The following is a 72,089-nucleotide window of genomic DNA, read 5'->3' as shown; positions in this document are numbered from 1 at the left end:
CCACCTTGTACTAAAGGTAAATGATCTCGTTACATACTTTCCCAATACGAAATTGTATTAAATTAAAAATATATATTTTGCACCCTCCGAACTGAACATTACTTTTCATAATTATTAGGCCTAATTTCGTACTTGGAGCACCCAATTTACAGGCTATAGTGGACTCATCAGAAATAATTTGGGTCACGTTATTTTTTTTTACTCGGATCCTTGTGGTATCACAACAGCAAATGAGACAGAAGCACGAGGTTTATTAAAATGTTTGAAATAGCTGTGCACTTTGGAAGGGGACAAGATTATCGAAGGAGATTCGGCAAATATCATTGCCTGGAGTAAGAGAAAGCCCAAAATCCCTCGGAGATTAAAGACTATTTTTCATCAAATTTGGAACATTTTGTCAACCTCTATGACAACGGTCCAACATTGTTATAGAGAGGCGAATGAAGATGCCGATGTTCATGCTAAAGGAAGAGTCCATATTCCCTCCATGTTAGTTACTTCTTTTCTGTAATATTGTGTTATTGCTTGAACATCTTGTATTTTACATATAAATTAATAATAAGTCATATGTTGCTGTTCAAAAAAAACTTACAGGCATTCTGGGAATAAAAGTAAGCTCGAAATCTTTTGATATCTATTAATCTCAAGGCCGCTTATAGAAGTGAGTCAGCAAACGGTCATTTGATTGAATTTGGGATTTAGTCCCCTCCTTGCAATCCATGGCCGGCAAATAATGTGAACAATCATGTAGACAACCATAGAAGAAAATTGCTACATAAGTTCTACGTTAAGAAACTCTTCTTAATTTCACATTTGTGATCACATGGTACCAAAGGTAAATGGTCTCATTCTATACTTTCTTATATATATATATAGAAAAAAATCTTGTGAACCCATGGGTTTATAGAATTAAGGTACATATCAAAAATCTATCATAAAAGGTTGTTTTGATGTTGGAAAATCCTCTAATGGATCACCTCAATATCGCGATATATGAATATGAAATGGAAAAAAGATTTTGAGTCCTAAAAATAGTTTATCTCACAACACATAATTTGGACCGTCCATTTTTCAATATTTTCAAGTATTAAAATCTATTTGATTTGAACCTTTTTTGGAGTTTGAAATTCTACAATTACATGTCAAGCCATCCCAAAACTTTTTGACACCAAAATTATATTTATGAAAAAATTTGGAGGCGCAACTTGATTTGACTGTTTGAAGTTGCAATATATATATATATATATATATATATATATATATATATATATATATATATATATATATATGGAAAAAGATATAGTCAGCAGCCTCATGTAGATAAGCTAAATGCGCCAACGGCTGACGATCACGGATGTCCGGTAATGTTTGAATTTTAATTTTTTTCTACAAATCCAAATCACTTGAAACTTTAGCTGTGTTTTTTAAAAAAATCGGTGAATCTAAGGAAAAATATTAAAAAAAAATATTTTACATCAAAACAATTGACCAAAATACCCATGAAACTTTGCGAGGGTATTTTGGTCCATTGTTTTTCATGTAAAATATTTTTCGTAGATTCACCTATTTTTGAAGAACATACGCCTAAAATTTCCAGTGATTTGGATAAGTATAAAAAAAATTAAAATTCAAACATTGCTAGACACTATCGGACATCCGTGATTGTCAAATCAGCCCATATTCACGTTAGCGCATTTAGCTTATCTACATGAGGATGCTTACCATATATTTTTCAACACATACACACACACACACACACACACACACACACACACACACACACACACACACACACACACACACACACACACATATATATATATATATATATATATATATAGGGAAAAGATCTTGTCAGCCCAAGGGCGTACTACTACAGTAAAACGCCAACAACTCAAATTGATATGTGCCGATTTGACGATCCCGAATATTCGGTGGTGTTTGAATTTTAATTTTTTTTCACAAATTGTATTGATCTGAAATTTAAAGTGTGTGTACATAAAAAATAGGTGAATCTTTGAAAAATATAAAAAAACATATTTTACATGAAAAACATTAACCAAAATACCACCCCTATAAAGCTTTGGGGCTATTTTTGTCTTTTTATGGTGGATTATTTTTTTTATATTTCTATTAGGTGTGCCTTGATAAGAAGAATATACACCTTTCAAGTGATTTGAATTCATAGAAAAATTTAAAATACCCTCATAGGTGTGGGAGGGTCTCATAGGATCATTTTATATATATATATATATATATATATATATATATATATATATATATATATATATATATATATATATATATATATATATATATATATATATATATATATATATATGAAAAAATATCTTGTATGCCAATGTATTGCTACAGTAAACGGCACTAGCTCATATGAACATATGAGCCCAACGGCTTAGATTGAATTTGGGCCGATCTGACGATCACGGATGTCAGGTAGTGTTTGAATTTTTTTTTTTTCAAATCCAAATCACTTGAAATTTTAGGAGTGTGTTCATAAAAAATAGTTGAATCTTCAAAAAATATAAAAAATATTTTACATGAAATAAATAAACCAAAATACCCCCAAAAAGTTTTGAGGGTATTTTTTTTTTTATTAGGTGCGCTTTGATAAGAAGAACGCACGGCTAAAATTTCAAGTGATCTGGATTTGTAGAAAACAATTAAAATTCAAACACAAAATAAGACCGTGATCGTCAGATCGACCCAGAATCAATCTAGGACGTTAAACTCATATGTTCATATGAGCTAGTGGGCTAATCTCATCTTTTCCCATATATATACATGTGGAAAATGCTATGATTAGCCCACTAGCTCATATGAACATATACGTTCATATGAGGCCAATGGCCCAAATTGAATCTGGGCCAATCTGACGGTCACGACCTCATTTCGCATTTGAAATTTTAATTTTAATTTTAATTTTTTTTACAAATCCAAATAATTTTAAATTTTAGGCGTGTATTCTTAAAAAATAGGAGAATCTAATAAAATTATTAAAAAAATCATTTGTAAAGAATAAATTATTCAAACTACCCAGTAAAAGTTTCGAGGGTATTTTGATCAATTTAGTTTTGCAAATTATTTTTAAAATATTTTTATTAGGTACGCCTTGATGATAAGAATATATGCATAAAATTTCATGTTATTTGGATTTATAGAAAACAAATTAAAATTCAAACATGAAATGAGGTCGTGACCTTCAGATCGGCCCAGATTCAATCTGAACTGTTGAGTTCATAAGTTCATATGAGCTAGTGGGCAAATCTCAACATTTTCCTATCTATATATAAAACAAATTAAAATTTAAATACAAAATGAAATCATGACCGTCAGATTGGCCCAGATTCAATCTGGGCCATTGGGCTCATAAGTTCATATGAGCTAGTGAGCTAATCGCAGCATCTTCATATATGGGAGAAGATGGGTTTAGCCCATTAGCTCATATGCATATATGAACGCAACGTCCCAGATTGAATCAGGGTCGATCTCACGATTTACGGATGTTTGGTAGTATTTGAATTTTAATTTTAATTTTTTTACAAATCTAAATCGCTTGAAATTTTAAGCGTGTGCTCATCAAAAATAAATGAATCTTTAAAAAATATCAAAAAAAGATTTTACATTAAATAAATTGACCAAAATACCCCTAAAATGTTTTGAGGGTATTTTGATCATTTTGTTTTTCGCGAATACTTTGTTTTATATTTTTATTAGGTGCGCATTGATGAGAAGAATACATACCTAAAATTCAAGTGATTTGGATTTGTCGAAAAAAAAAAAAAAAATTCAAACACTACCGAACATCTGTGATAGTCAAATCGGTTCAAATTCAATCTGGGACGTTGGGCTCATATGTTCATATATGAACATATGAATTCAACGGCCCAGATTGAAAAAATGGGATCAGCCTATTAGCTCATATGAACATATGAGCCCAACGGCCAAGATTGAATCTAGGCTGATCAGATCTGACGAACACGGATGTCTGGTAGTGCTTGAATTTTATTTATTTTTCTACAAATCTAAATCACTTGAAATTTTATGCGTGTGTTTTTCTCATCAAGGCACACCTAATAAAAATATAAAAAAAAATATTCATATATAAAATAACCAAAATACTCCTAAAAATGTTTTAGGGGTATTTTGACCAATTTATTTCATGTAAAATATTTTTTTGATATTTTTCGAAGATTCACTTATTTTTTATAAACACACGTCTAAAATTTCAAATGATTTGAATTCATAGAAAATATATTAAAATTCGAACACGACTGGACATCCGTGATCTTCAGATCGATCCAGATTCAATCTAATATATATTCATATGAACTAGTTGGCTAATCCCATCTTTGCCCATATATATATATATATATATATATATATGGATATGGAGAGAGAGAGAGAGGGGGAAGGTGTACATAAGTTAATCGGCTAATATGATCTACAACAAACTAACTTTTACACAATTCCAAGTTGAATCCTTACTAATACAACAGCATATGTGAAAAGTATCATATGTTATAGCGAAAAAAAGAAAAGGTTCCATTTCGTATTTGACTTCATTTTTAAACTTGCGTTAGGGTAAAATACGGAAAACCGAGTAGCGAACGGCCATCGTTTTATTAAAATATCCAACAATTCTATGCCATAAATAACCATTCCACATTACCTCCAAAACCTCCACTTCCCATAACCATCCATCCATAACCTAAGACTAACCACCATTCAAAAACTAGCCACCATTAAACTTTCAATTTTATTCAAAAACCACTCCATAAATACCCCCTTCCATCACCAAAAACCACAGAAATCAAATAAACTAACAAAATAAAACGTGAAGAAAAGGGAAAAAAGAGAGACAACACTATGGCATGCTACCAGCTCCCTGCAATTTTATTGATCTTGGCAGTCCTTACGGCAGCCTCCGTGGCACCAGTAGCGCAAGCGCAATCTGCGAATGCGCATCCGGCAGGATTCTCTGAGTGCTTCTCGGGTCTGTGGGACAAGACGGGATGCTGGCAGGAGGTCTACAACTTCTACACCACTGGCAAGAACTTACCTGGTTTGAATTGTTGCAAGGCATCTCTGGAAGTGGGAGCACAATGCTGGCTCACATTTTGGGTACCTGGTGGCCTCAGTCCAGCTCTCATCTCCCAGCTCAAATCTTACTGCACTGCATTTGTTGCGCGCTCAGGCTCGGGGTCTGCGCCTGCACCCGGAATGTCTGTCTAGGCAGAAACCCTTGTCGAAGCCCACCTAAATGCTCCCAAAATGGCGCATGTCAAATAAAGAGTGGAGCTTCATTATCTTTACTAGTATGAGGGAATATTTCCTTCTTATTTTGGGATTTAAGTGTAATTTTTGTGGTATGGAACTTGTCAGCTATTGTTCCCAGTGCTTTTTGAATGTAAGCCATGAAAAAGTTATTTTTTGCCTATATTTTTAAGTATTGTGGAGATCTCTCATCAAAGTTTCAGAATTTTTTTTGGTTTTTATGGGTTTAACATTCTGACTATGCCCAAAATTAAATAAAAACACAAGACAGCTTATTTGTGATGGTTTGAATATTCTCAGAAGCAGAATACTTGGCCTGAATAACATTAAAAAAAAAAAAACAATACTTGGGATAAAACTTTCAACCCAAGTATATTTTAAATGTTAAGACCGATGCAGTTTACAAATCTAACAACGAAAAAGGAGAAACGCTTCCTCTTATTGATGAACTTTTTTTTGAAACGTTACTAAATTCTTTTTTTTTTTTTTAAGTCTAAAGGGATGACTACATTTTTCCCATTTTGATATTGCTGCACATATAATACAAGTAAAGCATTGTCATTGAAAATAATAAATATTACTTCGAGATCGCTAACTTTTCTTGCCAAGATAACAAGAGCGTAGTTAACAGTATTATGTTAAAATACAACGTTTTTCCTTTTGCTAAGTAAAACACGACCTTTTTCATAAGGACATTTTTAAATATATGTTTTATAAGGGAGTGGTTTGTGTAGAGCCTAGGCTCTAAACAATCAAATTAGAGCCTACCTTCAAATAGTATCGAGAAATGTGGTTTCAATACTGAATATCTTTGTGATAGCTTTAAAATATATTTTATCTTTATTTATAAATTTTAAAGCTTAAAACATAGTGTAGATAGACAAATCTCTAAAACTTGAAAATTGAAGGTCCAAAAATGCGTTGCAAAATCCATTTTTTTCTCTTGTCCATACATCTTGATGATCAATTTGAGAATATTTGGGTATCAAAAATTTTTGAGGTAAGCTCTAACTTGATTGTTGAGAGCTTCGGCTCTATATAAACTTTTCCCTTTTCGTAAAGCTGGATTTTCGAAAAAAGTTGTATAAAATGAGACAATTTACCTATTGTACAAGGAGGTCAGGATTGTTTATAACTATCTGATGTGAAATTTGATAGGTTGAGTGTGTCATAAAGTTCAAGAGTTTTTTTTAAAAAAAATTGTACTTGATCAATGGAATAAATGCAACCACTTAATTTTACATCCAGAAGATAAGGTGAATTATGACCAACTTATACAAAAGATAAAAAGTGCGGTTTGCATAGAGCCGAAGTTCTAAATAATCAAAACTATTGCAAGAAATAACTTAAGAGTAATGATCCTATGAAACCCTCTCACACCCATGTATGTAGGACCCCAAAAGATCACCATTAAATTTGGTATAGATCTCTAAAAAAATCAAGTCCCACACTCATGTGATAACTTTTCTAGAGATCTGTGTCAAATTTAATGGTGATCTTTTGAGATCTTACACACATGGGTATGGTAGGATCTCATAAGATCATTATTTATAACTTAAACATGTCAATTTTCGTATGAGATTGCCTACAAAGAGACCATTTATCTTTTCTACATGGAAGTCACATTCATTTCCACTCATTAGATATCAAATTGGATGGCTTGAGGTAAACCATGAAGTCCGAGAATTTATTATTTTTTTGGAACTTTGTATCTATTCAATGACACTTTTATAACCACCTATTTTGAAATTTAAAGGATAAAAATGATTGTAACCTCCACGTACAAAAAATAAATGATCTCTTTGTAAACAACACCTTTAAAGACAGTCCCTTTTCATACACACTCTATCTTCACAAACGAAAAAGAAACCTAAACACTAGAAAAGGTGACCCCCAAAAAACTACTCATGACACCCATCTTCATTGTACTAGAATAAAAAAAAAATACAGCAAAAAACTGAAGTACTGAGTAAAAAGAAAAGGAAAAACGTAGACTTAGGGCATCAGAATGTACCCTTTTGTGCATAAGTTGAAACGAACTGAAGTTGAACCATTTCCTACCTGATTTTTGCAGGTAAAGCATGAAAAGGCTCCTCTTTCAAATCTACAATCTCCTCATTGATTTCCACTGTTGTTTTTTCTGTGATCACTTTCATCTCTTCCTCTCTCTAAGCCATCATCTTCAAATTTGTTAATCTCTCTAGGCCATCATCTTCACATTTGTTAATCGTTTGGAGACAAAACCCACTTAATGGGGCAAATGGGTTGAACCCTCACACCTTGATAAGAGGTGTTGCCAACTGAAATCTTTCAGAGCAGTTTAGAGAGAGAATGTACCAAGGTTAGAGAGCACAGATCTAACTTACTCCAACCCATCTCTCTCTCTCTCTCTCTCAAAGAGAAAATCTGCAAATAGTTCAAGTGAAAGTATTGGCCAAGTTAACCGGTTTTAGGCCAATTCCAATCTCAAGGTGGTTTTAAAATCAAACAGCTGTATATTCTTACAAACCAAACTTGTACTCAAAATTTCTCTAAGATGAGTTACATATGCGATAATCCCAGGAATACGAGAGTTTGAAATTCATTGTGGTTAACTTTCTAAACTCATCTATGCCATTATAATCAACAACAACTCTCTCTTGTGAATTGCAACATTCTTTTTTTTTTCTGATCAATGTGAATTGCAATAGTCATCATGCATTTCCATTGGTGGATATTTGTGAAATGTGGCTCTAAGATTTTGAAGCTTTGGATGAACTTCTCCATTCGGGCTCCAAGCTCCAAGTCTTAGTGGCCAAAGTACAAATGAGTAGGTACAGAAGAAATAATGCAATCATGTGGTATGGTTTGGTGATCGAACGGAAAGGCTAGCAGACAATACAAATGAGCAGCACAGAAATAGCTCAAGGTTTTGGAGAGCAACCTATGATGCAATACATTTAATTAATATAGACATATACTTTCAAAAATAAGCTATACTCTCCTTGTATATAACATACATAAGACATAACGAATAGAATAGAGATTTCAATCACTAACAGATACATTCAAGCTGACGAGCAACTAGAGCAAAGACGATAGCAATGGACGATCTCATGGACGGAATTGGTGAAGACATCAACACATGATGAAACAGAAGTTGCATGGTACGGCATGATATCCATTTGCTAATACATTTTCCTCTTTGATACATAGCCTTCATTGAAAACCAGAAAGAAGGCACACATCAAATTGCATCCAAGATAAACAAACAAGGTTCGAAACAAATAACAGATACAGAACATAGTCAAGACTATTCACTAGAACAAAAAGACTCTCAGTAATCCATTTATGGCTGGCAAGTCATTGCATCATGCCAACAGATGCCTGAATGAGATTCCAAACAAGCAACTGAGATCAATAATGAATCTTGTACAACCAGTTTCCAATCATCTGGGAGTATAGCATCTACCTTCATGCGTATCTAAGCTAGCATTTATTGAATGAAATGACAGCTTCAATGAGATTGCTATGAGCACTGAACACTAGATTAGACACCATAGGCCCTGTGCTTTTGTTGTTCACATATGACATTAATAGTGTCAAGACACAGAACTGACGGATCTATAAGAAAAAATGTCTCAACGAGTTGATCATGCCTAACAGATTTAGGAGTTTTACTAGTGAGACTGCTGTGGACATGTTCATTAGCAAATCTTTCTGGTTGGCAAATTTCAGTGCATGCTATTGTGTCTCCTTACCACAAGAATCACCTTTAGGAACCACAACCCATAGTCCCCAAACCAGGCATTAAGATGACCCAAAATTTACAATCCCGAGTCAGCTAAGAAATGTTTTATTAGTTTTCTGTAATCTTAAGTGGGACAAAAAGATTAAGCATATGTGACCAAACCAAGTCATTTTGAATGTTAACTTATATAGCCATGCTAATATGAGAAATATGGTAGCCGGGAGTATATTCTCCTGATCTCCTTTAAGGATATTAGAGGAACTATGAAATAGAGTAAGCTCACTCTTCGCACAAGATGGTAACATAAGAGAGCCATGTGGAAAGGTTGGAGACAAACTTCGCACAAGACAAAGGCGGCAATGAATATCAAAGAATAGCATCAATAAGACTATGCCAAGAGTATGCCACATGAGACACTAGTTATGGCCGTGTCCATGGCTACGAACTTATCCTTGGTAACTTCTACAATTAATAGGAGTGAAGCCCAATGACAAAAGAACCTCTAACATATAGTACATCAAGCAAAGAACCACATGTGTTCTTTGTCATATAAATTGAAAGATAACCTAGACTTGCTTCGCATACTCATAGAAAGCAATGTTAGAGCAAACATTATGGCACATGGCTTGTCAAGTGCATGCCTACATATTCACGGATCCACAAGTTTCATAATAATCAACCCCATTAAAATCAGAGGAGGACGCAAGTTGAAGTGATGTTGGGAATGAAAAAACCCAATTTTGAATGAGGGCATAAATCTTCAAATAAAAAAATTAAAGAGAGAGGCCCAAGATCATGACTCACGCACATCACAAGGAGTTACAATTTCATCAGTACTTGTATAACTTACGAATATCCTCCAAATAATCAGCCCATTACATCTCACATTGTGCATAAAGTACACAACATACTCAAAATTCTTCACATATGAATCAAATTGAAGCCCACATATGAATCAAATTCAAGCCCATCAGTAGACTTTTCCATTGAAATATCAAGGATAGTGGGACCTTCATCAGCAACCTTTTCCATTGAGATGATAATGGGACAGCTAATGAATAAAAAAAAATGCCATTGAAAAAGAAATAGCCCTAAAAAATGCCACAAGTTCTTACCTCTCTGGAAAAACTCAAACAAACCCAAGTCTCATTTCAGTGGGATTGTACAGGAACTTCTCCAATTGTAGAAACTCGCTCTTCCTCTGGTATAATGCTCCAATTTGGTGATTGCACAGCTCTCAACCACTTGAAATCGTCAACATTTGCCCAGTTACCAGTCTCTTCACCAAGCCCACATTCATGTAGCTCCTCATCAAGGCCTTCATAGGATTTACAATAAGGGGCAAACCTCACACCACTGCTATCTTCGATAATAGGCCTGCTCTTAACCCTAAGATAAAAGTCTGTAACTTTTGCGTTGTGAATTCTTATCTGATGCGAAGGTAGCATGAAAATGCAGTTTTCCACCTCTTCTATGAGAACTGAACCAGTAATAGGGCCGGAGGAGACATGGCAACCACTCAATCGATGAACAAACAGAGCCCTCAATCTCCCTTTCAAGAAAATTTTACAGTTTGTGAGATCTGAAAGTGTAAAATCTCCATTAATGGAATCATTCAGATCCTTTACCAGAAGACCACCTTCATGGTTGCGAAAACCAGGGGAATCAAACACATTAGAGCTTGAAGAGGTCTCTAAGGGAGTCTCTGGAAAAGATTCAAAGCCTTCCACTTTAGATTCCTCTAGTACACTGGTCTGGTTCTTCTTTGTGGGCTTATTCTTGAAAGAAAACTTCTTTTTGGGAACAATCTCAGAGTTAATGGAATTAAGTTGTTGCTTCAATTCTGATATGGTTTTCTGAGCAGAACGAACCTCATAAGCAGGTAAAAAGTACGAGCTCTCGGCTAAAAGTTTCTCAAGCCCTTCAATGGCATTGGATATGGAGTTAAGCTTTGATTTGACTAGCATTTGGTCTGATGAATAAGGGTTTCTAGGACATTCTTGGAACTGGTTTTCTATGGCTTGTTTAGTGGAGGAGAAGTGAGAAACAAAAGAGGAGACGGATTCGAAAGAAGGATCACTATTAGGGTTTGCAGAGGAGGAGGATTCAATGCGCTGGTTGTGGAGATTGGAGAGGCGCTCGAGCATGGCAGCATGCTTTCGATTGATGGTAGGGTCAGAGTTTGATGAAGGATTGAGGATCTTGTTTTCTTCCATATCTGATGCATGAAAGAGAAAGATCAGTCCTTGAAGGATTTCAGAGAAAGAAGTAGCAACATAAATGAACAACCCATAGCCTATAGGAGAGAGAGAGATTACCCTTTAGGTATGGCAAGCTGGAAATGCAGTTTTTATTGAAGCTGGGACACCTGGAAATTGGCTGAAAAGGAAAACTGATGCCTGGAAGCTATGAACCTTTGTTCAGTAACCTGTCCTGGAGAATTGGTGCTGGCAATTTGCCCTCTTTGGAACCTGAAAAGCTAGAAACATTGTTTTCAATTGTTCCTGTTCATTATTTAACACATTAATTATATGTTGCAAATTATCCTCTGAATGAGTTTCTTCTATTTTAAAGCATCCATATCATTGCTTAGAAAAAACATCATAAATTATTGCCACATAAATCTCTCTCCATTCCTCTCTCGAATAGCGTCTTTGGTGGCCATAGATGAGTCTACTATTTGTTTAAATCAACTTGTATAAACAATCAGAATAAATGTGTGAATAGCTAATAACTCTACCAAACCAACAGATAACTCTATCAAACTAGGCTAATAAAAGTGTTTCCCTATTCATATAATTTTTTAACATGCACTCAAAATCAGTAGACACTAATATATCAGTAAATTAATAGCAATAAGTATTTTGAGACTCGGCCGGGTACACTCAGACTTGACCAAGTAACTCAGCCTTGCTCTATGGGAGAGGCGAGTTTTCCCTGAATACATTGTACACACATTCTTAATGTTTATATATAACAATGTCCAAACCTTAACAAGCAACACTCAAGTAGCGCACTGGGTAGTGTGCATGCTTGTTGTCCATGAGGTTTCAAATCCCTCCATAATCATTGCCTTTTTATTTTTATTTTAAGAGAAAACTGGTGAAAAAAAGAGGGTTTGAAAAGAGGATTTGTACCCAAGACCTCTTACAAAGAGTACTTCAACAGCCACGCTCAACCCAACACCACCAAATATCTTATCAATCAAAGTGGAATTGAAGGCTAATTATATATCTATTGTTATACCACATTTTTTTTTAAAAAAAAAAAGGAAACAATGAGATGAAAACGAGGATTCAAACCCAAGAAGTATCACATATATACCCCTAAAAGCGGCGAGCCTGACCAGCATGTCATTCAACGCATAGTATTATAAATGTGAATCATATATTATATATACATTAATTTATGTGTTGATTTTTTATTTTTTTAAACTCGAACTCTACTCAGGCGAGTTACTCGGACTTGTCCGAGTAATTCGGCTCGGCCAAGGGCTGAGTACCTTGGCTGAGTTGATTTTCTAAACACTGATACAAATAGATCATTATCTATCTTAACTTCAGAAAATACAGATAAATTTATAACAATAATACATTAAACGTTTTTGTTGATTTTTCAGTATTGCATAAAAATCAACATTACTAAGAAACCAGAAAACAAAAATATATTACCAAAAAATCAAATAACAACAATACAAGTAATCATTATTAATTTTAAATTCATAAACTAGACCCAAATGCAGAAAATCAGTATAGTAAATTACTGAAAATCAATAAACCGCTAGCAAAATGTATTGAATAATCGTAAACAATTTACTATTGAATTAGTAAATTTACTTATTAGTCAGTAAACAGACCATTAAATCAGTAAATTTTCTGATTAATCAAACATTTTTTTAGCTTTTAAACTTAATCGAAAATCAGTAAAGTTTCTGATTGATCAAAAAAATTACCATTAAATCGGTAAATTTTCTGATTAATCAAACAATTTACTATTAGTCAGCAAATCAACAGAAAATAAATAATTATTATGATTAAGCAAAGAATTTACCATTAAATCCCAGTAGATTTACCATTAAAACAGTAAATTCACTAATAAATCGCTAGTATTGATTATTCAGCATTACACAAAAATAAGAAAAAAAAAAACTCAAAGACAGCAATGTGATAACTTGTTTTAGATCGGTGAGAACCTTTCCATTTTGCAAGAAGAAAGACAGAGATCAGGGAAATAATGGTACAAATAATAATAATAATAATAATAATAACATACCTGGAAATTGGAGAAGCTTGATGCCCTCGTGCAGAGAGGCTGACGCCTAACAAAGAGAGAGAAAGGGACCAGAGCAATAGGGCTAAAGTGAGATCGACGCCTCACAGAGGATTTGGAGGAGAGAGAGCAGGGGAGTAGTTTAGAGAGAGAAAGAGGGCTTTACGCGCGTCCTAGAGAGAGAGAGAGACAGAGAGAGAGAGAGGAGCGGCTTTGGCGAGATGGCTTGGACACTGGCGCTCGGGGAAGAGAGCGACAGAGTGGGGTTGGAAGAATGTATCAAAATATCGACTGTAGCATTATAGCGTGCTCCTGCGTAGGATCATACTGTACAACTACGTGGTAAAAGAGTAATTTGGAAGAATTTTATTGATCTGAATTTTTGGGATCCATCTAGGCATCATCATATGATATTTGAGCAGGAATCCTGTGCGTCCCTCACCCACAAGGTCCTTTATAGAACCCCAATCTATGATCATGGAATCCCCATTTGCATCTTGAAAATGGATTGGCCTACGTTACCTGCGCTAGGTTTTAGAGGATTATATACTACAAGATCATTTATTTTAGGGTGAGGTTTGTATAAGGTGTCAACTTTATACTATTAAAGTAAGGTACACTTTAAAATTATGACGAAAAAGCAACTTCAGCATCGTAATGACTTTGCAAAGATATGCAAATTTATTGCTACCCTGAATTATGAAATTGAAAGTTCTAGAAATGGTGATGATCAAGCAGAACTATGAACACTTAAAAATCTTGAAATAGACAGTCCAGATAATGTGCTACAAATGAACTATTTTTAGAACTAAAAATTATCTTTTTTTTATATATATCTACAAATCTCGATGTTGAGATGATCAATTTGAAGGTTTTACAGCATAAGAAAAGCCTTCTCAATAGATTTTTTGGTGCACCTTACTTGTAAGGTATAAGGTTCACACCTTTTATAAACTTTTTCTTTACTTTTGTTACAAGGAGGTTACAATTACTCCTTGCCATTAAATGTCAAAGAGAAAGAATCTAAACCGAGAGAAACAAAGCCCTGAGATCAACTTTGTTGGAGATAACTTAATAGGTTCAATTATTTTAGGTTTGGTGATAGTCAAAATCACAATACTTATATTTTCTTCAAACGATTGAGGGTATTATGGCAAAAAGAAATGGCTTTCTTGAGGAATAATAGAGAGGCTTAGTGATCTTTATAAAAAGAGGTAAAAAAGAGAAATACTCATCATTTAAGGGTCACCCTGTTGGATTTATGCAAAGGGATCTTTGAGAAGGAGATACTCTCCAAGAGATATGGCCTAATAAAGAGACGCAGTTTCTTCATGGGGTTTTGGGTTGGTAAGGTTTCCATTTCTAAATAGAAAGTCTCGGTTGCTTTTGAGATTCTATTTCTGATAATAGTGTGGTGGTAGGAAAGATGAGATTCTATTTCCAATAATAGTGCAGTGGCCTTTTGAGATTCTATTTCTGATAATAGTGTGGTGGTAGGAAAGATGAGATTCTATTTCCAATAATAGTGCAGTGGCCGGAAAGATGAGATTCTATTTCCAATAATAGTGCAGTGGTGGGAAAGATGAAGTTTATTGATCATATTGCTTAGTCAGGAGAGCGAGTTTAAAAAAGAAGATTGGTGAGGGTTTTTTTTACAGATGTTTGGATACATGTACATCTCATGTAACCCAAAATTGTCATCGATAGTGAATTTTCACTTGCCTAAGAAGTGGATGTAGCCTTATGGGGAGAACCACATAAATCGAGTGCCATTCTCGTGTGATTTTCATTTTTGCTTTGTTTATTGCACTTGATTTATAGTTGTATTTATCGATTTCGCATTTAGCTAATTGTGTAGATAATATTGGTTGGGGATCCCACTACTTGAGATTTCCAGTTTCATAAACGAGAGGTTCCAAGAACCTTACAAATCAGAATGAAGGCAAGAAAAGAGCTATTAAGGCAATAAAATGTCGAAAACCTTGGTATCAAATAGAGCACTAAAGATCCACCAAATATGTGGCATGTGGGCTTGAATGACCCCTCAAATTCTTGCACCAATTTATGATCTTCGTATATTTTGCTTTGAGGAGATTAAATGCAATAAAATAATCATGTAATACTGTCAATTCTAAAACATATTTGCTCTCATCTCTACTGCCCTATGAAGCTTTTGATTATGGGTTTCATAATCATGCTCCTTGAGTGGCGATGCCTCAAGGTTTAATGGCTCAAAGTAAGGTACTTTCCAAGAGAGAGTGAGAGAATGGGAGGGCATTGGTGGATAGAGACGAGAGTAGTCTAGAGGGAGACATAGGAAGGCATGGTTGGGGGGAGGAGAGAAGTTTAGGGTGGTGTTAGACAACTTTCAAAGCAGACTCTCTCTACTGACTTTCATTGATTATGGGATGCAGTGACAGGGTGAAAGCTGAAAACCTGTTTGATAAACTGTGGTACTGATAATTTTATCTATTTGGTAATAGAAAAGCTGGAAACTGTCAATAATATTGTTATTGTTAAATACGTATTTCATCGATATGATGTGAGAAATGCAGCTTTTTAAAAACATTTTGAAATTAAATGAGGTTACTTTCCTTCATCCAATATAATACCAAATATGTAAATAGATTCAAGGAATGCTTTTGTTATTGGAGATTTCATAAAAGTGAGTACTCTTATGCTACTAATATTTACATAAATAAGAAACAAAATCGATTTTCTTAATATCAAAATTTCACTCAATACACAGGCAGCCTTCAAGAGCAAACAAATGCCAGTAATTACCTATCAAAAGATATAAGTACATCTACTTGACAAAATGCTTTCTTCAACACAAATTTATAGGATATTAAAAGAGGATACTATCAAAAGATATAAGCACATCTACTTGTGAAGATGCACTTCTTCAATACAAATTTATAGGATATTTAAAAGAGGAGATGAGATTACGAAATAAAAATAAAAATGATATGAATATAGCATTTGGAGCCCACACCAGTTTCATTCCTAAATACTATGCCGGCTCCCTTACTCATGAACAAAGAAAAAATACTAACAAACTCATTCTTTATAAACAACTGAAGCATGTCAACCCATAAAATTGTTATAACATACCACTGATTTATAACATGGCCAAAAGACAATTCAAATAAGTCTAGATATACTATCAGATACACTTGAGGCTTCTAAGCACTTAGGATCAAATGAACATAAGTCAAGCACTTATGATCATATGTTGGTTGAATTCCAAGAAAACAATGGGCTTTCAAGTTGATTTAAAGCAAGCTATCTAGCAATTTCAGCCATTCAAACCCAAATTAAAACAAGATAATGATTCAGATATCATAAAAGATATCAAAGGATAATATGGATACATCCTAGTGCTTGCATGGAACAGAACCAAGGTTTCAAAAAATGCTAGGCAGTCGGCCTGGCGCTCAGCTTATATATATATATATATATATATATATATATATATATATATATATATATATATATATATATATATATATATATATATATATATATATATATATATATATATATATATATATAGTCAATTTATTGCATTTGAAAATATTATGACATATTTTTTTATATACAAACATATGACACGCATGTTGAGAATAAACTTGTTCAAAATTTCAAAACCATACAAAACATTTAAAATTTGGGAAACTTTTTCAATCCACAAAAAAATACTTTTCGATTCTCAGAAAATATTTTTGATTCTCAATCTCAAAAAAAGGTATAGTAAAGAAATTGAGGGTGTTTTTTTTTTACTTTGGAGGTTAAAATACTTTGCCCTTTTGGGCAACTAAAAAATACGGAAAAGAGCCCACGTTTATGGAAACAATTTTAAACAGCAACTTTTGAAAAGGTTGGCAAAAAATCGGGTAGTTTTAATAAAAAACATTTAAACACGTTTTTCTCATATTACGATTTAAATCAGGCCCAAAAATGGTATCTTTTTTGCTTATAATTTTTTTTGAAAGATAAATTTGTTTTCCTTGTTTTGTGTATTGCAGCCATTGTTACATTCATGCTTTTGAAAAAAAAAATTATTTGACAAGAACCTAAACTCTTCAAAGCCACAGTTGTAGATTGAAGGTATGATTTTTTTTTTCCTTTTTGTTAAAAAAACTTAAACAAATTGATGCATATTTCAAATGTTGTTATAGAAATTATTGTGTAAATGAAATACTGGTTATAGCAAATCATTTAGTAAAAAAAATCATTGGGTAAAGAAAATCATACATATGCAGATTTCTGTGATTATTTTTTATAAATGTTTTTATTTAAATATTGTTTATGGCACAAATTAGAGCTCAAATCATAGTCTTTTAATGATGAATGAAAAGCAGAGAGAGTGACTACAGGACCAAGTAATTAATATTTTGTTTTTTATTATCCTTCAGCTCTGCTTGTGTTTTCCCCAAGAAAATGAAAAACCCTATTCCTTTTATCTCTAAAAAAATCAATTAAGGCCTCATCACAAATCAGTAGTTAGGGTTTTCTCTCAAACAACGTCCCAAATCAAAGAGAAAAACCCTCTTCAAACCATCCCAAATCAGCATCTCATCTTCCTTTTCTCTCTCTAAAAATCAATTAGTGCCTCTTTCGAGGGTTTGTGAAGCCGATAATCTCCTCCTCTCTCTAAACCCCAATGGCTATGAGCCCAACCCTATTTTCTTTCTCTTCTTTCTTCCTTCTCTCTTTAAAATGTGAACACTTTTCAATTAAAAAAAGAGTAATGATCCTATAGGACCCTCCTCCACCTATGTGTGTAGGATCTCAATGGATCACAATTAAAGTTGGCACGGATCTCTAAAAAAATTATGACATAAGTGTAGAACTTAACTTTTCTATAGATCCGTACCAAATTTAATAATGATCCTTTGGGGTCCTGCACACATGAGTGGGTGAAAGTCCCATAGGATAATTTCTCTTAAAGAAATTTATAAAACTTTAACCATAATTATGGTGTGACCATAGTCACCATACCATAGTTAAATCACGGTAATGAAAAAACAAAAATCATTTATTTTTTTCTTTTTTTTGGAAAAAGCTGAGATTAGCCTACTAGCTCATATGAACGCCCAACAATTGATATTGAATCTGGGCCAATCTAACGATCACGAAAGTCTGGTGGTGTTTAAATTTTATTTACTTTTTTACAAATCCAAATTACTTGAAATTTTAAAAGTGTGTTTATCAAAAATAGGTGAATCTTGAAAAATATCAAAAAAATATTTTACATGAAATAAATTGATCAAAATACCCCCAAAAAGTTTCGAGGGTATTTTGATTATTTTATTTTCATGAAAAAAAAATTTTATATTTTTGTTAGGTAAGCCTTGATGAGAAAAACACGTACCTAAAATTTAAAATGATTTGAATTTGTAGAAAAATAAATAAAATTAATCCCAATTATTTTTCTTTATCAAAAGTTCCCTTTTCTCTCCATAATAGCTCTGCATTCATACCTTACCCTTGCTTAACCTTTTCTCTCTTTAGCTCTCACTGCAAATGAAGAAAAAATTTGAGAGAGAACGGGGGATGGGATAGATATAGAGGTTGGACCAGGTGAGGGTATAGACATAAGAGAGGATGGAAGGAAACGGAGCGAGGAGAAAGAAAGGGAAAGAAAATTTTCATCTATACCATTTTGAAAAAAAATTTCATTCAAAGTAATAAATCAGATTATACAGAAACTTTCAAATAAACAGAAAAAATCCAACCCACACTAAGAAAAGAAAAACTTTATGGAGAGACAATAGCAAGAGATGAAAGTTCCATACCGTAAATTGCAATTCCGTGGCTCCCATTTCAAGCCACAAAAGCCACAAAAAAAAAACTTTAGAATCAGTAAACTAGAATCACCAATATATAAATATATGAATCAAGGTTGCAAATTTTTTACATGCACTAAAGTCAATAATGCGAAACCAGTTTCCTTAAAATAAACTGGACCATTCATTTCAATGAGTGGTCCGTCAGAGCTGGAGTTATTTTTTCTTTTTCTGAAATCCAAATCAAATCAAATTTCAAAACTTGGAACGGTCTTGGGTTCCTAAGGATGTCATTCTACTCATTAAAACTGTAATATGATCATTCCACTCGTTGAAAACTACGAGCTGTACTTTTACTCATCAAATGAAAAATATAAATTTTCTCAATAATTTGAAATTCAAAAAAGGAAAAGAAATATATGCATGAGCTATGCTGTTACCCAATAAATGAAAACTATAAAACTTTTCTCAATTTAAAACTCAAACAAGGAAAATAAATTTAGTTAAACAAGGAAAATAAATTTAGTTAAACAAGGAAAATAAATATAGTTAAATCACAACCACTCTTGAGACTCATCAAATCTCAAATCGACCTTTTAAAGAAAATATCCTCCCAAAAAGGTCGTAAATGCAAAATTCATAGAAAACACGTGTTTTTGAGGATAGAAAACACGTGTTTTTGAGGATCGAAGAAATGTAGCCAGTAAAAACATGGCCGAGACAAGATGAAGAAACTGTGACAGAATATTAAGAAAATCAAAACAAATGAAAAGCAAAGAGCATAGCAAAATCTAATATACTAAAAAAAAAAAAGGAGCAGACTTTCTGCTCATTTAAGGCAAACACATATCCCAGATACAGTTAAGTAAAAAGGTAAAAACATAACAGGATCTTAAAACAACATAAAAATCATATCCTATAATACAAAAAGAGTAACTCCAAAACTGGCTGAGGCAAGATAAGAGAGAACTTGTATCCACTAAAAACAGTTTTGCACATGCGTGCACACACACACGCTCGTGCGCACGCACACAGAAAGGAAAGAAAAAAAAGGATCAGAGTTTGGATGAGGCAATAGGCAAGATGACGGATAAACATCATATTCATATGCAGTAAAAAACATGATAATAATTTCACTCACTGGTGCTTAGGCAATTGTCATAGGAAAACTACAGAAACTTTTTGTTTTGGGTTCAATAAATTGGGTTTAAGAAATGAAGGGAAAGTAATGAATAAAATAAAAAGAAATAAAAACTATGTTTTGAGCTACTTTCAGTTTGAGAAAGATTGTTAAACAATCTTAGCGAATTGTGAGGTATTAAACAATCCTACCATCATATTCCAAAAAAGAAAAGTAGCGAAAACTTACAGGGGAGGGGATTTTCAGAGAAATCAAAGATGTTTCCAAAAAGACAAGCAACCCAAGTATCCCATTCATTATATAGCAATACCCTCATCCTAAGCAACAACTCGCCAAAAATGCAACATCTTCATCACTTCTTCAACCCAAGGAACAAACACTCTCAGAAGATTGCCAAAAACTGCTTAGCCAAAAATAAACCAGGCCATAAAATCTAACTCCCATCAATGCTCAAGGTGGAAAACATATTCTGTCAAGTTCTGCAATTTGCTAGGATCAAGTTTCTGTTGGACAACTTTCGGCATCTTTCTAACCGTGAGCATCTTCGATTCTGGATCAATGGTCCAACCATGCTGCAGTGCATCTGTGTATGACAAGAGAAGGAAACCCTTTCAACCAACTAGTTCAAAAAGTTAACAAGAACTAATCAGGGTAACAATTCCAAGAGACAAAAGAGAATTGAAACTCACAGTTTGTGACACCTTCCTCACTGAGTCCAAGAAATTTAGTAACATCAGCCACAGTTATTGTAGAATATGCAGATGAGAGTAAATCGAACATTCTCTTAGTATAACTCTCTGCACAATCGAAAATTTGAGGAATCAAGAACCCAGAACCCAAATAAATCACAAATTCAGAACAATTATATATGAAATAGATGAGGGTCAGATGATCTATGAAGTGGAACTCAACATTCTCAACTATTGATTCTTCTCAATAGTACTAAGCAAAAATGGAATCTTAGTAATGTTTTAACATAAGCCACAAACCCAAGAGGGGAGATTAACCATATATAATAAGCTAGAATGAACACTGAATCAACAGTGCGAATGGCCAGGTGGCTAGGTTTGAAATTCCTCATAGGGATGAACTTCTAGTGTTCAAGGAGTTAATGACAAATTGTACTAATATTTTCTCATATCTCATTTACAGGTCAGAACAATTACTTATTGAATACCACATTTGCGCTGAGGGAAATAAGAAGCTTAAAGGCCAAAAGGCGCAGCAGTGGCCAAGACCCCAAGGTTCAGAATATTGCACAAATTCTTATTTTTGATGTCTTTGTTTGTACATACAGTTAAACTCGACCTGGGAATTGGGACCCAATCACTGGTGAAACCAAGTAGTTTCTTCTTTCTTTTTCCTTTTCTAGAAATTCTAAAAAGAAAAATACAATCATAAGCGGACAGACATGATAGAATCATTTATTAATTCTTACCACCAGCAATCAAGCACCAAAACACACAAAAATCTTTAGAAGGACCCCAGTGAATTTCTGAAGGTCATCATCCTTCAATGTATCAGTGAGTAAGTATGTCAGTTGATAAAATGGTATGAAATTCTTAAAAGCATGTGGAGCCTTGACAAGTCCTTGAAATCAAAACTAAATCATTGATCCAAGCATACTAAATGTTAATCTGAAAATTAAAACTAAAAAAAATTAGATCCTCATCCACAGCGATGTTGGGCGGATATAACTAGCTCAAAAACATGAGTATGAGGCTTTATTACCTTAATTGACAAAGAGATGGGTAAAATCAATACTGTATATGTTATATGAGCTTACCTCATATTATATGTGCATATCACATGGTCTACAGCCAAAATACCACTATAAAGGCTGGCTTATTCACTTAATTCTAAGATTGATTGATCAGAACATTTCAAGTTCATTTTAGCATTTAATTTCTGAGACATTATGAATTGACTATCCAATTGTCAACAACTAAAGCTCCCTAATAAATCCTGATATGGAAATTCCTTCTCAAGATAACTGAATGAGACTGCCTACGCATTCACTATCCTAAAATCACTCTTAAAATTTAACCACACAGGGATTCAATATTTACACAGTTAACAATGCATATAACAATGGGGCAAAATTCAGCTAACATCAGTCCAAGGATCTCTAATGAATATATGCAAATGGAACCTATTGAAATTTTGTTGCCATTATTTATACATGGGAACCTGAACTTGAACGATCGAAGTATTACTGTTTCCTAGGAGCACAACAATTTTGTCAATGGTAACAAGAATATACAAGCATGAAAGAGGAGCAAAAGCTACAAAATGACAAGACATCGTCAAAAAGAGACACTACAAAACGAAACTGTAGTTGAGAGTGCCCCATTTGTCACACCCCTCTTTCCTATCCCCTGCATGACATCATTCCCCTTGGGAAAGGTGTGCGTAAAAGACAAACCCTCCTCCACACAACTCCCAAATGTCTTCTCTAAATGTATCCTACCCATGAGGGATTGGAGTGTCCTTCCTCAACCATCTAATCAGATTGATGGTGAGGCTATCACCCTCAACTTCCAAAAGAAAACAAGAGCTTACAGAAACAATCCAGATTCCTGTCAGTTAAGATCTTGCCTCAGCTTAATCATGAAAGACACACACATGGACACAAGCACCACATGAGCACGCACACACAGATATAAGATTGCAACACTTTCACCTACGGGTGCCTTTGAACATATTCTCCCATCAAACTTGAGCTAGAAACACCCAAAATGGGTCTCTACCTCAATGTTCTCGGCATAGACAATATTGCATAAGCTACTAAACTCGGGTAAAGTTAATACCTGGGATCTGACTATCCTTCAAGCACTCTCCCCAAACACCTCACGAAAATGTTCCCCCCTAGAAGCACCCTATTGTTTCTCTCTTTCTGAATGCCCCGACAGATGCCCAGAGAGGATAGCTTCCACCACAATCGGCCCTCATCAAGGAAAAACCTACCTCCATTATGCCATCAATCTAGCAATCAACTATGGAGCCAATCATGTGAATTTGAAGAGCCTAAACTTGAAATATGATGTAATTGGGGTTTGATATTATAATTATTATTTTTTAAGTGGTTAGAGTTTATTTCTTAAGAAACAATACAGCTGGTACGGTATTAAGTTTCATAGCGATTTTAAGGGTATTTAGGTTATTTAGTATTGAACATATTTCGAGGACAATTGTGCCTTTTTATTGTAGATATTTTTAGGGTTTTCATTTGTTTATATATATATGATCGTAAAGGGAAACAGAAAGGGAAGAAGAATTGATTTTTAGCTCTTGTGAAAAGATTTTTTTAGGATGGACTCCCTTCCAGACCTAGAGAGAGGATATATTCTTTCACCTATTTTTTTTCTTGATTAGTTTACATTCTTTCTACCCTTTTCCTACATTAGAACCAGCATGACAACCCTCAAAAACATCTATTGATCCATTTTTGGAGCACACAGATCCAAATATCTGAGAGAGTCTAAAAAGGCCTAGAATAAAGCCTTCACAAATTTATGCAACAAGGGTCCAAGAATATGAGGAGGAAGATAAAAAATCGACATCTAATCCAAGCATTGATCGAACACCACAGCATGTTTCAGAAGTTGAACTGGGTATAAGGCATGAAATGCAAGTGATGGAGATTGCAAGAGATTTGGCACCACAAGCAACCTCCTAGGACTATATGGCTTTCTTGGAACACAACTTTGTTTGATTAAGTTCAACAATCAAAAGTTTGATAAAAGAATAGTGAAGATTTCTAATCAGAAGTTAGAACAAAGTAGAGAAGACAATGAAGGAAAATTCTCGAATTCCTTAAGCTCGGGGAGAAGCTTCTCCCAACTCCCAAGCATAGAAAAACAAGATACTCAGGGTTTGCTTTTATTATTTCTTTTTATTTGGATAAGGTTTATTTCCTAGGAAATAATAGGGTTATTTTGGTCTTTAATTTTGTAGAGATTTCAAGGTTAATTAGTTAATTTAGTATTGTAGACAATCTAAGGGCAATTGCATATTTTTTATTGCAGAGATTTTTATGGTTTTAGGGTTTTCTTTTGTTTATATAGATCTATCATGAATAAAAATAAAGATAGAGCTATTAATTTTTAGGTCTTGTCAAACAATAAGGTGGACTCCCTTACAGACCCAAAGAGAGGATATATTCTCTCGCCTTTTTATGTTTTTATTTTTCTAGTTTAGTTACTTTCTCTCCTTTTTCCTACGTCAAAACACCATAAATATGTGCGCTACAGGAGAGTGGACAAGTAAATGGTCTATAATATCCTTATCACAAATATTTGAAATCTGTAGACCCCAATGCTTTTAAGTGATCAATCGTGAGGGCCTTAACCAAGCAAGCTAACCAACTAAACGCCTGAATACCCTGAGGGGCTGACACCCTCAACAAAATATTTGGGTGATAGAGCCTGATTCATCTAGTTAGTTTTCATATCGAATGTCTAGTTATCGCATTTGACCACAAGGTGCAAAAGCCACAATATGGAAAGATACATCAATAATTGCATAAAAAAATTCAAATGTACTCATATCTGAAGTACAGTATGAAATGAAGAATCAAGGAAGATATGATGTTTCCAAAAAGAACGCAATGGCTGGGCACAATTTAAAAGAATCATATAAAGTAACTGACTGGAGCTATTACCAACATGTAGTACTCATACTCTTTATTGATATGGGCAACATGTAATACTGGCAAGTTGGCTAAGCAATTTGGATATGAAAACATATTATGAATTTTAAAGCCTAAAAACATTATCAAAAAAAAAAAATTTAAAGCCTAAAAATCTGCAGAGAGAGAAACAACCCAAGAGAATGTAAAAGATAATCTTGATCCATTTTTATGAAGAAGATAAAAACATGGTTCAAAAAAGTTTGTCATCAGATCACAAATATCAGAGAAAATATAGGCTCCGGCTATGCCCATCATGATAGGTGAAGGTTACAATGTAATCAAAACCAGGAGTCCAATGGAATATTGTCATCTACTTGAAATATATCCGCCAATATATCATGGTGTGAGAGTTTCAAAGTTTCAAAAATAAAAGAATAAAAAACAGTTTTTTATCCAATATTAATCCCAACATATTTTTATTTATTTTTTAAATATCACCCATTGTATCATCTACAAGTCAGTTATTTTAATTCTAATAAATTGAATATGTAAAATATATCCTTTTTTTGAAATCTTAATATGTAAAATATATCATTCCTGCTATATCCGTTAATTTTAAAATAACACCCAATGTATGATATTCTTTAAAAAATAATTAGTTTTATTTTCCTATTCATATTTGATGTATCGGCTGATAGTGTTGTATATCAGTACCAACCTATACCCAATATGTGTATGTACACCAGATTCTCTAACCTTGGCAGCAGCTCATGTTGTCGCTCCACTAGAATTGTTTAATATATCACTCTGCTAGATTTTATACAATTAGAATCAGTGCACGTAATCACTTGCCTGAAAATGCACTGACAAGATCCTTAACTTCTGCACTCCAATCAAATCCACGAATTGCATCGTGTACACCAGCATAGTCATGCGTCCATAAGCACTGGCCTATCTTCCACACTGCAACAACCTCAGGCTGGCTTTCTTTGATTGCTGATGGAGTCCGTTTCCAAATAAATCTTGCATTGTTACTGCAAAGGCATATGTACAAAAAATTAGATAAAGAAAAAGAGCAAAATGAAACAAAACAGAACCAAAGAATTGGGAATGCACCATAAAACACATCTGAGGTTCTAAATATACAAATTACATATTTATCTTGCAATTCACATTTGAATGGACGACCCAGATCCAATTGTTGCACACTTGTATCTAGAATTGGGACCCATTTGGCCATAAACTAAGTAAAACATAGGCATGCATATCTAGATATATTTTTATTATAGCTAGACACCTCAATGTGTTAGTAGAAACACTTGCACATGTGCTGTGCATATTGTGCACATTATTAGAAACACTTGCACATGTGCTACGCATGTTGCACATCCAAAGGATCAGACCTCTGGATAGCCCTAAGCAAGGTATTCAAACTTCCACAGTCGTACAACTCATGCTTGCCCCATCCATCAACAAACCAAACTTGCAGGCTCGTGTTCCAGTGCATTCCACAATAAGTACCCTTTAAATGCATCTCAATAGGCAGTTCGAAGACAAGTGCACATGGTTCTATTGGAAATGATTCCCTGAGCATTATAATCTCAAAAACAAATTCCTTTACAAATGAAAAGTAAACCACCCAGAACTTGGTTATTTGTGATATGATGTGGGGAAAAGGCGATGGATGTGGACAGGGCATGTGAATTGTGAAGATAATAAAACACTAAAACTTCCATATATGACATTGAACATAGAACAACCACCATCTTCAAAGGTTCGACAACAGACTTTTTCTCCAGCAAATCCAAAAGGCGTATTTTGAAAGAGAAGCAGGTTCACAATGATATATAACTAGTTTGACTTGAAGGTAGAATCTAACTCCAGTAGTGCTCTGTTAATCACCGAATAAAGAATACTGCATTTAAAAGAGCAAGAAAGCACAACAATGGCTTGGTTGGTTATGGAGACTGGAGAAAATTGGATCTGCGTAGAAGTATGTTAAACTTTGGCAGGTCTGCCTCCCTCTCCATCACCTTTCAACCCAATCACTGGGTGGGTAGTGGTCCTCATGATCACAGATTTTATGGTCAAGAGGATTATGATATGCTTTTCCTTAATAGAACACAAGGATTCAGATCCAGTATTTCCAAAGCATTTACAACAAGCCTACCTTGGATTCTTTGGCCACAGGAGACTAGTCCAACGTAATACAGGATCTACTTTTGTTCAACAACAATTACTAGGATAAGGATTTTATCTTCAGGAAATGACAGTATGTTCACCCTGGTGCACCAAACGTAGTGCTCTACCAACCTCAACAACCAAATTTGAGGTGTTTCCAAATTTTCACACACTCTTTTGGGAAATATTTTAATATTTTTTTGGGTCCCTACCACACCTCAAAATGGTTTTTGAGGTGAGTGGAGCACCAAGATTGGTGCCCCAAGCAGAATACATTATCATTTCCCTTTACCTGTTTTGTTCTCATGCAGGTCTAGCATGGATTTACCATTTCGGCTTCAACAATTCTGCACATGGTTATTTATAGAGGCAGAAAAGGGTCTTTAAGGCCGTGAAATTCAAACATGCATGTATGAAAATCACGTAGATAGTGTAACGGTTATCAGATAATAAGGATAGTATCTATTCCAAGTATCTCATTTTCAACTAGGTAAAGTTCCATGGAAGACAACTTTCTCCTAGTACCTCAAATTCAACTATATATCGTAGCATATCTTTACCATTGATGGGGTTATAGTAGTATTATGGATGGTGCCAAAAGAATCAAGACTAGTATTGCTTTATCAACTGTGGAAAAAACATGGGATTGTATACTATGAACCATTTATTTTTGGTATAAGGAGGTCACAATCACTTTTGGTAATTGGATGTAAAATCCAATAGATGAAAGTGCGTCACAACATTCAAGAAATTCTAATTTGGACTTTGCGCCCAAACAATGACATCCTCAACCACCTGATTTCAAATCTAACCACCAATGATAATTGTGACCTCCTTGTATCATAAGTAAATGGTCTGATTGTATACATTTCCAAAAAACATTGCATGTAGTTAGAAAGCATAATCGGTGACTCCATTGGCTTGTTTGGCAACAAGCACATTTGATGACGTAAACTAGACTCGTGATGTGATAAATAACAATGACAAAACAATTAAAAGTATTGCCTCAAGTAACATGATTGTGGACCTATGAACTACAGGTTTCAGCAAATAAATGTTTGACAAACACAGTTGTAGCAATGCTCAGGTAAAAATTGCATGAGAGACTCTCGAAAAGAGCGAGAGACCTAGGCCTTAAAGTCCCTTTTCCCTCTCAATAACTATCTCTATGAACAATATGAACAACATAAATGGTAAATAAGCAATGCAGGACACGACTGAGAGGACTGAGCTAAACTTGAAATCCAATTAATTGGTAGTCAAAAAAAAGAAAATCCCTAAATGAATCAACGGATTGGAAAGGGTATATCAAAAAACAAGAATTCTCTGGAAACGTCAGCAATGTGGCTGCTCATCATTGACCATTTTAGCCATATAACCCAAGATCAATTCCCAGAGAATAACTGGTTTGAAATCCATTATTCCGTTACAAGTATGGAAGAGATAGATGTGGGGCAAAAAACTATAAATAAAGGAAGCTAGATTTCCACATCCATTTACTCCACAAAATACAGTTCACTGTTTGCGGATTTTCTAGATAGTAAAGAAGCAGAGCTACACTTGAAAATTATCTAGTCATCAAAAGAATGTTATCCACCATGTCAAATATAAGCCATACATGTCAATTAAGTTAGGATAATTGGAGAAAAACAAGAAAAATTTGCACTCTCTTCCTCAGGACACAGCAAATTACAAACAATAGAAGCAATGAGTTGGATATGAAATCAAAAAGTAAACTTACATGTCTTGTACATAAATATGCCCTAGAAGATGGATTGCATATGGCCATTCATTCTGATAATTAACTCCTCGAGCGGCAAACTATGCCAGGAAACAGGAAAAGCAATAAAGAAAAACACAGATAAACCCTAATACAGAAGAAAGAGAGGAGAGAGAGGTGAGAAGATAAAAAAGGAAACTCCAGTTCAGAAGAGAGGAGAGAGTTTGATGAACCTGGAGCTCGAGTTCATCACAGATATCTGCAACTTGATCATATGATTTGGAGGCAATGGCCTCCTTGAGGAGAGTCAAGTCCATTCTTACTCTGTTGCTAAATGGAGGAATCAAGTAGCAATTAGGGTAAACAAAATTTCAAACTACTACATTATGCAGCCTTTCTATTCAATATTGTGTGATCATATCTTACGATTATATGTCCTTTTAACACCAAGGACAAAATTAGAGAGATGGGGTTGAAATAGAAGCCCATAATTTTAAATGGGGAGTAGGAACGAGAGAGTATGAGGCAAAGGAAAGAGAGAGAGAGAGAGAGAGAGAGAGAGAGAGAGAGAGGACAGAAGTTCAACCCACACTTTGCATACAATTGTGAACTTGAGAATGGATTTAAGATGCTGCAATGCAAGGACGCTAATCATCAAATTCTTAGGGAGAGAGAGAGAGAGCACTGAGAAGCTTATTGTTTTTACAGCGTGCTCTCTCTGAACCAACTGTTTTTACCTCTGATTCTCAGCTTCCGAACAGTTTTCCAATCACTAAAGGGACCCAGTTCTCTTATGAACGGAGCAAACCATCAAATCCTGTGCTATGAGACAGAGAGTACCTTGGCGTGACGAGACCTACTTTCTTCTTCTGGCTCGCAGAGAGAGGCAGGAGGCTCTCTCGCTTCTTCGTCTCCTCCTCCTGTTGGGTGGAGCTGGGAGAGGTTTATGAGACGTGTGCCGAGGCTCTAAACCATCAAAGTAAACCGCACCTTCAAATATTATCGAGAAATGCAGTTCAAAGTTTAAAAGAGAGCCGAGGCTCTAAACAATCAAAATAGTGGCAACGGCCAAATACCCCCAAATTGATCATCTCACAATCAAGATCCATCGACACATAAAAAAACAGATTTCAAGTTTTGAAAATAGTGTATTTTATAATGAATTTTTTAATCTTAATTTTCAAGGTTTTCAAGTTTTTATAAATATGTTAATTACACTAGTTTTGAAACTCTAACTTTATAAATAAAGATAAAAATATATTTTAAGGTTTTTACAAAGATTTTCACTATTAAAATCATATTTCTCAATACTATTCAAAAGTAGGTTTTAATTTGATTGTTTAGAGCAGTGTTTAAAAAAACGGCGAGTAGAACCGGACTCGTCTTGTTCGACTCGGGAATCGCCATGGACGGATCGAATCGGCAAAAAAACGGGAATCGTCTGGTTCTAGAGAGAACCGGACGATTCTGTACAGTGACTCGCCGATTCACTGTACGGAATCGGCGAGTCCGTACAGTGAATCTGAAGTCCCATACGGAATTTTTTTTTTTTTTTTTTTTGTAATCCATGATAGATTTTTTTGTAATACTTGATCGATTTTTTTGTAATCCATGATCGAATTGTTTTTTTTTTTTTGTAATCCATGATCGAATTTTTTGTTTTTTTTTTTTTTTGTAACCCATGATAGAATTTTTTGTAATACTTGATCGATTTTTTTGTAATCCATGATCGAATTGTTTTTTTTTTTTTGTAATCCATGATCGAATTTTTTGTAATCCATGATCGAAATATTTGTTTTTTTTTCTTGTAATCCATGATTGAATTTTTTGTTTTTTTTTTTTTTTTTTTGTAACCCATGATAGAATTTTTTGTAATCCATGATCGAATGTTTTGTAATACATAATCGAAATGTTTGTTTTTTTTTTGTAATCCATGATCGAAATGTTTGTTTTTTTTTTTGTAATCCATGATCGAATTTTTTGTTTTTTGCTTTTTTTGTAACCCATGATAGAGTTTTTTGTAATCCATGATTGAATTTTTTGTAATCCATGATCGAATTGTTTTTTTCTTTTTTTGTAATCCACGATTGAATTTTTTGTTTTTTTTTGTAATCCATGATCGAATTTTATGTAATCCATGATCAAATTTTATGTAATCCATGATCGAATTTTATGTAATCCATGATCGAATTTTTTGTAATCCATGATTGAATTTTTTGAAAATTTGTGATTTTTTTTTTTAATCCATGATCGAATTTTTTTTTGTAATCTATGATAGAATTTTTTGAAAATTTGTAATTTTTTTTTTTTAATCCATGATCGAATTTTTTTTTGTAATCCATGATAGAATTTTTTGAAAATTTGTGATTTTTTTTTTTTAATCCATGTTTTGAAATTTTGTTTTTTTTTTTTTTTAATCCATATTATTCAAAGAGAAAATGAGAGAGATGATAATTCTGAGGCCACCCTATCCCAGCCATATTATTTACATATCGAGCCCAACAGCAACAGTGTAGGGATGAGCATGACAGTGCAGGTGAACATGAAGGATGGACAATCTTCGGGGATTTTAGATTGGGAACACAACAAAACACTGACACTCAGGGATTTAGGAATAGTCAGACGCCTGCTAATATCGATGATTCGTTTTTAGATCGAATCAATGAATTGTTAAACGAATTCAATCAATGGCACCAGCGTGACCAAGAAGAACAATAACGTCGTCTATCATTTTATTTTTAGATCATATGTTACTAATTTTATGCTTTATTGTAGTCCATGTATGTTGATATACTTATTCCATGATAATTATATGTTTATCCTTTTGTGTGATGTAAATTAAATGCTGAATGGCGGTTCATGCAGAGAAAGAACATATCAATATTCGCATATTCATTCAAAAACATGAAAATTCTTAATGGAGTACCCTCATTTCTTATTGAATTCCTAAAAAACAATATTTATAATGAATTTTAATAATTTTTTCGGATTTTTTTTAAGCTTTATTCTGACCGATTCACCCGATTCCCGATCCGGATCGCCGATTCGCCGATCCGGATCGATTTTTTGGAAGCCCGATCCGGGTCACCGATCCGTTTTTTAAACCATTGGTTTAGAGCCTACGATCTATATAAACCGCACCCATAAATAAATTAAGGGTGCGGTGTGGGTAAGGGACCACAGATATGGTTTCTATAAGGATGCAACCTTAAAGGCTTAAACAATCGCACCTCCAAATTTTATCTATTTTGGTATAAAAAATTAGGATTCCCTGAAAATCTATTTTCATATCTAAGTATAAAATTTTAAACTCCAAAAATAGTTAAAATCAAGTAGATATATAAGCATATGAAAATCTTGAAAATGGATGGTCTAGATAATGTGTTGTAATATACAGTATTTTAGGGACTCGAAATCTTTCTTTTACTTTCATATTCATACATCTCGAGGTCAAAATGATCAATTAAAAGGTTTTTCAACATTAAAACAACATTTTTCAATGGATTTTCGAGATGCATCTTTAATTTTGCATTTTACTGTTGCAACCTTATAAAACCATTTTCCGTCAAATAAAGGTGCACCTCTAAACTTTGTTATGAGATGTAATTAAACTTTGTTATGAGATGTAATTTGTGCTTTTGTGCCAAATTTCTTAGTATATTAATGGAACTATTTTTGTCTCTAATTATAATTTTGAGCTTTAAATTTTAAAATTATTTCAAACAGATGTATAAATGCATGAAAATTTTGAAAATAGATGGCTTAGATAATGTTTTGCAAGATGTACTACTTATAAGATTTAAAGTCCTTTTCTTTTCTCAAAATCTATACATCTTGATGTCGATAAGATTAATTATATGTTTTTCTAACATCAAAACAACTTTTTTAGAAGGATTATAGAGTGCATCTTAATTCTACATGTTAAGGTGTCAACCTTATATAAACTTTTCATATAGGAAAATGGTTCGATGGGGCTGCACCCTATCAAAAAAGCAAAGCCTCACCTTATAACCCATCAAAAAATACAATTCAAGTGTTGAAAGACCTTTAAATCAATCATCTCAACTTGAACATTATGGTAATGAAAACAAATTAGGATTTCAAATTCTAAAAGTAGAGTATATTGCAACAAATCATCTAGACCATTCATTTCACCTTTAAAAAAAGTGTTAACAAATCTACAAAGTCAGTACATATTTTTAGTTTTAAATTTTATTATTGGTGTTGAAAATTGATTTTAGAGCCATCATGAAGATTTTTTATGCCCAAAGTGCTTTCCGAATGAGAATTTGATGTGAGACTTTATTTTATTTTCACAAAGCCTAGGCCATATATATATATATATATATATAGAAGATACTACATAACTCCTATAGCCGAAAATAAACAGTGATTTCACTTATCCTCATCACCGTCTAAAGTTTATCGCATGGTCACGATTGTCCGGTAGTGTTTCATTTTTCATTTTTTTCTACAGATCAGAATGATCTGAAATTTGGAACGTGTGTTCATAAAAAATAGGAGAATCTACTAAAAATGTCAAAAAAATATTTTACATAAAATAATTGACCAAAATACCCCCAAAAAATTTCGGGGGTATTTTAGTTTTTTTACGATTTTTATTTATTTATTTATTATTATTATTAGGTGCTCCTCATTAAGATGTACACGTATTCTAAATTTCAAATCATTCCAATTTATAGAAAAAAAATGAAAAATAAAATACTACCGGATAATAGTGACCATGATAAACTTTAGACGGTGATGAGGATATGCGAAATCACTGATCATTTTTGCCTATAGACATTGGGAAGACTTCTCCGAGATATATATACATATATAACATTTTTGGAGATTGGCCAATATTTTTTCCTGATTTTGGAAATTTATGCTTCCGTTATGATGGTCAATCTTTGATTTTCTAAAAAGCGCACAAGAAACTTAGGCCTTCGAAGATTTGAAAATCGAATTCACCATTCATTTTATTTTTTGAGGATCCCAAATCTCTCAAACCAAAATTCAAAACAAAAAGGAAAAAGTTTATATAAGGACGCAACCTTATAATGTAGAACTACAGATGCACCTCAAAAATCCATCAGAAAAAGTAGTTTTAATGTTAAAAAACCTTTTGATTGATCATCTCGACATCGAGATGTATGAACATGAAAAATAAAAAGACTTTAAGTTCCAGAAATAGTACATTTTACAATATATTATCTGCACCATCTATTTTCAAGATTTTCATATGTTTATAGATCTACTTAATTTTAACTATTTTTTTAATTTTTAATTTTATAATTAAATATAAAAATAAATTTTGAAATAATCCTAAAAACATTTTACATCAAATTATATACCATTATAAAATTTGAAAGTGTACCTTACCTCTACAGCTACGGATGCATCCGTACGCAAATTGCACCCAAACAAAAAAACTGATTTGGGAGCAACGATTTGAGGCGCCAAGAGGAAGCTTGAAAATTATTAGAGGCATAGATCGTATCAAAACCGACCATCACAGCATCAACCTTGAAAGTTTGGAACATATCTCATTTTTCTCAATTTAGGTTCATTTAGGATTGTCTATTAAAATACAAATTTTTTTTTTTTGTACATGGAGATGTCAAATTGGATGGCTTGAAATGAGTCAGGAAGTCTGATAACTTTTTTCAAATCTTAATGTCTATTCAATAGTACTCTTACAACCACCCATTTTAAAATGAAAAAAAGTTTTTATAGAGCCGAGACTCCAAACAATCAAATTAAAGCGTACCTAAAAAATTTCACTAGAAGAAGTTGTTTTGATGCTCAAATATTCTAAAATTGATCATCTCGACATCAAGATGCATCAACATAAGAAAAAAATGGATTTCAAGTTTTGGAAATAGTATATCTTGTAAGGCATTTTTGGACCATCAATTTTCAAGATTTTCAAGTTTTTATAGATCTACTCGATCTATACTATTTTGGAAGCTTTAAAGTTCATAATTAAAGAAGAAAATATATTTTAAGGCTATCACAAAGATTTCCAATATTGAAAGCATATTTTTCAACGCTATTTGAAGGCGCTTTACTTCATTGTTTAGAGCATCAGCTTTATACAAACCACACATTTTTTAAATTTAAAGGACAAGAATGATCGTGACCTCCATATACAAAAGATAAAGAACCCTGTTTCCATACGGCTAAGCCTGCATATGTAGAAATGCGGGACTATTAATAAATTCGTTTTTTAGATGGATTTTTGGACTTAATTTTTATGGACATGTAATCTCTAACATGGAGATCATGAATATAAAAGAATAAATAAATTTGAAAAACTAAAAATAATAATCCCAGTAAGAAAACATTTGGATCATTAGTTTCCATTGTTTTTAGATGGAACACCTACTTAGCATTCATCTTAAGATGAGTGCTTTACACTTTCTGGACCGCATATGGGCATATGTAGTCCAACCCGCATGAAACAACTTTACACTTTCTGGACCGCATATGGGCATATGTAGTCCAACCCGCATGAAACAATTTTCCAAAGATAAATGGTCTCTTTCTGAACAATCTTTTTTTTCACTAAATCAAATACTATAAATGGCTTGCAATATTTTGTGCGATTTATGTTTTTAATATATTTTAAAAGAAAAAGTTTATATAGAGTCGAGGCTCTAAACAATCAAATTAGAGCCCGCCTCAAAATTTTCACTAGAAGTTTTAATGCTCAAATATCCTCAAATTGATCATTACATTAAGATGCATAGAATGAAAAAAAAAAAAAAAAAGATTTCAAGTTTTGAAAACAATACATCTTGTAACGCATTTTTTGACCGTCAATTTTCAAGATTTTCAAGTTTTCATAAATCTACTGGATCCACACTACTTTTGAAGCTTTAAATTTTATAATTAAAGATGAAAATATATTTAAAACCATCACAAAAATTTCTAGTATTAAAACCACATTTGACGATACCATTTGAAGGTGTGCTTTACTTTGATTGTCTAAAGTCCCGACGCTATACAAACCACACCATTTTTAAAATTCCCTTTTTTTTTTTAATTGCCATTTTTTCCTAGCCAATAATGTCAATTAATTCATATTCCACTTTTTCATATAATGTTTCTAATTTGCATATTTTTTTTTATTTTTTTGTTTTATTCTTACTAATTTTGCCATTTTTTCCCTTCTTATATATAGCTCGGAAACAACTGAGGCCAATCCAAGACAACTCAGCTTAGCAGCCCGAGCTACCATGCAATGTGGGCAGTACACTGCGAGGCCCGGCCCTGGAAACCTAGGGCCTAGTCCATGAGAGTGCTGGACCACAAAAGGGCTGGCCCCTAAACTTTTTTCATTTAGGCCTGGTTCCGCTCCACCCAGTCAACGGGCAGGGGCAGGCAGGGGACTTGCTAAGGTCAGGGTTAGCCTGGCCTTGGCCTGGCCCTTTACCAACCACTATCATGTATCTCTTCACAAACAGATCTCAACACTATTGAATTGCTGCATCTAGATTAGAAACCACAGAACCATATACACAAAAAAGCTCAAATATTCACACGAGAGAATCATAATTAAAAAATAAACCAGACCCAAATTTACAAACCATACAAAAAACCATGGATCTTCCATTTCTCAAACCAAAAAATCATTACCTAGAACCCCCAAGCTCAGAAATTACAGGGAGCTAGTAGTCCCTGCTTCCAACCTCTGAACGGATGAGGAAAATAGGGACTTATCAGCCACTCTCCAACTCTCGAAACAAAAAGGAAAATTAAGAGTTAACAGCCAGATCCATTAGCCAACCCTTTACTTTGCAAGATCTTGCTTCTCTTTAGCAATCCATCTTTTAGCCCTCTTAAATCACATAACCTTCTCTCTATCTCCACCCCTTGAGCATAAAATTGCAGAATCCGATTCTTGGCCGCCGCCCAATCGACCTGTTTGTACCTCATTTGTCATTGTAGGCACCTCCCCCCATTTGTACACCACTGTCATTCAACGCATCGGCTGCCATTTGTACACCATTGCCATTGCATGCACTTGCTCCCATTGGTACACCACTGCCATTGCATGCAGCATTGCCGTCCGATACACCGCCACTTATCTGTACACCATTGCCATTACACGTGCTACCCCCCATGTGTATACAATTGCCATTGCATACACTGCCCCCCTTTTGTACTCCATTACCATTACACCCAGCAGAACTAGTTTGTACACCAATATCATCACATGTACCAATCACCATTTGTACACAACTGCCATTGGATACACTGCCCACCATTTTTACTGTAGTACCACATGCAGTGCTCCGCATTTGCGCACCAATACCATTACATGTGGTGCTCCCTTTTGCACCATTACAAGGTGGTGTGGTCACTAGCCCATAAGTACAACTATGCACCACATTCTGAGCCCCTTGCTCCCCCTTTGCCTTCTCAACCGCATCCCTGCACTGCCTACACGTCAAGAGGGGCATCTGGTAGAGAGAGAAAGAGGCAAACGCAATGAACTCACGAGCCACATCTTCCATACAAGTGGGAGGTCTCTTAAGCCTACTTGGCTCACCTGTGGCTCCATCACTGAGCACATGGCCAGTCTCGTTGTGCACATGAGACTTGGGGTTTTTCTTGGGGCCACTCACTCTGTGGAGGCGGAGTATGCGTTGGCGTTCACGCACCATCTTGGCGGCATAGGCGATGCTCTCAGGTGTGATGGGCATGCGCATGGCTTTGCACATGCGCACAGGGAGCTGCTGTCGATATCGGCGCTGTAGCTCTTTAGTGCGCTCCCTCTCTTCTGGACTCATGTGAGCTCGGTACTTGCGCTGCCTAAGCCTGTTGAACTCGCGCCTCTTTGCGAGCTCGTCAGGTGCAGGGTCAGGGGGCTTGGAGGAAGGTGTCATCGGCTTGGGCCGCTTCGGTCTAGCCAGGATTTCTAGAGAAGGAAGAAAATGGCGGATGATGATTCAAAGGTAGTTTGTTTTTTTATTTGAAGCTAAAATTAATCCTTAAACTGACAGACCCACCCTTTTATCTCCTATGGATAAATCAATAAAATGTCGGTAAGATAGAGAGCAAGGACAATGTATGCCAGAGAAAGAGAATGAGAGAGAGAGAAAGAGAAAGCATACAAAAAGAGCATGATGGCCATGACCAAGCAGACTAAAGTCCAATAGCCTTCATGTTGGAAAGTGAATACGCATTTTTTGCAGGAGTTCAGCAGTGGGATTCAAACTGGCGGTGTGGTGTTGCAATGTCAACACCTTAACCAATCAAGCCCAAGCCCAAATCGTGAAAAAGTGTAATGAACTAATACAAATTGATGATATCATACCATAAAACCAAGTTCCAATATTTTCATGATTATTGTGACTGCTGGACATGCAGATCGGAATCTAGGTGTAAAAGTCAGATAGAGCAAAACATGGTAGCAGCAAACAAAAGACGAGACCAACCAAGAAATTATTTAGTTAGAAACAATAACACAACAAAGATATTCACAGTTCATACAAATGGCTGTAAATATATGGTCACTTTGAGTGATTGCATGCCAATAAGTTTTGGTAAACTTGTCCACATAAGAACAGGTCGGGTAGGTTTCACGGTAAATGTTTCCAGTTAAGTAACATCGTACACAGGCACAGAATATGATACAGATGATCCCACCCCTTGATTGAGAAGCTCTTTGCTAATTTTTACATCAACTAAGTAAAAGGACACATTAGATGAGTGTTCCAAATGGCATATGATAGTGGAAACCACCATAATCTTATAAGGAAATGGAACAATGTCCGATGGAAGAATAAAAAAATCGTAGGGTAAAATGTTTAATGGTGATTGTAGCATCTCATGTACGCACTGATAATTACCTCAATGAAGGTCATCATCTGTCATTGCACTCAGGTAACTCTAACACAGCCCTTATGAATGAAAAACCCGTCAGCAATAGAAAGCACCCTGACATTTCCCAAAACATTCAACCATCACAACAGTCCATTGGAAAAATCCAAGTAAAAACAGTCCTATACCTGTGGGAATTAGAAGCTGACAAGCCTACCCTTTCACCTTTTACCAATGCATCACTAATTCACTATCCATGGACACACATACACACAAAAGCTTCTCTTCATCTTCCAAAAGATGATGTTTCCTTTTTTCCTCCTAGGCAGAGCCACATAGACACCACAAGAGGTTTGGTGTCTACAAGTGTAGAGACATTTAGTGCTCCAACACAAAATTCAATATGCCACAATACATCTTTTTTTGAAACTGTTGACCTTGTAAGAGAATACAGTATACAAAAACTTCCCAACCCAGGGCCGTATATGCCACTATGCATCTTAATTACCAACTTCATCAAAATAATGCCTTTTATGATAATTTCTTTTTTAAGGAGGCATACTTTAAATGCGAAGGACTGAAAGTGGCAAGATGCATCGTTTGTCACTGACATGACACAGTTTGAACTGATCTGTCTATTTTGTTGTACCCATGACACACTCCCCATGTTGGAAAGTATGGGCACCATCCCCAGGCCAGCAGCCTGGAATATGACAGAAACACTGCTCCGATGGAAAGACAAGAGGCATGGATGTCTACATAACAACTTAAATGTTAAGAATGTCTCCAAGTTCAGATTACCTCGAAATATGTGACAGGTTCAACAAATCTCGAGATGGTACAGAAGTATTTCAGGAAACGAGTTTTCCTTATGAAACTAATCATTAATTACCCTCCTTGGGGATAAGACAATCTCTTACAGCACAGCACAATCCTTGATTGGGTAACTAAGAGCACATCACATATGACTGAGGACAGCAATAAAAGATGATACCAAAAGCCTGAATAGTACAAATTGGACTTAAAAACCATAATAAAGAGAGAATATGCATATATATGTTTCACTCTGTGTGTGTGTGTTAAGAGAGTTTATCATGCATCACCCAACACATGAGTCCACTTTGGTTTTCCATGGATTTAAGAAGGGAAATACATCTCAAATCACTACAAATACATTCCGCTTCAGATCCAAGCAATTTCAGCAGCTTCAAAAATAATGCAGATCAGATGATCGGCAAAGAATTAAAATGGAGGGCACAAAAAAAAATTCAAAATACGTTATTTCTATAATTCAAAATTTATTTATTTTTCAGATTAATTATCGTGATTGTAGTAATTACTAACCCATGAAATTTTAAAATCTCTAAGATGGATTTGGATGTCAGACATAATTGAAAAGGTGATGCTAATGCAACAAACAAACACACATACATACATACATACATACATACATACATATATATATATATAGAAGCCACTGCGCAATGCCTATGGGCGAAATGAATAGTATTTTTGTCCATAGGCTCGGCACCGTCCGATTTTTTTGGACGATGTGGATTAAACGACCACAACGGACATAGTAAGCTCATTGTGGTATTTCTTCATGCAAAAAAACATGGGCAACCGCCACAGCTCCTGTAGATCCGTAGCGGTTTTTAAAGCAAAACCACCACAGACATAGCACGTTCGTAGCGAGGCGAAACATTATTCAAGTTCGCCTATAGGCCTTTTTAAGAGTTTTCTATATATATATAGAGAAAAGATCCTGTCAGCCCAAGGGCGTACTGCTACAATAAAAGCCAACGGCCTAGATTGAATCTAGGTCGATCTGACGATCCCGAATGTCCAGTAGTGTTTGAATTTTAATTTTTTTTCTACAAATCGGATTGATCTGAAATTTAGAGCGAGTGTACATAAAAAACAGATGAATCTTCAAAAAACAAAAAACATTTTACATGAAAAAATTGACCAAAATACCCCTGTAAAGTTTCGGGGGTATTTTGGTCAATTTTGTTTTTACGGATTATTTTTTTTATATTTTTATTAGGTGCGCCTTGATGAGAAGAATAAACACCTAAAATTTCAAGTGATTTAAATTTATTGAAAAAAATTACAATTCAAACACGAAAAGAGGTCGTGACCATCAGATCGGCCCAAATTCAATCTGGGCCATTGGCGTTTACTGTAGCGGTCAACTAGTGAGCGTACAGAATCCACTCTCATATATATATATATATATATATATATATATATATATATATATATATATATATATATATATATATATATATATATATATATATATATATATATATATATATATATATGCGGTTTCTATGCGGCCAAGCCCACATATGTAGAAATGCAGGCCAATTAATAAATCTATTTTTTGGATGGATTTTTTGACTTAATTTTTAAGGACATGTAATCTTTGACATGGAGATCATGAATATGAGAAAATAAGTAAATTTTAAAAATTCAAATAATAATTTTAGTAAGAAAACATTTGGACCATTAGTTTCCATTGTTTTTTGATGGAACACCTACTTGCATCCATCTTTAAGATGGATGCTTTACACTTTTTGAACCGCATATGTAGTCATGCAGTCCAGCACACATGAAACCATTTTCCATATATATATATATATATATATATATATATATATATAACAGCAGTGATTCCATGTCACCTTTTCATTATAATACATGAAAATGCTCTATAGAAAAACCATGTTCATGGCATTTGTAAGGACTCCAAATTTTGCACATGCGCACTCTTCATCCTAAGAATCAATCCCAACAAGAAAAAGTCAAGTTTGCACCACAGAGAAGGTTAAAATGAGGCCCTCTCCAATAATGAATCCAAACCATCCATTATGTGGACGCTAAGATCTCGACCTTCAAGAACACAAAATCAATTTTTTCTTTTTAAAATTGTCGTTCTAATGATGCAAAGGCCATCTACAAAATGTTTAAAAAATTCCTTCTAAAGGCCTAAATATAATTATCTCTCATTCCCATCAAATGGACAGCCTATGTTTAGTGGGTTAAAAGAATCACTTTTCTTATTTTGAATGAAGTGTAGATTTAAAAAAGGTAGTCAAAGAAATGGCCTTAACATAATTTTCGAAGGTGTGTTTCATTGTATTACTATAAAACCGTTCCATAAAATCACTCCCATATACATACATACATACCTACATAATCGTATAAGACAAGGAATCATTTGGGTTGACATTTTGCAAAACATCTTTAATTTAGAAAATAAAAATTTCAAAAAAAAAAAAGATTTTAAGTTCTTGAAGGCCTAGAACCACCATCCACCAAATGGACAGTCTGCATTGACTGAAAATGGCAGGCTCATTATCCCCCTCTTTGTGAGAATTCATTTTTATGTTTTTTGTAATACCCAGATGAGATCTACATGCGTGCAAATTTATGGGTCCAATAGACCCCAAATTTACAACGTGACTGATGCTATGGTATAAGCCCCTAGAGAGAGAGAGAGAGAGAGAGAGAGAGAGGGAGAGAGGGGGAGGGAGAGAGGGGGAGAGAGAGAGAGAGAGATTCCAAGCCTAAGAAACAGGAATCATGCATAAGATATGCCAAGAAACACCACTCATGAAAAAACCCTATGCAATTTCGCTTAAGAATCCTATGGATGTAGAAAAAAAAAGCAAGATGTGTGCCCTCACAGAAACAAACTATCCAAGAAGACCAAGCATATTAGGATAAACCACACACATTTTTTGCAAATATCAATTGGTAACTGACCCCAAATCTTTTCATTAATATAGATCAATGATCTCAATTCTATCCATTAAGCATACTCTGTTGGCTGAACAAGAGCAGGATCCTCAGTTCATTTTTTTTCTAAACCTTATTCATCTCCTTCCTATTCAAGATAAACCATTAAAGATGCAATAAGGACATTCATTACTCCAGGAGAACACTTTCTTTGTCCTGCTTATTGTTGTATCAAGACTCAAAAATTATATATAGTTCTTATAGTATCCAAATACTAGACCATTTGACCACCTGGTGCATATTTCTTAGAAGTGCTCAATTAAAAGCACTTCTAATGAAAGATCCAGAAAGATTCAGCTGCAAGACAATATGAAAGTTAGAACCATATCCAGTCAGAAATCTCGTGTGGATGTGGGAGACTCACTGAACTAGACATGCTGTCCACCAGATAGTCATCATTCTGGTAAAAGTTATCAATAAAACATCGAATAAACAAGTAAATCCACCAAAGGAATTCAATCAGCATGGCAAACAAATATCTGAGGCAGTTTCCTCTGTTCCTTTCAAAACTAGAATTTCATAATGTTTCATCCGTACATGGAATGATGAGGAGTAGATCAAATGCTACCAGTGGAACTGTCAAAAGATATCTCCACTTTGCAAACATTTGATAGATCTAGCAAAGTCACAGAAGGCTCCAGAAGATCCCTCTCCTCATTCTACTTTTCCTTTTATGTGATTACATTAACGAGCATTTATAGGGACCACGAGGGCGTGGATTGGAGAGTTGGCTTCCATAATTTGTTTTTAACTATGGATGATTCTTTTCCCGATCGGACATCTCTTAACCTCTGCTTTTTGTATTTGTTGGGATCCAAAGATGTTGTCTTGACATCTCTTAACCTCTGCTATTTGTTATTGATTATTTGTATTCTATTTTATTAATGAAATTTTTCGTTAGAGAGAGATATGCAAAACCTAAGAAAAGGAAACCCTGCATAAGATACGAGAAGGAGACATCACTTATAAAAATCCCTAAGCAGCCTTTCAGAAGAACCCTATGGATGTTAAAAAAAAGCAAGATGTCTGCCCTTTGAGAATGATTCTTTTCCCAATCAAACCAAGAATATTAAGACAAACTACAAACATTTTTTTTCAATTGAACAAATATCAATTGGTCAATGACCCCATATCTTTTTTCTAATACAAGTCGACCTCAATTCTGCCCTTAAGCATAATCTGCTAGCTGAACAAGAACAAGATCATCAATTCATCCCCCCACCTTAAACCTTTTCATCTACTTCCTAATAAAGATAAACCATCAAAGATGCAATGAGGACATCCATTGCTCCAGAATAACATTTTCTCTATTCTGCTTTGTTGCCACAAGACCTTACACACACACATGCACGCACACACATGGATGCATGCACACACACATACACATTTAACAGAGAGAGATATAGATAGATAGACAGACATAGAGAGAGAGAGGAGATAGAGATTACATACCATCCAAATACCAAACGGTTTAGACGAGCTGGTGCATATTCCTTAGAAGCGCGCGCGCGCGCGCACGCACACACACACACACACACACACACACACATAGAGACTACATACTATCCAAATACCAAATCATTTGATATGGTTTAGACCACCCGGTGCATATTTCCGTAGAAGTGCTTGTCAAAACAAAAGCTTTTCTAATGCTTTAATTTTTTTTTTTTTTGAAGATACTCTTCTAATACATATTTTAATCAGGTGGCCTGTTCAAAGGGAAATCTTAAAATCCAGCTTAAGGCAAAAGAAAAGGTTGAGACAGTATCCAGTCAGAAATCTCGTGTGGATATGAAGACTCACTGCATTAGACATGCTGTCCACAAGATGTTCATCATTCTGTAAAAGATGCTTTATATGAGAAGTTTTTTGAGTGCATGATAGTATTGTGCATTAGTTTATGACTATTCCACTCACTAAGGAAGTATTATATATTTTGCATTTAAATCATACCAGTGTAAGTGTCGCGTGACACATAAGGCAAACTGAAGAGCCTATGAAACACTGTGTAAATCAAATTTAACACAAAACATGTCCCATGTATAGCAGCCATGTGAAAAGGACATTCAAAAGATGGTTTAGATAATTAGATGGGTTCTTTTTATTGAAATTTTCACAAGAAATGTGGGATACATAAAACACATGGCATGGGTTTCAAAAACTAAAATAAAAGCACGCACAAAGTTGCAATTATAGTATCCAACTATGTCATACAATAAAAAATGCTAAGTAGAGTGTGATTAGCGGTTGATGGTTCCAACTTGTGGAACTCGTATGGAAATTCTCTAACAAGAATTACTCAAAATAGAGGATGACAAAATAAGATGAAGGATAAGAAAACAAGATATAAAGAAAGCTGCATCCTCTCTACTATATTTTATTTTGCAGAGGTGATCTAGGAACAGAACTTCAAACCACCAACACAATCAAACAAATAACTTATGACTGTGTAATATGCATAGCACACAAAGAATGTCGGTTATTTAGGCTTTACACCACGGTGAACGAGCCTCACTATGGTGTACTAGGGTCTCATCATGGTGAAGTTTCGACTAACCAACAATTTCAAAGTGTTAACAGGCCCCCGTCTCGACAAAACTCTGGGATGCAAATAAGTCTTAACGAGTACACCCCCAGATTGGAAATCATATTCCTCAGTCTCTAAGTTGCACGCTCGAGAGACTCGTACAAAACCACAGCCAAAATACTACTACATCATTCCAATTAGTCAAATACCATTAAACATCGATTGGTGGTGAAATGACGAGGTTCAGAAGGCCATTAACGAAAAATGATCATGTTATAAAACTTGGCAGTAAGTAAAGTGAAACTCAAGCCATATAATAATCTATATAATAAACTGGGAACCAGAGAAGGTGAAAAAGATATCTTCAAATTAGCAAAAATAAGAGAGAAACAAGTGTATGGTCTAAAGCATATTAAATACATTAAGAGTGAGGATCAAGGGGTCTTGGTGAAGGATGACAAGGTCAATGAAAGGTGGATAGTCTATTTTCAAAAATTATTAAATGACGAACACAATTGGAGTATAGTGGTAGAAGGGGTTGTTGGTACAAGAGACGGTGGAGGTCATAGATACATTCGTAGGATTAGGATGTCAGAAGTGAAAGAAGCTTTGAATAGGAAATACTTTAGGACCAGATGGTATCCCGATAGGTTTGGATGTGTATGGGGGAAATTGGCTTTGACTAGCTGACGAAGTTGTTCAACAAGGTGTTGAGAACAAAGAAAATGACATACGAATGGAGGAAAAGTATTGTGGTACCTATTTACAAAAACAAATGAGACATATAGAATTATGCAAACTATCGAGGGATCAAGCTTATGAGACATACTATGAAGCTCTGAGAGAGAGATTAAGCAACGACTAAGACATGAAACGAGTCTATCTAAAAACCAATTTGGTTTTATGCCAGGAAGGTAAACAACTGAAGCTATTTTCCTACTTAGGCAACTGATTGAGAAGTTTAGGACGAAGGGAAAAGACCTCCACATGGTCTTTATTGATCTAGAGAAAGCTTATAATAGAGTATTTCGATATTTGATTTGGCAGGTGTTGGAAAAAAAGGCGTCTCTAAACACTACATCAACTTGACGAGAGATATGTACAATACAAACTACTAGTGGAGAGACAAGTGAGCTTTCACTGACAATAGGTCTGCATCAAGGGTCAGCATTGAGCCCGTGCCTTCTTGTCTTAGTTATGGACAACTTAAATAGGCACCTACATGATGAGGTATTGTGGTGCATGTTGTTCACAGATGACATAGTTTTGATCAGTGTTTTAAAATGCGGATGCGCTCGCATTCGCATCAGAAACAGGCGCATATGCGCTTTTGGCAGATGCGACCGCATATGCGCTGCATCAAGCCGCATCGTAGCCACATCCTGCATAAGTCACATCGCACCGCATCCCACTGCTATAGTGTCCGCCAAAAAAATTTCTATTTTGCCCCTCGGGGAGGGGTAAAATGGTCTTTTTGACCATCCAAATGTTAGGGAAACTATTTGAGGGGGTATTAGGGGCCCTAAACGAAGATTTTCAGCCACTTTTGTAGCTTTTTTTATATCTAATCGAGGTAAAAAAAAATTTAGGTGGAAATTTTTTTTTCATTGAAATCTTCGATTTCGCAGTTGTTTGGTACTTGGATGTTCATTGGATGCCTTTGATTGTTGATTTCGAGATGTTAGGGTGAATTTGTGATAAGAAATCGGGGGTTTTAGAGGTGGTGAAGAAATCGAGCAGTGCTTCATAGAGTCGATACTTTTTTTTTTCCTTCTTGTACAATATTATTATTATACATATTTTTGGGGCAATGTCTTCTTCCCAATCTTCTAGTAATAAGGATCCGGCTTGAAAATATGCTAAACTAAAAAATCCCAAAGATAGAAATTGTGTGATATGCTTGCTCTGTAGAATACTTATATGGGTGGATAACTGGATACAGAATCTCCGACAGCTAATAGTTTTGAAGTTAATCATTAAACTAAAATACCTATTATCACAGATATCATCTTCATATTTTTTTCTATGCATTAACTTATTTTTTTTTATTTTTTCGAATTTTTTTACATTTATTGACCGCATCATCGCGATGCACCCGCATCCAGGTTGTATCGAGCCGCATTACAGCATCAGCCCCCCACCGCATCAAGGCCGCATCCCGCATTTTAAAACACTGGTTTTAATTGATGAGACCCGAAATGGCATCAGCACAAAGTTAGAACTTTAGAGAGATGCTCTAGAATCCAAAGGTTTTAAAATTAGTCACACAAAGGCAGAATATAGGGAGTGCAAGTTTAGTAATAATAGTAGAAACGAGAAAGTAGTCAAGATTGGCAACCAAGACGTACAAAAAAGACCTCACTTTGGATATCTTGGGTCGATAATCCAAGAAAATGGAGAGATTTAAGAAGATGCCACAGACAGAATTAAAATTGGGTGGGCGAAATAGAGATGTGCCACTGGAATTTTATTTGATCGCCCCATACCAATGAGGTTGAAGGGCAAGTTCTATAAGACAGCAGTGAGACCAGCTTTGCTCTAAGGGGCGAAATGTTGGGAGGAAAAAAAACAATATACCCATAGAATGAGAGTAGCGGAGATGAGAATGTTGAGATGGATGAGTGGCAAGATAAGGAGGTATAGAATTTGAAATGAATCCATTCGAGAAAATTTAGGCATGGCACCAATAGGGAGTAAAATGAGAGGGAGTAGACTTAGGTGGGCTGGCAATGCGTGGCGCCGACCAAGTACAACACCTATTAGGACGTGCGAGTTAGTTCAAGTGAAAGGACTGAAAAGGGCAAGGGATAAGCCCAAAAAGACGTGGTTGGAAGTAGTCTGAAAAGCTATTGGGACTTATAGCCTCACTAAGGATATGGCCTTTAATAGAGCAAAATAGAGAACCAAGATTCATGTAATTAATTGGAAAAAGGGTAAAATGATGATGATGGTAACAAAATTTCAATGTCAACAAATATCTCTCTCACTACAAATATTATCCAATTCGTAATTGCCCTGAGAAACATCGATTGGGTACAAAATGTGGGAATAATTTACTTGCACTGATCAATAGATGATACGATAAAAGATACAGATAAACGTGTATCAATCAATGGATGAGATAAGAAATAATCCTGAAAAAATCTAGCACAAAAAAGACATACATGAGAGTATCTTCATAATATCCTTCGCACACTATACAACTCCGGACAATAACCATGATAGAAGGATATTATCAAGATACTCTCTTATATGTTTATTTTTGTGCGAGTATTTTTTTTCAGCACAAAAATTGACATACAGGAGAGTATCTTCATAATATCCTTCTCACACTATACAACTCTGGACTATAACCATGATAGAAGGATATTATCAAGATACTCCCTTATATGCTTATTTTTGTGTGTATTTTTTTTTTTTTCAGCACAAAAATCGACATACAGAAGAGTATCTTCATAATATCCTTCTCACACTACAAAACTCTAGACTATAACCATGATAGAAGGATATTTCAAGATATTTTCTTATATGTTTATTTTTGTGCCAGTTTTTTTTAGAATCATTCCTTGTATCATCCATTGATCGAAATAAGTTTATCTGGATCTTGTCTTGTATCATTTATTGATTGATACAATAAATTTTATTCCTGCATTTCATGCCCAATTGATGTCTATCAAGTGCAGTTACAATTGAATGATATTTGCAGTGAGAGAATCATTTGTTGATATTGAAATTTTGTTTCCAATAGTTGTTTAATAGTATTTTAATAATAGGAAAGAAATATCAGTATTTTTGTTGTGGTATTGTATGAGTCTCTTGAGCATGCAACTTAGAGACTCAAGAATATTATTTCCAGTATGGCTGTATCCTGGGGGCATACTCACTGGGACCCATTTGAACCTTGGAATTGTACCAAGACAGGGGTATTTAACACTTCACAATTGTTGGTTAGTTGAATCTTTATCGCGGTGAGACCCTTGTCAACTGTGGTGGAAAGTCACCACAGTGAGTTGTTCAATGCAGCGGTGAAAACTCACCGCAATGGAAAGCCCAAATAACCATCAAAGAAAAAGTAAAATATTCATTGAAGGAAAAGTCGTTCATGAGTCAATGAGTGCAAGAGCCCACGGACTTACCAATGTCCATCTTTAAGATGGATGTTGTAAAAAACTCAAAGGGCTCATATAGTGAAGATATTTTTTTCCGAAAAAAATCACATTTCAAATATGGAAAATTTTATTTTTCATGTTCATGATCATCTTAACCTAGATCGTGAATCCCTAAAATTTTAGATTAAAAATTCATTTTTAAGATTGTTTAATGGGGGGCCTTGCATATGTACAATATGAGTCGGCTGACTCATAGAAACCCCATCCTTCACTAAAAGAACACTATGTGCTATCCCACTTTCACAACTTTTAATATCCATGTCAGAATTTATAAAGTATTGTATCAAGGTTTAAGTTCCTTCTTAAAATTATGCCAAGCTAATATAACTTCGAGAGTTTTGACATCTCATACAAAATCATAAGAATGTAAAAAAAAGGAAGAAAAAAAAAATAGTATAACGCCATTGAGAAAGACATGACTTTTGGTATTCGGTTTCCTAGTAAGTTGCCTGTTTCACCCCCCATGAGGCGTCAAATCAGTCTTGGTTTCTTGGGGAACATATAAGAGGGGAATGCAGGATGAATTTAAGGTAACAATGGAAAGTGATTTTCATTTTCTCCTTATTAAAAAATAGCAACATTCAGACATTGTCCTATTAATGCAAAGAAACACGAACAGCTTTTCCAAACAACTCTATGGCATAAGTCTCAAAACTCTTCTTGCATCTAACAAAATGAGGCTTTAGAAAGAATGTCTTCAAGATATTCCTAAAACCCTTTATTTGCTGAATAGTTTCCATCAACTCAAAGTACAAAAATCTTTATAATCCATTCTCTTTATGTTTTCATATTCATGAATTTTCTTCCCATAAACTTAAAGTCTCAAATGCATGCATTTGAGAGCTTTTCATCTAAATACATGATTCGCCCCATACAGAATAGGATCCGTGATAAATTTCTGAAGTTTTCACATTTCAAAAAATGAGCGGCAAATTACATCAACAAGAAAAAACGAATAATAGAAAGAATCCAAATTCCGCACATATACAGCAAAAACCACTACATGGGGCCTCAGATTTCGATCAAGCAAATCCATTTTGCAGAATTGCATAACAATAAATGAACAAAGAAAAAAAAAAACGCAAATAAACAGTAGATGATCAGTAGAAAAATTAAAGAGAAAGCAATCAACTTACTCAAGCAGTCAACAAAAGAAACTGCTCCATTGAAATACACACTGGCATAACCAAATTTCGACTGTTATCTATTAGAAAAATGCTCCTAAGCTTTTGAACAGTTTCAATAACCCATAAAACATAAAGATCTCCATTATTATTTTTTATTGATGAAATATATCCATTAAATTTCAGAAATAAAGGCTCTAATATCTAGATTAGGAACAATGTTCACTGAGACAAAATGCAGCATAAAAAAAGGAATATGAAATATGAGGAACCATTTATTTACCTTAAAGATGTTCAGGACCAAAAGCTTCACAAAAAGACTGTAAGTCTCATCTCCAACTAGGGTTTTAAGAGCCGCCACTTGGATGATCTCATCACAACCCTAGTTACTCAAATAAATAGCGCGTCTCTTCTCACGTGGCTGTCAGTAGTATGAAATGGAACGTGACATATATAAAAGGATAAAGTTTATGTAGAACCGGGCTCGGGCTCTAAACAATCAGACCCAAATTGATCATCTTGACATTAAGATAAATGGAAATGAGAAAAATGAAATAGTGTATCTTATAACATTTTTTTTTATTGTAAATTTTTAAGATTTTCAAGTTTTCATAGATATGCTCGATCTATATTATTTTTAAAACTTTAAATTTATAACTAAAAATAAAAATATATTTTAAAGCTATCACAAAGATTTCCTCTATTGAAATCACATTTCCCGATACTATTTAACGGTGCGCTTTAATTTGATTGTATAGACCCACGGTTCTATACAAACTGCACCCTATAGAGAAAAGACCCAAAGGGACAGCAACCTAGATCTACACTAAACGACCTCTGGCTTGAGTCACATTGGAACGAGTTGGCTCTTAGCATGATATTGTTCCGATGAGTCACAATGTATTTATTTTATAAATTATTTTACATTAAAATGTGGGGGCATGCATACATATAATAGGGGTGCACATGATAAAATTAATAAAAAAATATTTCTCATGATAAAAACTTATCAGAATATCCTTGAACGTTCCGGGAAGTCACAATATTATAAGTTGGCTCTTGAGCGTTTGATCTTGATATGATAGCTCATAATGTTTTCTTTTTAGTATTTTTTCTGTAAATCATTTTATAATGAAATTTGGGGTATTCATACATCTGACAGGGCCACACATGATAAAATTAAAAAAAATAAAATAAAATAAAAAAAATCCTATGATAAAAACTTACCAAAATATCATTATTTTTGGGGCATTTTAGTTATTTATTTTTACAATAAATAATTTTTATTTTTTAGATGCGCTCAAATAAGACAATGAGACATCCTAAATTTCACTCAAAAAGGTTTTGTAAATAAAAAAAAGGACTGTATACAGTAAGATCATTTGCTTTTGATACAAGGTAGTTACAATTACTTACAACCATCTGATGTGAAATTTGATTGCTTGGGTGAGTCACAAAATTCAAGAAACATTCTTTTGAAGTTTGAGCTTGGCTAATGGAATCTCAAATACTGAGATCCCACCCAAGATCATGTGCACAATTAGCGAAATGCAAATTAGTTGAATACATTTATAAATTAAGTGTAAGAAATAAAACAAACATAAAAAGTACATCACAACAATATACGATTTACGTAGTTCACCCCATACAGCTACAATGTTATGTGTTTTTTTGTTGTTATCTTTTTTTTGTTATAAATATCTTTTTATTGTTATCTTTTTGTTGTTATGAATAAGGCTTGCAAATATAAGTATGGAGTCATGTTAGGAGTCTTTTGTGGGTTGTTAGTTTGAGCTGCGTTTCTTTTAGTGGGTTGTTAGTTGTTAGTGAGAGCTAATTTTTTTTATCATATCCTGTAGGTGGGTTATTCTATTTAATGAATGGTAATTCAACTGAGAGGGGCACTTTTTGAACCAGCAACACCTATGTGTTAACGAGGCCAGGTTTCCTCAATTAAACCTGCTATTTTGTTTTATTCTTTGTACAACTTCTTTTGTGGTAAACATCATAGGTACGTCCAAAGACAAAAAGGTTCACCTCAGTACATACCATTGTGGTATCAGAGCTCCACTCCTGAACCATGGTGGACGATCTAGGCACACCAATGGAAACCATCTACACTGAATGCAGTAGTCCTTTGTCCCAAAGCTTGTTAAGCTCGACTTTCCCCCGCTTTAATGCCAACGAGGATACGACGAGCTAGACTTACAGGGTGAAACAATTTTTCCAGTTCTATCAAACATCGGAAGAAGAGAGTGTGGCTCTTGCATCCTTCCATCTAGAGGGTGACGCCCAGTTGTGGTACCAAATCTTCAAACAAGAAGTAGGCGAGATGTCTTAGCAAAAGTTTTGTGATGGGTTGCATACCAAGTATGGATCCACTCAACTCCAAGACTTCTTTGGAGAGTTGACTAAGTTACAACAAGTTGGGAACGTTCGAGACTACCAAACCCAATTTGAGAAGCTTTTAACTAAGGTGGGGTATCTCCCTCCCGATCGCCAGGTTAGCTGCTTCATCAATGGGTTGAAGGATAATATCTAAGCGGACGTTTTGGTAGGGCGTCCTACGACCCTCTCGGGTGCTTTTGGGTAGCCCGCCTTTATGAAGCCCGCAACTTCTCTCAATAGCGAGCTGGCGCACTGACCGACATGAAGAATACTCCTATAACTAGCAAGGAAACAACCAACAATGACGATGTACTTTCGATTCAGCGATTGTCACTTGCGGAGATGCAAGAGAGGCGAGCTAAGGGCTTGTGCTTTAACTATAATGAGAAGTTGGTACCTAGACATCGTTGTATGAAGTTGTTCTTGATCGAGGCCTGCTATGAAAAGGAAGTTCACTACGATAAATGAGGATAATGTTTCATAAGAGTTTCGTGAGCTTCCCGAGATCTCTCTGCATGCAATCTACGAGATATGAGCTCCCAAAACCATGGGTGTGAAAGCAGCTTAGGCCATATTATAGTCATGGTTTTGATAGATTTGGGAAGCACTCATAATTTTATGAGTGAAATGCTTGCAAAAAAGGTGGGTCTGCAACCAACCAGTAGTAGTTGTTTTGAGGTGATGGTGGCATCTAGGGAGAAACATCCTAGCCCCGGTGAGTACTCAGACATTAAGTTAATTTTACAAGGTGTCTCAGTTAACGTAGATTTTTATTTACTTACGTTAGAAGGCTATAAAGTTGTCTTGAGTGCCCAATGGTAAGAATACTTGGCCCCATTATGTGGGACTTTGCAAGGTTATTGATGACCTTCAAGGTGGTTGAAAAAGAAGTAACTCTTAAGGGAGTCACCTCATTCATGATAAGGTAATTGGAGATCACGAGTTCATTCGTGAAGCAAGGAAAAATAAGAAGAGGATGTTGCTCCACTTATATTCGATTGGGACTCCACTTCCTACGGCTAATGGCGAAAATCAACCTACCCAATTGCAACATATTTTGGAAGAATTCCAGGACGTGTTGGAGGAACCCAAAGGACTACCACCTCCACAATCACATGATCATAGGATTTCATTGAAGGAGGGAAGCAAGCCGGTCTGTACCCAGGCTTGCCGCCATCCATATTACCAAAAGGTGGAGATTGAGAAGTTGGTGGCCGAAATGCTTACTTTGGGGGTAATCCGCCCCAGCAACAACGCTTATTCCTCGCCTGTAATACTAGTTAAGAAGCATGATGGGTCGTGGTGTATGTGCGTAGATTACCATGCCCTTAACAAGGTCACTATCAAGAATCGATTCCCAATTCCAGTAATTGACGAGTTACATGACGAGTTGAACAGAGCACATGTGTTTTCAAAGTTGGTACGCATTATGGATATCATCAGATTCGAGTGGTGTAGAAGACGGGGAGAAAACAATATTTCAGACTCACCATGACCACTATGAATTCCTTGTAATGCCTTTCGGACTTACCAATGCACCATCAACCTTCCAGTCCTTAATGAATCAGGTATTCCAAAATTACTTGAGGAAATTCATCTTAGTATTTTTTGATGATATCTTAATATATAGTGCATCATGGGAAGAGCATTTCAAGCATTTAGAAATTGCAGAAATTGCATTGTCTACCTTGCGGTCTAACAAGTTGTTTGTCAAGAAGGAGAAATGTCAGTTTGGCCAAGGTGAGGTTCACAACCTCGGTCATGTGATTTCTATTGCAGGAGTGGCGGTTGATCCTGACAAGATGTCTGCCATGTTGAGTTGGCCAATGCCAAAAAACCCAAAGCTATGAGAGGTTTTCTTGGTTTAACAGGCTACTACTGAAAGTTCATTAAAAAATACGACAAAATAGCTGGGCCACTCACTCACATGCTAAAAAAAGAGTTGTACAAGTGGACCCTAACAACTGAGGAAGCATTCAAAAATTTGAAGGAAGCCATGACTAAGGCCCCCTTTCTAGCTCTTTCAGATTTCTCCAAGAAGTTTATTGTTGAATGCAGTGTTTAAAAAATCGACGAGTTGCAACGGACTCGCCCGAGTCAGCACGGTACTCGATCAGCCCGTGCCGATTTATGTGTAAAACCGGGAACTGCCCAGTTTTAGAGCAAAATTGACCGCCCATATGACGTCACAGATCAGCTCAATAGGTTATGGCCGATGTCACAAAACTCCGCACGTGCGGAGAAATCTCGAATGCCTCGCGTGCACCACATGTGGTTCTCACCTCAACCAATGATTCACGTGAGACGTTGTTGGAAGTGTTTATATAACCGTTTTTTCTCCCACCTCTCTTCAATGTAGGACAAATACAATTCAATGGCCAATGTTGGACCTCAAATCAATATATTATTTTATTATAGGGAAAGTAACACATTATGGTGTTTGGGTGGTTTGGTTATCAAATTGCTATTTAAGCAAAAGGTCCCAGGTTTGAGTTTGAATGTTTTCCCTTTTGATAGGGTGTCTTTTTAGTGTTTTTGTTAGGGTCATAAATTTATGGCCAAAGGGGTCTAAGGGATTGTAAGATAGAAAAGATGGAGACCTTTTGCTTACAAGTAATATTTTCAATTCTTGGGTCTTTTGAGATATGGAGGTTAAAAATAGGGAGTAAGGCGATATTTTCCCTTATTTTCTTCTTTTTATTTTATTTTTAGAGGATAAATTTTGTTTTGACAAGAAATACTTGTTGCATTATCTTTTATTTTACTTTTTTCTTTTATTTTTTTGATGATATTATTTTTTCCTTTTATTTTTTCTGAAAGATAAAAATAAAACTCTTTTTTTCCTTTTTTTGTGACATTAGTTTCTTCCTCTTTAATTTTTTTTATGACATTAGTTTCTTCCTCTTTAATTTTTTCTTTTTTTTTTATGACTCTCTAAAACTCTATCCCTCTCTCACATCACCATCTCCCTCTCTCTCAAAACTTCATTTCTCTCTCTAAACCTCAATTGGAAAGAGAGGTGGAGTTTAAGTTTTAAAGAGAGATGGAGTTTTGAGAGAGAGATGTGGTGAAGTGAGAGAGGGATGGAGTTAGAGAGAGAGAGATGAAGTTTAGATAGGGTGTCTTTTTAGTATCTATTTGGGTCATAAATTTATGGTCAAAGAGGTTTAGGGGGTTCTAAGATAGAAAAGATTGAGACTTTTTGCTTATAAGTAATATTTTCAATTCTTCAGTCTCATGAGATATGAAAGTTAAAAATAGGGGGTAAAGGGATATTTTCCCAAGAAAATAATGTCATCAAAAAATAAAAACAAAAATAAAATAAAAGATAATACAATAATTAGATATTTTAGTGGCCATTTTTCATCAATTTAATCCATTCTTTATTGTTGTCCATATATGATTATATATTTTATCCATAATGATTCTATGATTTTTTTTTTATGTAATGCAAATTTAATGGTTAACATAAGTTTAAACAGGGAAAAAAACATCTCAATATTCGTAAATTGATGAAAAAAAATGAAATAATAATGTAGTACCCATATTTCTTATTGGATTCCTAAAAGACAATATTTATAGTGAATTTGAATAATTTTTTTGGATTTTTTTTAAGGCTTAATACGACCGATTCGGTCGATTCTCGATCTGGATCATCGATTAACAGATCTGGATGGATTTTTGAAGCACCAGATCCGGGTCCCCGATCCGTTTTTTAAACCATTAGGTGAATGTGATGCTAGTGGATCGGGAGTAGGAGCTGTATTGATGCAGGAACGACCAATCGCCTTTTATAGTCAAGCTTTACAAGGGAGGAACTTACTATTGTCTACCTATGAGAAGGAGATGTTGACATTGTGTTGGCCGTACAAAAGTGGCATTCATATTTATCGGGAAGGCAATTTGTAGTGAGGACCAACCAAAGAAGTTTACAATATTTGTGGGCTCAAAAAATTACATCCTCACCACAATAGAGGTGGCTGTACAAATTGATAAGTTATGACTTCATTGTGGAGTACAAAAAGGGGAAGGAGAATGTTGTAGCCAAAGTGTCATCCAGGAGGGAAGAAAATGAAGAATGTGACGTAGTAGCAGAGGGGAAACTGGCCATTGTCTCTCAACCCGTCACCAACTGGGTAGCAGCAGTGAAGGAGGTAACTAATGCAAATCCGGTTCTACAGGTATTGATTCAACGTATTAAAGAGGATGAGGCAGTGGACACATGCAATATAAGGAAGGGTTTATCTTCTTTAAAGATAGACTTTATCTTGCTAGCAACTCTACATTGATCGACGACAACATTGATCAGTTTTACGACAACACTCATGAGGGTTATCATAAGACCCTCCAAAAGATAAGAACCAGCTTCTATTTACCCGATATGACACCTGTCGGCGCCACAAGGTAGAGCAAGTCTCTCCTGCTAGGCTACTCCAACCTCTGCCTATTCCACAAGTATGGGAAGATATATCGATGGATTTTGTAGAAGGGTTGCCCGTTTCAAAAGACAAGTCGGTTGTACTTGTAGTGGTGGACCGACTATCAAAGTATGCTCACTTCATTCCTCTATCTCAGCCGTACACAGCCACCATAGTTGCCAAAATCTTCTTTAATTAAGTATTCAAGTTGCATGGTATTCCTAGAACGATCGTATGTCTAACAACTGTCTTTCAACCGACCTTAGCAGTGCTCGAAACATATGTCAACAATGATGGTTGTGGTCGACCATAAGCCACCTCAAACAACGTGGTCTTTATTGCTGAATGCCAACTGGTGTTGTAGCAATTCTTTGCCCAAGAAATCCACCTTCCCCACTCCTTGGGATTTGAGCTAGTAACGCACCTCAAATACATCTCCATTGTTTGGTTCACTACTTCGCTTTGCCCATAAGTTTGGGGATAGTAAGAGAAACTATAATTGAAGTTTGAACTGTTGAGGCGAAACAACTTTGACCAAAAGTTATTGGTGAAAGTAGGATCTCGATCACATACCGGGATCGAAAAATTAAGGAGTTAAGGGTCACACTCAAGGAAAGCACAGAACCGCATGAAGAAGGTGTATGACTATCATCATCGGGAGAGAGAATTTGAAGAAGGGGATTGGGTTTATCTCAAACTTCAGCCTTACAGGCAAGCAACATTGTCCTTCAGAAAAAACGTCAAGTTATCTCTAAGGTACTATGGGTCATACCAAATTGTGAAAAGGATATGAGTTGTTGCATACAAATTAGACTTGCCAGAAGAATCACCCATCCATCCGGTGTTCCACGTGTCGCTGTTGAAGAAGAAGGTGGGAGACGACACCTTGGTCCAAACTGAGCTACCATCAGTGGGTGAAGACGATGAGACACTCCATCCATAACCTCAAGCAATCCTTGACCAAAGAATTCACAAAAGGAAAGAACAAATTCTTATCTATTGATAAGGAATGTCATCTACAGAAGCCACCTAGGAGGACCTCAAAGCTATAACGAAACAATTTCCATAATATGGTCTTGAGGACAAAACCAAATCTTAAGGGGGGGATGTTACATGTCTTTTTGTTGTTATGAATATCTTTTTTTTATTATGAATAAGGCTCGCATGGATAAGTACGGAGTCATGTTAAGAGTACTTTGTGGGTTGTTAGTTTGAATTGATTTAGTGGGTTGTTAGTTTTTTTTAGGGTTGTTAGTTGTTAGTGGGAGCTGATTTTTTGGATCATATATTGTATGTAGGTTATTATATTTAATGAATGGTAATGCAGCTGGGAGGGGCACTTTTTGAACTAACAACACCAATGTATTAACGATGCCAGGTTTCCTCAATTAAACATATTACATGTTTTTTTGTAGTTATGAATATCTTTTTGTTGTTATGAATAAGGCTCGCATGGATAAGTATGGAGTCATGTTAGGAGCCTTTTGTGGTTAGTTTGAGCTGATTTAGTGGGTTGTTAGTTATTTGTGGGCATTGATTTTTTAGATCATATCTTGTACTTTGGTTATTCTATTTAATGAATGGTAATCCAGCTGCGAGGGGCACTTTTTGAACCAGCAACATCTATGTGTTAACGAGGCCATGTTTCCTCAATTAAACCTGCTCTTTTGTTTTCTTCTCTGTACCACTTTTTTTGTTGTCAGCACCATAAGTACGTTCAAGAACAAGAAGGTTTCACCTCAATACATACCATACAACCATGACCTGACAAGTAGAAATTCGCTATCTTAATGAAGATTACAGTTTTGGATTATAAGAGATAATACATATCTCTAAACATAGGTAAAAAAACTATTTCCGATCTTACCTTCTAAATTCGCTCTCTTGATCGAGCTACACTATCGATCAATACCTTCTTTTCCACTGCAATACTGCTACTGGAAAGATAACTTCGAGAGCAATCGAGAGATTTTTTCTCGAGAAGTGGAAGCTTTACTAACCCAAAACTGATGAGAATACCGCCTCTATCTCGGAAGCCATATCTTTCTCTATTAGATACCAATCTCCATCTTGGATATCCCTTCCTATAAGCCCCAAAGGGTTGACCCTTGAAATGATAGTTATTATGTATTTATTGACTCTCTTTTATAGATATCACTTTCTCGTTTCCTAAAAAAGTCCATTTTTCTTAAAATAATACCCTTAATCTTTTAGAATAAAATATAGGTATGGTGATTTGGCTATCACCAAATGCAATAATCTCTACCTTGATAACAAAATCACCATATTTACTTTGACAACCTTCATTAAATAAATTTATTGATTTTTTCTCACTTGTTTTCATTATGGAATTTTCACAAAAAATTAGTCTTCATCTTTCTCTACCTCAAACTATGTGTCCATCAAACTTCACCATTCATTTTTTCTTTAATGCAAGCCTTAGCCATGTACTCACCTTGTACTCTGATACCAATTGTTGTTAATTGGCAGTGAAAAATCAGCAATGATGCGTCACATTTACAACTATTGTGCATCAAAAATATCATGAACAAACAATGGAGATAACATGGTATCAAGTCAATAACATGGAATGAAAAATCCAGCAACATGCAATTCACAGAGCATAAGGATTTAACATAATTCGGCTACAAAATGTGGCCTACATCTACAGGAGAATGGCGCAAGACTTTACTTATTATTTTACGAATATTACATGGCGAAATCGAGCTAAAACCAATAATTTTCAATAGCCCTTTCTCACTCTAAACAGTGCCCAAAATCACGTCAGCATGAACACCCAAAAGTGGGCTCCTTTCAACACTTCCTCTCTTTAAAAATAAGGCCTACAATAGGGCATCAAGAACCCCTTCTTCCCTCACTTTCTTTTACTAGAAAGATTGGCAAAACACGGCACAACAAACCCATTATTGAGCTCCTTCCTTTTCTTCATTATTCTCTTCATTTTCTCTCACTTTTTTTGTTATTATGAATAAGGTTTGCATGGATAAGTATGGAGTCATGTTAATAGTCTTTTGTGGATTGTTAGTTTGAATTGATTTAGTGAATTGTTAGTTTGAGTTGATTTAGTGTGTTGTTAGTTTGAGTTGGTTTAGTGGGTTCTTAGTTTGTTTTAGTGGGTTGTTAGTTGTTAGTGGGAGCTGATTTTTTGAATCATATCTTGTACGTGGGTTATTGTATTTAATAAATGGTAATCCAGTTGGGAGGGGCGCTTTTTGAACCAGCAACACCTATGTGTTAACGATGCGAGATTTTCTCAATTAAACATGTTACATGTCTTTTTGTTAGTTAAGAATATCTTTTTGTTGTTATGAATAAGGCTCGCATGGATAAGTATGGAGTCATGTTAGGAACCTTTTGTGGTTAGTTTGAGCTGATTTAGTGGGTTGTTAGTTTGTTTTAGTGGGTTATTAGTTGTTAGTGGGCGCTGATTTTTTAGATCATATCTTGTATGTGGGTTATTCTATTTAATGAATGGTAATCCAGCTGCGAGGGGCACTTTTTGAACCAGCAACACCTATGTGTTAACGAGGCCATGTTTCCTCAATTAAACCCGCTCTTTTGTTTTCTTCTCTGTACCACTTTTTTTGTGGTCAACACCATAAGTACGTCTAAGAACAAGAAAGTTTCACCTCAGTACATACCATACAACCATGGCCTTGACAAGTAGAAATTCGTTATCTCAATGACGATTACAGTTTTAGATTATAAGAGATAATACATATCTCTAAACATAGGTAAAAAAACTATGACCGATCTTTTCTTCTAAACTTGCTCTCATAATCGAGCTATACTATCGATCAATACCTTCTTTTCCACCGCAATACTGCTACTGGAAAGATAACTTCAAGAGCAACTGAGAGATTTTTTCTCTAGAAGTGGAAGCCTTATTAGCCCAAAACTCATGAGAATACCGCCTCTCTTTCGGAAGCCATGTCCTTCTCTATTAAATACCAATCTCCATCTTGGATATCCCTTCTTATAACCTCCAAAAGGGTGACCCTCAAAATGATGGTTATTATGTCTTTATTGATTCTTTTTTATAGATATCATTTTCTTATTTATTAAAAGGATCCTTTTTATTTACAATAATACTCTTAATCTTTTAGAAGAAAATATAGGTATGTTGATTTGGCTATCACTAAACGCAATAAGCTCTACCTTGATAACAAAATCACCATATTTGCTTTGACAACCTTCATTGAATAGATTTCTTTATTTCTTCTCACTTGCCTCCATTGTGGAATTTTCACAAAAAATTTACCTTCATATTTTTCTACCTCAAACTATGTGTCCATCAAACTTCACCATTCATTTTTTCTTTACTGCAAGCCTTAGCCCTGTACACACCTTGTGCTTTGATACCAGCTGTTGTTAATTGGTGGCGAAAATTCAGCAATGATGCGTCACATTTACAACTATTGTTCATCCAAAATATCATAAACAAACAATTGAAATAACATAGTATCAAATCAAGAACATGGAATGAAAAATCCAGCAATATGCATATCACAGAGCACAAGGATTTAACGTAGTTCGGCTACAAAATGTGGCCTAGATCTACAGGAGAATAGCGCGAGACTTAACTTATTAATTTACGAATATTACTCAAAACAACAATTTTCAGTAGCTCTTTCTCACTCTAAACAGTGCCCAAAATCACGTCAACATGAACACCCAAAAATGGGCTCCTTTTGACACTTCCTCTCTCTAAAAATAAGGCCTACAATAGGGCTTCAAGAACCCCTTCTTCCCTCACTTCTTTCACTAGAAAGATGGGCAAAATAAGGCACAACAAACCTAGTATTGAGCTCTTTCCTTTTCTTCGCTATTCTCTTCATTTTCTCTCACTCTTTCTCTCTAAACAAAAGGGGTTTTAATCCACTGAGTGAAAAAAGTTCCTACAACATTACAATCATTGGATTAAAATCAATCCAATGGTCCAAAATAAGAGAATATAAACATAAAGAAGCACATGTCAAATTTCGTTTCACACATGTAACAAGGTGGATATTTTTTTGGCGCTTGATGAGTTCGTTTTATTCAATGTCTCATTAAAAACTTTCGCGAAATATTTATGGAACAGGCTAAAAAATACTTATGAAGTTAAGTCTCTTCTTAATAATTTTTTTCTTCTTCGGAAACTTTACAATTTCAAGATGAGTGATGGTGCATCTTTGCAAGAGCACTTAAATAGTTTAATGCCTTGATTAACAAGTTAATATCACTGGATGCAAAATTTAATGAAGAAGACAAAAATCTGGATGCAAAATTTAATGAAGAAGACAAAAATTATTTTACATTGTTCAATGTCGAAATCATGGGATGAATTAATTATGAATCTCAGTAGTGCGAAATCTCTTGAATTTGATTCAGTTGTTTCAGCACTTCTGACATATGAGTCTAGACAAATGTCTGCGAAAGATTCCTATGAGAATGTGTTTATAATACAAGGAAGATAAATGAAGAGAACTACAGGTAGAGATAAGTCCAGATCCAAATCAAGAGGCCATAAAAAAATAAAGTGTTAGAAATGTGGAAAATTAGGTCATGTGAGGAAATACTGTAAGGTACAAAAAGGGAACCAAGAAGCCCCTAAATCTTGTTCTAATGAGAAACCTAATTCAAATGGTTCGCAGAGAAATCTAGTAGAAGAATTTGAGTTTTTTGAAGATGGGGAAATTTTGTATGTGGATAGGGAGGAAGTTTTACAGTATTGGCTACTTGATCCAGATGCATCATTTTACATGGTTCCACATAAAGATTGGATCTATAGGTACCAACTATGTGAAGAAGGTATTATTTTCATGAGAAATAATTATTTATGTAAAATCGAGGGAGTTGGAGATGTGAGAATCACAATGTTCAATTGAGGCATATGCATCATCCCGGGTGTCAGACATGTTCCATGCCTCAAAAAGAGTTTCTTGTCATTGGGAAAATTTGATGAGCAAGGTTTCAAATTTACAAGAAAAAATAAATATCTGAAAATTTTAAAAATGAGCATAAATGATTGTAAAATGAGAGTTAGCAGGCAATTTGTACATACTTATTGGTGAAATAATTTTGGGAGAGACCGATATTGTAGAGGTGGATTTTGTCATGACATAGCATGCACGTTTGGATCACATGAGCAAGCGTGGACTCAAGATACTTCTCGATAAAAATCTTCTCCCTGGTTTAAAATCGTTTAATTTAGATTTTGTAAGTCATATTTATTTGGAAAGCATAACAAGTTGCCCTTTGCTTTATCCATCACTAAAAGTAAGGATTTTTTGGAATTAATTCATTCAAACACATGGGAATCACCTGTTGTTTCTATGGGACTACATATTTTGTCACTTTTATTGATGATTTTTCAAGAAAAGTGTGGGTTTATATGCTGAAAAAGAAATCAGATGACTTCTGTTGTTTCCAAAAATTTAAGGCCCTGGTAGAAAATCAGAAAGGTAAGAGCATCAAATATCTAAGAACTAATAATGAAGAAGAATTTTCAAAATGGTATTGCTGACAGAATGAATTATACATTTATGGAGCGTGCCAGGTGTATGTTACGTGCTGTCAGGTTAGAGCAGTGTTTTTGGGCAGCAGCAGCTCGTACAGTTTATTTCCTAATCAATAGGTCTCTCAGTTCTACTATTGACTACAAAGCACAAGAAGATGTTAGAATAGATAAGCCAACTTATTATTCTTTCGTTTTGTGTTTTTTATTGTGATGCATATTCTTTGATTCAAAAGGAGAAAAGAACTAAATTGGATGAAAATTCCAAGAAGTGTGTTTTTTTTTGCTATGTTGATAATGTAAAAAGGTACAGATTATGAGATCCTAATGATAACAAGGTTATAGTTAGCTGAGAGGCTATTTTCAATAAAAATTCCATGCAAACAAGAAAGATGAACGAGATGAAAAAACTGTTGAGGTGGAATGCACCTATGAAAACCAATGAGATGGTGGTCAGGACTATGAATATGAAATTGTCCAAGAGCTTGAAGAATATTTAAGTGATAAAGAATTAAGAAGATCTGATAGGCCTAAAAAGGCTCATGTGAGGCTTAACAACTATGTCGTATCTTATGCTTGCTAACAGGGGAGGGTGAGTCAGTTTCTTTTCGTGAGGCATGTAAGGTCGATGAAGTCGATGAATGGAGAGCATTTATTGAATAAGAGATGGAGGAATTGCAAACAATAAAACATGGGACCCTGTTGAATTACTAGAGAAGCGAAAGACAATTGGCTGTAGGTGGGTCTTCAAGAAGAAAAAAGGTCTTGATGATACTGCTGAAAGGTATAAAGCTCAATTGATTGTGAAAGGCTATGCTCAGAAATCAAGTATTGATTTTGATGAGATTTTTTTCTCTGGTTGTGCACATGTTATTAGAGTTATTTTAGCTATAACTACTTTCCTTGATTTAGAGTTGAAACAATTAGATGTGAAAACTTCATTTTTACGTGGTGACTTAAAAAAGAAATATATATGACCCAACCTGGGGGTTTTATCGAGAAAGGTAAAGATAATTTGATTTGTAGGTTCAATAAATCGTTGTATAGGTTGAACAGACGTCAAGTTGTTGGTACACACAATTTGACTCTTTCATGTTGAGCTTAAATTTTCATAGATATGAAGCTGACCATTGTGTCTATTTCCATGGATATGGTGATAGAAGTTTTATTATCTTGTTATTATATATCGATGGCATGATTGTTGCAGAACCAAACAAAAAGACTATTTTGACACTTAAAGCTCAGTTAGCTAGGGAATTTGAGATGAAAGATTTAGGAGCCGTTAATCGAATTATTGGGATGAGTGTACTTAAAGACAGGAGGAGCAAGAAAATCTGATTCACTAAGAAGAGTTACGTGGACAGGGTTCTGCAGGGCGTCAATATACAGAATGTCAAACCAGTTAATACCTCATTTGTTGTGCATATGAAGTTGTCTTTGAAACAATATCCTAGCACCGAAACAAAGAAGACACAAATGTCTCGAATACCATATTCATCATCAGTAGGGAGCCTCATGTTTGCTATAGTTAGCACCAGACCTGACATAACACAAGCAGTAGGAGTTATGAGCATAAATATGGTGAATCTTGGCTATGACCATTGGACCGCTATGAAATTTGAAGGAAATTTACAATGTTGGTATTTGTTACAATGAAATGGATTTAAAGGTCACAGGTTATGTCGATACAAATTTTGCAGGTGACTTGGATAAAATAAGATCTACTACCAAATATGTTTTTTGTTTGAGAGATGGTGCAGTTAGTTAGTTATCATGGTTGCAGTATGTGGTGACATTGTCTTCTACAAAGATTGAGTATATGTCACTTACTCATGCATCTAAAGAATCAATTTGGCTAAATAGGTTATTTGGAGAATTTCAAGTTGTACAAAAAGGTATTCTACTTAACTGTGATAACCAAAATGTCTTGTTTCTAGCAAGAAACTAGACTTCCATGACAGGACTAAACATATTGATGTTCAGTATCACTTTATTCATGATGTGGTAGAAGTTGGAAAAAAATTTATTGCATAAAATTTATATTGATCACATCCAGTGGATATGTTGACTAAACTCATCGGGAATGGGAATATCACTTGGTGCATGACTTCCTTAGTATTGTGGTTACTTGATGATTTAACTGGTGGGCAGCAATTTCATAGAACAAACTAGTTAGAATGGAAACATGTCTTCAAGTGGAAGAATGTTAAATACGTGAAGGCCAAATTTCTTTTGTTATAGGAAGTTTCCTATTATATTTCCTAAAGTTATGGTGACCATATTTTATGGGATATAAAATCTTGGAGCTATGGATAATGCACAATTTATATAAGAGATAGAAATCTATTGGTGAACCTAAAAAGTGGGAAACCAAATCATGTTAGGAATGGGAGAGGGGCCTCATGTGGGTCTCTTGGGTTCTACTCTTTATAAAAAGAGCTTTGTAGAGAGAAAATTATGTAAGAAAAAATCGAAAAAAAACAGTTAAAAAATGTTAGTTTTCTTCAGTCATGAGTGGTTATTCTAGTAACAGAAAGACCATGTTTTGGGCTTCGAAAATCATAAAAAGAAGAAGGGTCCTTCCCTTTTCCCGGCCTTCGGCCGCCCCTCTTTCTTATGCGGGGGTGGTGCCTTCGCGTAGCTCGGGGGCCAATAGAAGAGAATATCGTACAGTGAAATAGCCACTAGTGCGATTTATAGTTCCGAGGTGAGGTGATAAGGCTGAAAAGCCAATCCCTAGTCCATGAAAACCGTCCTAGTGCTGCTCGAAAGAGGAATTCAAAATCGGATATATAGGTGTGATGGACTGACTCTTGAGAGAGAGGGCTTGTAATCCCTTGTATTATTCATGCTTGCATGATGTTCTTCTTATTAGTAGAAGTGAACTTTGTTGCCCGTGGATATAGGCAATTTGCCAAATCACGTAAATCTTTGAGTCTCTGTTCTTTTATTTTTCTGCACTATTTTTTTTTCTTATTTTTGCCAAACCTTGGTTTTTATCCTCTAAAACATATTCTTCACCTAGTCTATAATGTGAGGGTTTAAGTTTTCTACATTTCACGCTTGCTCAACCATTGGGATTTTATTCAATGTTATCAAATTTGTTTCGCTTTGCTCGAAGCTTTCGGATTTTAGGCACAATCGAAGAGAGGCGAAGTGTGGTGATGCCGCTTTGGTCAGATTTGGACCGTTTCGATTTCGAACCGCTTCGGGTTTGTTTCGGGTATGCTTCAAATCTTCTTCGGCCAGCAAAGAACTTCTTATATAAATGTATATTTTAAAAAAATCCATTATTTGTATATATTATATATAAAAATATTTAATTTATTTCTATTGAATTTAAAAAAATATATATATGAAGTCCTCTCCCAAATCAACCGAAGCACCAAATTGCTTCATTTTGCTCACCAAACCGAATAAGGCTCCAAAGCGAATCCGACAACATTGGTTTTATTAGCAAATCGCCATAGACTTTTGCAAAATTGTTTGTTTCTGAAGAGGAGTTTAAATTACAAGATAAAATTAGGAAAGGAAGAACATTTAAAAAAAAATTAAAAATTGGAAAGGGAGACAATTATACATTTCTTGACGAGGAACATTGTTCATGGATTTGAGGATTAAAAAAAGAAATAATTGAGGAAATTATTCTTGGATTAAAGGATGAGACTTGTATAAGGTTTCAACCTTAAACAATCACGGTAAGGTGCACCTCAAAATCTAAAAAATACATTTTTTACGTGGAAACTCTTTTGATGGCCTAAAAATATATTTTTCATCCCTAGTATGGAATTGAAAGCTCCAAAAGTGGTGCACATCTAGGATGTCTAACAGTCAAAAAATCTTAAAAATAGATTGTCTAGATAATGTGTTACAACATGTACTTATGGAAAGGTTTCTATACTTTCCTTACAACATAGAAGATTTATGCTTCTCCTATCATCCAACCATCCAATTTTGGTCAAGAGAGTTACTCATCGTTTAATCTTATATCCGACGTCTAAAAGTATTTTTTTTTTAGTTTTTTTTATAAAAATTTTATGAATATTAAACTTGGTATGTGCCATCTTCACATTGGGGGCTCACCTATAAAAAATAATTTTTCTATAAAATGTAATGACCAAAATACCCCTTGAATATTTTAGGGGTATTTTGGTCATTTTATTTTATTGAAAATATTTTTTTATATTTTTCGCTAGTGAGAGTTTAATAGAGGATTGGATGTACAAAATTTGGTGTCAAAATAATTTGTAGAAAAAACATTACAAATAAAATAGTATAGAGACATGATATTGTGATTGGAGCAATATTAGCCCTCCATTCAGAATTGATGGTTGGATAAGAGGAAGTATATAAGTTTTATGTTGTAGGGGAAACATATAAAGCTTGCCTTATACTTATTTCAAGACTTGAAATTCACTTTTTCTTTCACATCTACATATCTCGAAGTCAAGACAAAGGTAGATCAGCCGTAATGTTCCAAAACCATAAGAAAAACAAGAGAGAGAAGTACAACTCAGCAAAAATTTTAAAATTAAAAAAAAAAAAAAAAAAAGCATGAGAGAGAAGAAGGGAGAGGAAAAGAAAAAACCTTCTTCAATAGATCTAGACTCGGTAGACCTTGGAGAAACAAGATAGCAAGGTAGATAAATAAAATGAAATAATTAACTTCAAAAATGCCTCCTTGTTGGGACTCCATTCTCCCTATTCCGGTCTCTTACTTTTATATTCTTCCTTTTTGTTTACTTAGATTATGATCTTGGGGTTTCTTTTCACATGGGTGCAGTTTGCATACGGATGCAACTTCGAATTTTATCATGGTATATAATTTTGATGTAAAATATTTTTAGGATTATCTCAAAATCTATTTTTATATCTAATTATAAATTTTTAAATTTTAAAAATGGTTAAAATCAAGTAGATCTATAAACATATGAAAATCTTGAAAATGGACGGTGTAGATAATATGTTGTAAAATGAACTATTTTTTAGCCTTAAAATCTTTTTGTTTTTCATAGTCATACATCTCGATGTTGAGATGATCAATCAAAGGGTTTTTCAACATTAAAACTATCTTTTCCGATGGATTTTTGAGAGGTACCGTAGTTCTACATTATAAGGTAGCATCCTTATATAAACTTTTCCCTTTTCATATTCCGGCCTCGTGTTTTTTAAATCAGCTTAGGCCACAAACTCGGCCCTGGCCTAAGCCGTGTAAGTCTCACAGCTTGAGAGGAGACGGCCAGGTAGTGTATATGGCTTAAAAAAGCGTTAAAACAATAAATCATCCAAAAAATTATTTAAAATAAAAATAATAATTATAAAACTGAAACAAAACCATAGCCAGCATAAAAATCCAAAAAAGCTAAAAACTAGATAACCCATAGATTTAGAAAAACATTAATTTATGATCGGAAACATTTCAAAAAAATCTAAAAAAAGAAGAAAACATAAACCTAAAGTATGTAATAAGAAAAACTCCAAAGCCATAGTAAAATATATGAATTATACATATAAATTTAAAGAATGTATACGAAAAGACCATTTGTCTTTGTTATAAGGATATCCCAATTACTCCTAGTCATTAAATGTCAAATCGTATGGCTTGAGGTGAGTCACAAAATCTTAGAATTTTGTTTTCCAACTTCGGATCTATTCAATAGCACTCTTATACCTACCCAATTTGAAATCTAAGAGATAAAGTGATTATGACTTCTTTGTACAAAAAATAAATATTTTTTTTATATACTTTTCCATTAATTCATGCATTAATTTCATATATTATATAATCTTAACTATTATTATTATTATTATTATTATTATTATTATTATTATTATTATTATTATTCTTAGCCTGAGTTGCATCTGAGTGCTCCGCTGCAATTTTGGAAAATAAATTCGACAATTTAACATTGTGATACTACAAAAGTAGGGAGGGAGAGTTAACAGTTTCAAAAAGTAGGGAGGGGGAAATGCGTCCAGTTTCCAAAAGTGGAAAGGCCTCACCGGAAGTATGCATGGACCCGACCGTCTATGTGACATGTCAACCGTAAGCCACATGGAGGGGAACTATGCCTATGGTATGGAATGAGTCGGGTCAGGTTTGGTCCACCCCAACGTTGACCCAAACCGACTAAATCTACATAAGCCCACCCAAATCCAGGTCGGGTTGAACTTAATTGGATCCAACGGGTCAGGTCAGATCCGGGTCTATAAATAAAGATATATATATATATATATATATTTATTTATTTATTTAATATTATATGGTAATATTGTTTATATAATGTTATATTAATACAGACTGGGTGGCGTTTGAATACAACCCAAATCCAAGGTGGACCTGCGTCCATGTCTAGCCTAGGCTGTGCCAAGGTCAATTGGACCTAGACCTAATAGTGTCTAGGTCCAAACCCATACCCCGTTGGGTCGAGCCATGAAGCCGACCCCACCCATTGTCCAATGGGTTTCCTCGTCCTTTGTAATGGAAAATTTTACATGTGGTGCCACTCATATGTAAAGCACAAAATACCTCTACTTTCCACTGTTATATCTTAGTGGATGGCCTCAAATATTTTTTTATTTTATTTTATAAATCATTTTGTTGTGAATTTTAAGATATAAATACATCTAAAAGGGTTGCATGTGATAAAATATAAAGAAGAAAATTTTTATAAGGAAATTACCAATATATCCTTAAAACTTGAAAGGGCTTTTAGATCATTTATTTGTATTAAAAATTTTGTTTTTAATATTTGCAGGGTGTGGCACAATAAGGTGAGGGGACGCCCCAAATTTCTTTCAAACATGTCTTGTATTAAAATAAAGGTAAAAATCAAATATTATTTTAGCGTGACATTACAATTTGAACAATCTCATCTATCCATTCAGATCAAACAGTTGAGAAGTAAGATAATATATTCTTTACATTATTGTGGTAACACAAGAAATTTTGATGAACATATAAAAATTGATAGAAACAAGACCAACGCGAAAGTAAAAAGGAAAGGCATCAACTTTATGGTGCTTTCAATAATTCCTCTCTCTCTGTGGAATCATTTGGCCTCATGGGTTTCTCCCAGCCTTTCCATTTTCCCTTGCTGAAAAAGATAACTAAAGGGAGAAGAAAAACAGGGTCATATTTGAGAAAGGGGTTATATTGTGGTGGTAGCACTCTCATACCTCAGTTAGATTGTGGTGGTAGCACTCTCATACCGCAATTACATGTTGTGGTTTTTATTCTTTAACTTCAAAAACCTCTAACAATTTACGTAGGTTTGTTGTAGATCTGGGATATACAGCACATCTCAAATGAATGGAATATAGAGATCCATCTTTTTGCACTTCCAAAAATAGCCTACATCTAATGATATGTAAGAAGTAAAATGAAAGTACAACAATTTCTTTTAAATTTAAAAAATTATTTATTTTCCCAGATTCATCATTGTCATGGCGAGATTATTGACCTTGAATTTTAGATCCAAAATCTATCTCCATCATGAATTTTAGAATGTGACACATATTAACTGGTGAGCCAGCTAATGCATCAAAATGTCGACCGTCGACCGTCAAATCTTAACTGGATTAAGGGGAGAGACAGAGAGAGAAAGCTGAAGATTACTTTTAGATTTCGAGAGAAAATGCTATATGAATTTTGGTAGGAGAGAGGATTATGGGTTCAGAGAGAGAGAGAGAGAGTGAGTGGGCTCAAGATTCTGTTTAAAATGCTACCGGGGTTTTGGCATATTAGCTTTAAGGAGAGACATTATGGGCTCTTTGAAAAAGGGCCTTGGGTTTTCCTTTAGATTTAAGGTCAGAACTCTTGGAGTTCGGGCAAAGAAAATCTACATAGACATATATGTGATAAATTCATGGTAAAAAATTTCAGAAGGTACATTTGCTTGGATTGCCGAAAACCTTTAAACAAATGTTGCATTTGTGATGTTTAGGGCTCGCAACCGGTTTAGCCGATCTCAATTTAATTGAAAAAGGCTATGATGATGATGATGATGATAATGAAGACTGAAAATCAGGTAGGGCCTGGTCTAGCCATCTTTGGCCTAATCTCACCCTGGAGCCTATAAGGCTGCTAGGGCTAGGGCTGGAACTAGGCCAGCCCTAATAGACGCAAAGAGAAAATTAAAATATTACAAAAAAGAGTCGAGCCATGCCAGCCCTCGGACAGTATTTTGTTGCCCAAGCTCTAATTTTTTTATGCCAAGCGAATGGCCAGACCACATGCCCAAGCCCTAGTGATGCTTTCATAAACTTGGCCCACGAAAATAAGGTTTCATAAATGAAGTCTTCATAAGCATGAGTGGCAAGAGAGTGTAGTTTGTTAAGATTGCAACTTTATTTGTAAAAATAAGATTGTAGTACACTATATCCACGCAGATTTGTCACATCCTTTAAAACAATATCAATACAGGGGAGATTTTTTAAGATAGTTTCCAATCTACTCCATCTAATTGCTAGCTTATTTCAACATATTGCAACCTTATATAAAAAAATTTCTTTTCTATATGTTACTTCAATATTTGT

The 72,089-nt window shown here is 34.8% G+C and overlaps 3 protein-coding genes across 23 annotated transcripts; all 3 read right to left on the bottom strand.

Moving 5' to 3' along the window:
* Nucleotides 1–4,625: 4,625 nt before the first annotated feature.
* LOC18436856 (tubulin-folding cofactor C) lies at nt 4,626–13,573 on the bottom strand. 15 transcript variants are annotated; one of them, XR_016044175.1, is made up of 5 exons: nt 13,301–13,555; nt 11,347–11,499; nt 10,144–11,246; nt 7,360–7,704; nt 4,626–5,280 (listed from the first exon to the last, which is right to left on the bottom strand). XR_016044175.1 is itself a non-coding variant. In XM_020668922.2 (4 exons), the coding sequence occupies exon 3, from the start codon at nt 11,242–11,244 to the stop codon at nt 10,180–10,182; it is 1,065 nt and encodes a 354-aa protein (XP_020524581.1). In that variant the 5' UTR covers nt 11,245–11,246; nt 11,347–11,532; nt 13,301–13,555; the 3' UTR covers nt 7,080–7,605; nt 10,144–10,179. The 15 variants fall into 15 exon arrangements, 9 of the variants coding, with proteins under 9 accessions (XP_020524581.1, XP_020524578.1, XP_020524576.1 ...); XR_002281390.2 differs by having other exon boundaries at nt 7,360–7,605; XR_002281391.2 differs by having other exon boundaries at nt 7,360–7,598.
* Nucleotides 13,574–20,403: 6,830 nt separating this feature from the next.
* On the bottom strand, nt 20,404–29,809 carry COP9 (COP9 signalosome, subunit CSN8). 2 transcript variants are annotated; one of them, XM_088851610.1, is made up of 6 exons: nt 29,605–29,809; nt 28,998–29,094; nt 28,786–28,865; nt 25,712–25,897; nt 20,920–21,023; nt 20,404–20,813 (listed from the first exon to the last, which is right to left on the bottom strand). In XM_088851610.1, the coding sequence occupies exons 2-6, from the start codon at nt 29,079–29,081 to the stop codon at nt 20,674–20,676; spliced, it is 594 nt and encodes a 197-aa protein (XP_088707736.1). In that variant the 5' UTR covers nt 29,082–29,094; nt 29,605–29,809; the 3' UTR covers nt 20,404–20,673. The 2 variants fall into 2 exon arrangements, with proteins under 2 accessions (XP_088707736.1, XP_011624364.2); XM_011626062.3 differs by lacking the exons at nt 20,404–20,813; nt 20,920–21,023 and having other exon boundaries at nt 23,459–25,897; nt 29,502–29,758.
* Nucleotides 29,810–36,239: 6,430 nt separating this feature from the next.
* Nucleotides 36,240–50,651, bottom strand: LOC18436854 (uncharacterized). Of its 6 annotated transcripts, none has more exons than XM_088851609.1 (3): nt 50,509–50,651; nt 50,238–50,278; nt 36,240–37,795 (listed from the first exon to the last, which is right to left on the bottom strand). In XM_088851609.1, the coding sequence occupies exon 3, from the start codon at nt 37,659–37,661 to the stop codon at nt 36,705–36,707; it is 957 nt and encodes a 318-aa protein (XP_088707735.1). In that variant the 5' UTR covers nt 37,662–37,795; nt 50,238–50,278; nt 50,509–50,651; the 3' UTR covers nt 36,240–36,704. The 6 variants fall into 6 exon arrangements, with proteins under 6 accessions (XP_088707735.1, XP_020524514.1, XP_088707734.1 ...); XM_020668855.2 differs by having other exon boundaries at nt 36,240–37,693; XM_088851608.1 differs by lacking the exon at nt 50,238–50,278 and adding an exon at nt 37,890–38,021.
* Nucleotides 50,652–72,089: the final 21,438 nt, after the last annotated feature.

Source organism: Amborella trichopoda, chromosome 11, assembly GCF_054954075.1.
Source record: "Amborella trichopoda isolate Santa Cruz 75 chromosome 11, AtrichopodaSantaCruz75HAP2 v2.0, whole genome shotgun sequence".
Classification (NCBI taxonomy): Eukaryota; Viridiplantae; Streptophyta; class Magnoliopsida; order Amborellales; family Amborellaceae; genus Amborella; species Amborella trichopoda.
The sequence above is the reverse complement of the archived record's forward strand: the minus strand, read 5'-3'. Positions and strand labels throughout refer to the sequence as shown.

What these genes read in the sequence shown, in the direction of transcription:
- LOC18436856 (XM_020668920.2), bottom strand. Translation starts at nt 11,244, where the DNA reads ATGGAAGAAAACAAGATCCTCAATCCTTCATCAAACTCTGACCCTACC.
- COP9 (XM_088851610.1), bottom strand. Translation starts at nt 29,081, where the DNA reads ATGGACTTGACTCTCCTCAAGGAGGCCATTGCCTCCAAATCATATGAT. An exon ending in GTGATGAACTCGAGCTCCAG is followed by an intron (nt 28,866 to 28,997) that starts GTTCATCAAACT and finishes TTCCTGGCATAG; the next exon opens with TTTGCCGCTCGAGGAGTTAA. An exon ending in GTCAGTGCATTTTCAGGCAA is followed by an intron (nt 21,024 to 25,711) that starts GTGATTACGTGC and finishes TTGTGCAGAGAG; the next exon opens with TTATACTAAGAGAATGTTCG.
- LOC18436854 (XM_088851609.1), bottom strand. Translation starts at nt 37,661, where the DNA reads ATGACACCTTCCTCCAAGCCCCCTGACCCTGCACCTGACGAGCTCGCA.